This window comes from Hetaerina americana, unplaced genomic scaffold, assembly GCF_022747635.1.
Source record: "Hetaerina americana unplaced genomic scaffold, ioHetAmer1.1.p SCAF_12, whole genome shotgun sequence".
Classification (NCBI taxonomy): domain Eukaryota; kingdom Metazoa; phylum Arthropoda; class Insecta; order Odonata; family Calopterygidae; genus Hetaerina; species Hetaerina americana.
This window is the reverse complement of record NW_027286292.1, coordinates 19,073,156-19,145,244: the sequence shown is the minus strand read 5'-3', so window position 1 is coordinate 19,145,244 and position 72,089 is coordinate 19,073,156. Positions and strand designations below refer to the sequence as shown.

The following is a 72,089-nucleotide window of genomic DNA, read 5'->3' as shown; positions in this document are numbered from 1 at the left end:
ATCATATTATTTGTAATTTTTAATTTTAATCATCAAAAATAACATTTTAATGCGATTTCCTTAGTTAATCAATAGTTGATTTGCCTCGGCAAGAAATTCGTGCTACTGCTCACCTAAATCAAATCCCGCCTTCCATGTTTGTTTAATGAAGCACACACGAACGTAAAGACTTTAGGTAGGCATTTCTTCGAATTTATTAACCATAAACACACACAAGGCTGAAAGCCTAGTGTTGCATGTAGTCGGCAAAGACAAAATATACAAAAAGAAGAGAAAATGATTATGGCGAGTGAATAGAATGAAATTAACAATAGACATACGAAAGTGTGTCATTACAAATCTCAAAGCTTTTTATAGGAAACCTTTTAATAAATAAAACCTTTTTCTTTAAATTAATGCAACAGAAAATGTAATATTGACTAAAAAGAAGGAATGCGTAAAATTCTTTGGCAGACACCGTATTATTCAGAAATTTGAATTGGAGAAGAAAGCAAAAATGTACTCAACAATCTAAACGACCAGAGACAAAGAATGAGGAAAACATTATAGTATTGTAAAAAGGAGCATGGCTTTAGAAGCACAGAGTATATGGAATCCAAGAGCAGCACTGAATCAAAACGAAGGACTAGGGACATAATTTTCAAAATGAAGCTTAAGGCGCTCTTGAGTAGCCATATATTACGTGGTAGAGTTAGGAATGATACAGGAATATCATAGGTCGCTATTGTGAGGGTGAAAGAGAGCTGCTGTTAATGGATATATTTCTATCAGGTATTTCTATCATGTACAATGTTTATAAAAACGCAAAAATGTCACCTGCTTTCCAGTCGTTTTCTTAGGGTGAGGAAGCCGACGATCTGGGGCGCTGGTTAAACCGTAGGGCTCCTATTCATTCAAAAACAGTATTTCGCGGAAGGCTTGACAGAAACTGATACGCGTTTTTTCATAAATCTGCATAGAATTAGTACGGCTGAGATAATATCTGAGTGTTTCACACAGGACTCATTTTAAAAACATTATAATGACTCAATCAGTTAATTACATTAATAAATCCGCTGTAGTTGTATATAGTTTTAAATTCATAGTATAGCGGTGCTGAGGGATTCTAACTTAATTACTTTCCTTCATTCCAACTCGACAAAGGAGCAAATGGCCGAAGGCTACTTTCATCTGATGCATAAAAAAATCTTTAAATTACTCTCTAATTAAGTTCAATTTAAAATTAAAATTCAATTATTCCATTCATACAAAATTATTAAATTCGTTTCTGATTTGATTGTGGTCTTGATAACATAAGTCTGCAAGAAACGTATAACACGGCAGATATTGCTGGTACAAATCCATGCTGGCGTACTTATGTTTATTCATCATTACATGTAGCATTATTAGTACTCCTTTTATGATGAGCTAACGTGATAGCTTTTTAGGCATAAATTTTACGTTGATCATCAAGGATATATATATATATATATATATATATATATATATATATATATATATTTATTTATTTATTTATTTATTTATATATATATATATATATATATACCTGTATATACATGAAAATAGCATTAAATTTTCTCAGTCATATGAAAATAATAACATTGTTTGTTTATTGAGCAATCCATCCAAGGGATTCAAATTTTAGTAGTTCTAAACAATTTCCTTGATCGATAATATATAAATTATTTTCAGTAGTACTTCTAAGGGCATGCGACTCATAGAGTAAGTAATTAATGTTAATATTTATGCAAGGGTAATTTGAGAGGAATGATTTCAGAAGATGGAAGGAATGTTACATTATTCGCCTTCTGAGAGAAAGGCCCCAAAATGAATATCTTATCCAATGAACTGAGATCTGCACTACCTACCCCATCCGTGTAAGGTCTGGAAGACATTGAAAAATGTACCATGGTGGATAATCGATTCCGAACCATTAGGTGGAATATCAATTCATTAGCCACCTCACCCGATTTTCCCTACTTGAAATCATTGAGAGTTATTATATAATTTGATAAGCTTGGAACTAATTTTTAAAAGATATATTGTACACTGTTTATATATCATGGGAGCTTGATTAATCCATCGAAGCAGGTATCTATCACCCTAAAAATGAGTATAGTGAGTTCCTTTTCTTGACGACTTGATGGGTCGCCATTCTACCCTACGGAAAACCTTAACTACAAGGATCAACCTTAAGTTTGCTTTGATAGTTTAGGGTAGAGCTGACCTCATACTTAGCCCAATTACATGAGAAATTCATAAATCAGCTTAAGGAGTTAGTTCCTTTACCTGTGTTGTCCGTCTTTTCCCAGAAAATTATGATAACCGAAAAATTAGTTTGGTGGAATTTGAGGGTGCCCAGCGGCGTCACCCGGAATCGAACCTGGACCCTCTGGTCATTAACACAGAACCACACCACATCAAGTCAATAGAACGTAGTATCATCTATATTTCTGCTGAATATACATTTTTATGAGGGATCCAAATGTTGCATTTTGGAATTTGCTTCATTCAATAATTTACACCAAATAGTGGTTCAATTCAAAATTAACATATTTTCATCTTCGTATTTTGAACTTTGATGTTATATTCAGGGCAACCTTCAATAATTTACCAATAATTATTAAAGATTTGAAAGTGTTGAATTGAAAAAGCATAGGATGACTGTGAAATGAGCAAGAACCTAAGTGACTATATGACACGAAATTTAATAAAAATTGCTTTTACTTCGTTACCACAAATATATTTAACCATTTTAGGAAATTTAAATTGAGATTTCTTCCATGTTTGAAACTAAAATACGAGGGTCATCCGGAAAGTAGTACCCGTTCGTGCCGCATGAAGTGCTGACGACGCGAGTAGCCGCTGGACGAGGTCAGATAGCTTCAGTGGCTTGTCTGCCTTCTCTGAGCCAAGTTGCGTGACGCTAGCATTGCCTGTGTTGTTTCTGTGATTGTTTACAATGATTAAAAAAATTGAGAACGCCGCCAGTTGTGAAGTGAGGTCAGTGATTAAATTCCTCAATGCAAGAAACGTTCGCCCATGTGATATTCATCGCCAATTAAAGGAGGTGTATGGAGACAATGTAATGGACGAGTCGTCTGTTCGGCGGTGGTGTCGCAACTTCAACATGGGGAGGGGGAACACACACGACGATGAGCGTTCGGGGAGACCGTCTGTCATTACAGACCAACTGGTGAGCTCAGTTGACGGATTCGTGAGGAACGATCGGCGCGTCACAATTGATGACATCTGTGAGCATTTTCCCAATGTTTCTCGAACAATTGTTCATGAAATTGTTAAACACCATCTGCATTATGCAAAAATTTGTGCAAGATGGGTCCCTCGCGTATCTCAATGAGCTGGCGGCGAAGGACTATGCAGCAGGAATACAGAAACTTGTCACACGTTATGACAAATGCCTTAATTTGCTTGGAGATTATGTTGAGAAGTAGTTTAAAGTATCCTCTTTCAAATAAAATTTTTTATGTTTGTTAATATTTACTTTTGTGTCTTTATTTCACGAACGGGTACTACTTTCCGGATGACCCTCGTACTTAAATTATCAAAAATATACAGAGGAAGTTGAATGGACAGGGGTCATGGTTGAAGTAAAATGAGTGCTATAATAGACGTGTTTATATCATGTTGTATTATGATTAAATAGAGTAAATTTATTTATTTATTTATTTATTTAGTAAAAAATTGTGCACATACAGCAGGATTGCCAATTTACAGTGACACATATAACAGGAACATATAAGGACACAAACATACAAACATCAACAAGACTATACTATTGAGGGAGGTGTGAGAGATGTGTCAGAGAAAGGTTTATAAATGTGTTGGCTGGGAGTGAGAGGGGGTCAATACTTTCGGGAAGGGAATTCAGTAAAGCGGGGAGACGGAAGAAAAGGGACCGTTTGGTGAGGGACAATCTGGGAACGGGTTGGTGGAATAAAGAGCGATCGCGGGTAACTCGGGGGGGAACTCTGAAATTGATAAGGGAAATTAGTTCAGGACAGTCGTTAATGGAGTTAAGGGTGTTATGCATGAGTTTTAAATCGGATTTTAGACGTAGAGTGGAGAGATTACAAATCGAGAGCGAGGAAAGAAGTGATTCAGTGGGCGAGTCCCGAAGATGGGGGACTCTGTACTTGACAATTTTACTGAAAAAATTAGTTATCGTGTTAAGGGTATTAAGGTTAGATAGGGCAGACATTGACCATATAGGGGAGCAGTAGGTAATTAATGGTAAGATAATGGTTGAGAAATATGCGGTTAGAGATTGTACATCTTTTATTTCTGTGTAGCGGTAAAGTAGACCTAGAAGAGACATGGCTTTGCATTTAACTGCTTTGATATGACCTGAGAAGTTTAGTTTGCGATCAGTTAATACACCAAGATCCTTGACAGAAGCAACACGATTCAGAGGAACTGAATTAATTGTATAGTTAAAGGTAAGAGGAGATTTTTTTAGGGAGAGAACTAGAGTATTGCATTTATTTGAGTTTAAATTTAGCATCCATGTGCTGCACCATTCTGAAATTTTATTTAAAGCCTCCTGAAGGTGGTAGCAACCCGTGGGGGAATTAATTTCCTTAAAAATTTTGCAGTCGTCGGCATATAGTAACGTGTGGGCTAGGGAGGTCGGGACTAGGGAAGCTAAGTCATCAATGTACAGATTAAAAAGATATGGTCCGAGAATACTACCTTGAGGAACTCCAGATGTCACAGAGGACCAAGGAGATGAGGCGCCAGATAGTATTACTCGCTGATTTCTATTCGAAAGAAAGCTGGTCAGTAATTTGAGAAAGTTTCCATGAACGTTAAAACGCTGACTGAGTTTATTAATGAGGAGGTTATGATTGAGGGAGTCGAAGGCTTTTGAGAAATCCAAGAAGATGGCATCTAATTGAGTCTTACTTGTTATCGCACTAACAGCGTGGTGTTGAAAAAGTGCTAAATTGGTCAAGCATGACCTGCCCGGAAGGAAACCATGTTGGTTGCTAGACAGAAAAGGGGAAGTAAAATAATAAAGTCTGTTGAGAATAATCCTCTCGCAAACAGAAGAAAGAATAGGTAGTAAAGAGATAGGGCGATAGTTAGATATTTCATTTTTAATTCCAGTTTTAAGAATAGGGATAACATTAGCGGATTTCCATTGGGGGGGGAAAGTACCGAGGGAAAAGCAGCGATTTAATAAGAGGCTTAAGGGAAGAGAGAGGGAGGAAGCGCAGTTGCGTACAAATATAGGACTTATGCCATCGGGGCCAGGGGAGCGACGGAGGGGGATCTTACAAAGGAATTTAAAAACCTCCCGGGAATCGGTTTGGATTTGGGATAAAGAGTAGCAACAACTTGGAGTGAGGGAAAGATCGCTAGAGACGGGAGGGTTAAAAGCAGGAGTCAGACATTCCGTGAAGAATTTCAGAAATAAGTTCGGTTGTTCAGGTCCCACAGCTTTAGCATTGCCATAAGAAACAGCAACGGGAATCTGCGGGCGATTACGACGACGATTGACAAACGACCAGAATTTTTTTGGGTCAGATGTGATGGACGATGATAGCCTTAGTGTATATTCTTCGTAGTCGCGACGGATGAGAGATTAAAGTATGAAAAGTATGAAAGTACATTAAAATGAAGTAATACAATTCGCGAAAGTGAAATAATAGAAAGCTCTTAATTATTCAATTGTTTTTAAATACACCGTTCTCGAAAGAAGCACCTATGAATATACGTTTTCTGACCTGATATTACCAACAATTGAAGTCTTCGACCAGAAACAATTACCCCTTTGTTTTAATAAGCAACCAAAGAGAAAAATTCGGTGGAGTACCTATAGTTAGTGATAAATGATATAGAAAATCTGCCTTCATGTGGAGCATTATTTGCCCTCTCATCACTTCACAAAAGTAGACATATTGAATAAATATGCTATTGTCACCATTATTAATCTCTCTTCATTATGCATGAATCCATTTTTAATTTCAAGAAACCCATTTGCATACACTTCATGGCCTCAAGGTATATATTACCCGTCATTATTCCATAAAAATGAGTGTTTGTTTCCTATTAATTCACAACCAATAACTGCTTACATCACCATGCTAAGCAATATGCAATAATGTGATATTCAATATGCAGAAACTAATATATCAATGATGATATACCTATCAGTTTCATTATGTGATAAATCCTATATTTTTTCATTGAAATAAGTTATCTGACTAGTGTTCTGATAAGCTTAAAGCTTACGCCTCAATTTCTCATGCTATCTCTTCTATTTAATTGATAACGCCGATATTTGATATCACAACCGTATTACAATGAAACAACTTCAAAGTGTAGAAATCATTCGTCTTGACCGGGATTCAAAGCCGTATCCTTCGACGTACGGCGTCCTCTTACACCACGAAATTTCGGAGTAAGAGGACGCCTCGGTAGCTTAACTGGCTAAAGCACTCGACCGGACATCGAGGGATACACGTTCGTATCCCGGTCAAGACGAATGATATCTAAACTATGAAGTTGTTTCATTGCAATGCGGAATACTCCATTTAGCTACTTTCCCGGCGTTTCTTAGTATTTATGGCAGCCGCAGCTTAATGAGAAGCCTGATCAGAATGAGAGGTAACCGAAACTTTTAAAGGCCCAAATACAATTATAACAGTTACCACTAAGTCATAAAAGATCATCCTATCATCAGGTGTCAAAACCCATAGCACAACGACAGTAGCCATGATGATACTCGTACATTGGGCCCCATTTCCATATTTTTCAAATAGAGAAACGTGATACAAACATTTGAATATATTTTTGGAAGACAAAGTGATAATCTCCCCTTTAATTCCTAAACTTATTTCGTGTGTTAATCAAAGAAAGGCATATTCATTTGGTTGTCATTAACTATGCAAAGCCACAGCTGTAGAATAGCCACCCTGTTGAATTGACTGAAGTTTTTCTAAGTGTGCTAGTGAGCAATAACAAGATGAACATGTGGAAAGATCACGAATTCTTCAAATTCAACATTAACTAGTATTACACAGAGCATTTAAGCATGTGATTCTAGCTTCCAATCAATCCAGAATTAAGGAATATTGTGTAGAAGCCTTAATGAATTCTTGCTAGCCTATTCAATCAAGCTACGTTCAAGTCATTCAATTACGTTCATTGCACCAACCCAATTTATGAGCAATTATAACAGCCATGATATAACTGTTCTATGTTTAATAATATTATTTCAATAGCAATGGTAAAGGGAAATAATGGGTGAAATACTCCAATAATGTATACTAATAATAATAATAACCCAGAGGAAAATGTATTTCATGTATTTAACAAAAATTTCGCAGATCCTTTCCATGATCAATGATAACATGCCTGCGTCAATTAGTGACTGAAATAGTGATAAAAATATAAATTTTCAGACTTAACAAAATGATGGAATTTATTAATTTTTAATTTTGTGAATGAACTTTATGTTCTTTTTAAACATTCTGTTTTGCATTGAATGAAAGAAGAAAGTATTAATTCAGATATACATGTTGTCATAATTGTTAAAACAAAAAGAAGACAAAGAGGAAGGAATTGGTTTTACTAATTGAGAGACACCCATATTTTGGCTGCCGGATGCCGCTGACAATAGTTCTGCATTAATTTAAATAAAATAAAAATACTTTTCAGTGCTTCGTGAATTGAATGTATGAGAAAAGAATTGTTGTAAGTTTTGATTATGTAATCCTAAAAAAATATCGAAATTTATTTTGATTATTTTTTTGCTATTATTGCCAAATAATATTTCGTGGTTTAGGAATTTTGTAGTCCACACGAGCCTCAAGAACAAATACGAGATACTCTCGTAAGGAACCCGACCACGACCATTAATCATTCAATGGGGAGTTGTGCACTGGAGAGTGTTTGAGTGACTGATTGAGTCAAGCGATATTTTTAAAGACAAACAGTTTGACGATGGAAAACACGAAAACCGCATTTTCAGCGATCACAAAAAATACCAGAATAAATAAAATGAATGTACTGAAAAATTTGTTGGGGCATATATTTGCCAAGATAAATAACCTGAAATATTCCACATAACTTTCATTATACGGGATATTTACATTTAAATTAAAGATTTCAATGAGAGGCTTCTTATTTAAGGCTTTACCGATTTCGGTGTTTCCTGGAAAAGAAAGAACCAAGAGGTTTTGGGACGATATTGCCTTGATAATAGTGATCTTGGACAAAAAGGGCACAATGAGAACGAGAGCAGAGAGAAAGGGGGTTTCCAAGTGAACGAAAGACGCGGGTGGAGCAGTTAGGGACGGCAATAAAACAGAATGGCGATTCCCGTAAAAACGAATACTCTTGAGGGAAACTGTTAGTAGGGTTCATATTGAAGCATTGACCTAATAGTTGATGGTAATGAAAATGTGAATGAATAAACAAGAACCTGTGCCAAAATATGTTAATGGCAAAAAATATTAATCTTAGGAATTAAGTGAATTTTCATCCGAATCTGCTCATACGTTGAAGATACTCTCCATCTTCAAATTCCTTCACCTCTTCCTCCTATCTTACTATATGCTTTACTCATTATTTTAATTTTCTTACGAGTCTCCATAGTAACGATGGCATTAGTTCTCTTCGACCTTAAGTCACCTTTCAAAAATATGCCCATCTAGATGAAATTTCCTCTACATCTTTACGAAAATACAATAAATTACTAGTTGTTTTTTGCAGAAAAAGCACTTTATCCCAGCGGTAAAGCAAGTCATTAAAAATGATTTGTCAAACGGCGACTGTCAAATCAAATTTTGTATCAACTTATGAATTTTTAGTATGCCCCTCTTTTTGATAAAAATATTACTATTAAGGTTTTAGGTACTAATTTTGATATATTCTGAATAAAAGGTAATAAATATTTGACCCGTATTTAAAATTGAACTTTGCATCGCAGCCACGTCGACGCGAATTACGGCAGGTTGCCTTTAAAATTGCATATCGGCTATTTTATTCTCACATATAAAGCACCCATCGTTAAGGGTGGTTTGCTCGGAACACGATTCAATCGATATTTTTTTCTCCAGCAAATGAAGCTCACCCGGAAAACATGGGAACGGATGCTTTCCGCGTACGCGTCCTGTTTACCTCCTCATTGGACATTGTGGATTTCGCATGCAAAATATATTTACTTCTAATTTATATGCACATTTTTCTTGACTGTTGAAACATGAAGTAGGCTTCTAAAAAGAAAATAGAGAATAATAACGATGTAACGCTACGAAAAATGCCACTTCATGTTGCGTATTATTAGTCGTATTCTTCAGCCGATTTGAGCCTTCTGTGTCGTGCTTCAATGGTCCGTACATTTTGCGAAGTATGAGCACGTTTTCTAATAAGCTACTGTTCGTTAGCATATAAAAGGAAGTATTTTCAATGACTAGATAGCCACGATCTTCCCCCATATCTCTACAGCCGTAAAAATATAAGATATTTAAGATCATTGGTATATAATTTTTATCCATTGCTTTCTTTATCCCCAAAAATGGCATTGAAACCAATACTCCCTCATGTGACTGCGAAAGAAGGGCAACGAAAGGTGAAAGGTTTAAAACCATATATGAAATTACGTAAGGCAACCAGCTCATTGGATAAATTAGCAGAAACAGTAGATGGAACTCTTCCACTAACATCGGAGAAAACAGGCCACAAAACACCCTTGGAAATTATAGTATCTGTCAAATAATTCCGGCAAAGTCTTCAATTAAAGATAGAATTGTAGTGAAATAGGAAGTTAAAATAAAGGGGGAATGTGCGCCACTTGCCCATTCTATTTTGTTATAAATCTCACTGAGCATGCCATATTAACAAACGTTCTATAAATCATTCTTGTTGGGGTCACGTAAAATTGCTTCAATTTTTCTGACCAACTACTTTCCTTTCAAGTTTCAACTGATGGCCTTCAGTCCACTCAACGTTTATGACCTATTTGGTTATGGCTAGTTTATTTCATTTGCGCCTATTTTACTTCTTATTTACAGAAAATTTCATATTCAAATTCTTGATGTCGAAATGTTAGCGATCTATTTTGAATGTTTATTTATGTTCTATCGGCTTATGTCAGTATTCTATTGCGTTTAAAGATAAATTTAAATATTCTTTTGCCAAATAAACTAGTGTTTGTATGGCTAACCACGACTAGCCTTCGCCTTGAGTTAAAGAAGGTTGTTTCTAAAACATTTTGCATCAACAGCATTTCCAGTCACTGTCCCTGAATTGTAATTCTCCCTATATCTTTTTTCCCGCGATAAGAGGAAAGTTAAGAAGAGTTAAAAATATTACTTCTTTTTTTAGATTTATGGATGTTGACTCTTATTTTCATTTCACATGTAGAATAATAGTAAAAAGTGTTGAGCGTACCATGACTGTGGAATGTACTTACTGAGGAAAGAGCGCGTATTTAGACCCAAATATCAAAACGCTCATGCTTGTGCTCAATAGTAGGTTCTTTCGGTAATAATAACTAACTCAACTGATCAAAATTTCTCATTTTCAAAGTAAATGCGAAGAATATCAAAGGCAAAACATTCGTATTGCGAATTCTCCGGATAATTGAATTGCATTTTTCAATGTTTGTTGCAGCAGGAATTTTAAAATTGTTATTTATTTTCGTAAATTTCAAATAGCCTGTAGTTACAATAAATTTAGTGAATTTTTGTGACCTTACAAACTATGACAGAAAAGAAAACCTTCGTTAGTTATAGGAGGCTAATGAAATGAATAATCGGAATGCAATTTACTAATAAATACGTAAATTAATTGTTGACATGGCGAGACTATTTGTTACTTATTGAAAAAAATGATGCTCTCGATTAAAGATATGCATATTGCGCGTCTCATAGCCATTATATTGTTATATTTGGCCAAATATTACAAATTTCTTGCTCAATGCCGCAAACGATTCAAATTAAATACACATAAATAAACCTTCACCTAAAACATTCGAAACAAAATGTCACTGAATTTTCTTTTCCTGTTAGGTACATGCCAAAAATTACATTTGTTGGGGAAACTTTTGATGACAATCGGAGTACCTTCTCTTGAAACGAATATTAATAATACGTTAATAATGAGCTATACAATACAAAATTTGAAAGTAAAGTTGCGCAGGTCGTCGCCTTGAAAGGATTTTAATGAAAAAAACCCAAGTGTTGTTATGAATGAGCGCTTTGTACTAGATTGGCAAACGAAAAGATCACATAGATGTTTGTTTGGCACCTTATGGCTAACGTTCGCCTTGAATTAATGAAGGTTATGTTTTTAAAAACTTTAGCTTCAAGAACATTGCTTGTCAGATAGATTTCCAGCCTAAGAGGAAATATGGAAACCGGAACAGGAGTTCTCAACGAGTACGGTAAAAGAAATGATTTAGACCACGTAAAACGATGAAACGTGCTAGCTTCGCAACATTAAGATTGATAATTAAAGTCCAATTTTTTCGCTTAATTACATTGTTTTATTAATAACAATTCTAGCATTAATTTAATTTGTTCCATTCAATAGGTGCTAATTTCAGCCCTTTGCAAGATCTGACTCAAAAGTAGTAGGATTAGTTTTTCCTGGATGGCCGGACGGACGGGCGGGTATTTTGGCTTTGTCCCACCAAACTTCTTCCATTTCTCCCACCTCAAATTTGTGCTGAAAGGACTTCACTTGGGCTCGTTGGAAGCGTTACAACGGGCCGTGACGAGGGAGCTTAGCAACATTCCGGGAACCGCCTTCCAGAAGGTGTACGAGACCTGAAAAACCCGCTGGTACAGGTGTGTGGGCGCACAAGGGTGCTACTTAGCAGACTTTTGAGATAGTGGGCTAATTCTGGCAATATTTTTTTCAATTTACCCTGTTCAACTAATTTTGGGACCGCCCATGTAAGTAATTGAGATCAACCCCAATACGTTGAAAAATTTCATACTGATAAAAAAATTTGTAGTAATTTCTTCCAATTTTTTGTTCAATGTTAAATTCTGTGGAAAGTTACAACGAAATATTATTATCATTACATTCAGCCCTTATATTTTATTTTTACACTGCTAGATCTTTATACTTATTTTATTCTACATGTTTAGTTCAGGTAACTAAAATGAATTAGTATTTCATACTATTTCATTATTGTTATCATATTTGTCATAAGGCCAAATTCTACTTTTTAATAATTTAACTTGAAGCAACTTGAAAACATTAATCCACACAGCCACATTATCCAGCACGAATTTAAGAAAATATTCCTATTTTATTATTAAAACCACTTGCTTGACAACATGCTAACAGATACATACCATTTTGTCATAAAATGTATGCATAAATTTAAGGGTGGATCCAGTTATACGGGTTTTGAGAATGCCATGTCATTGCAAAATCCCTGCAGCCCATACTAATATTTCTTCTTGGTGTGACGGTGTTAGTACCTTTCACTGCAGTCCATGAATATGCCACAGTTTCGTGAATACTGCATCTTCGTCCTCAGTTAACTGTTTTCCTAGACCAGATACTTCTAGATTTTGTTTCCAGCGACTGTTATTTCCGAAATCTATTTTCTGAGGCTGTCTGTATGAAAACGTAATCTTTTGTGCAAGTCTATGCCCAGTGCAACTAATTTTGAAGATTCCTATCACATTTTCCCTGTTGTTCTCTTCTCTCGTCTAAACTTTCCTAATCTTTTAGTGCAAACTTATACGATTCCAAATTGCTTTTTCCCAAATACTGTTCTGAAAAATAAACAAGAGAATGTAACCTTCCTTAACTGTGTATATATTGACAGAAAACGCATCGAAATTTCACCGCAAACAGCAATACCTATTTTGACGAAACCTTATGGTAGGCGTTTGTAAGGGAGGCAATGAAGAGGTGGAGGGAAGGAACTTCACGCTTCCCGTCACTTCAAGGTAGAAGTGACGGGAGGTAAAGAGCGCATTAGGGTATTCATAAAGAGCCGTCAAAAGCATATTTCATCCAGTGTCACAACTCTCGCGTATACCCCTACCCATTCACATAGCCAGAAGAGGAAATGGTAGTTTTGCATGTTCGGATGAAACGAGTTCTCATGAAATACTATGTTGAGGTAGGAAGTTAGAATATCCAACGAAAGTGGTGCCACTCGCTTTTTCCACGATCATCTGTATTCCACTAGAATGACAAATGACTGCATAACCGAGACACAAACGAACCCATCCAGTGTCCCAACAGACTTATTAAGAAAAAGCAGACGAATATTCCATGATCTAATTTAGTTCCATTATTTGTAAAATATCAGAATTTTATATAAGTTTTCATGGCGATATAATTAATGAAAAAATAGTCAGAATATTGTGCTGTAAAATTTATAATCAGCGCATATTTAAGAGCGTTAAATAACGTTATTCTGCGCCTTTAAACACCAAAACATAAAAAATCAACTGGAATAATAAATGTGAGGTATTCTTTGTATAAAGCATCTATTTTAGACATGATCTAAGAACGACTAGTTAAGAAGGGTAAGAATGTGAACGATGAAAGCAGATGGAAAAACATCTATGAGCTTTGTCTGTCTACTCAGAATAAGTACATATCTCAGAGGTGCATATCTCATCTAAAGAGGTATTCTCTCCAGGTGTAAGTACCTTGTATTTTATTGCATGTAGATAATGAATGGAAAACATAATCCAGCTGTGAAAATCCTCATCATTAAATTAACTACATATCCGTTGCGGCTTTCATTTACGTGCAGGTAAATAGCATCCTACGGTGAGCCATATTACATAAATGCATACATCTATGCTTCTCTGCCTGTATTGGTCTATGCCTAATAGAAACTTAAATATAAGATCAGTTTTCGTACTTATAATTTAACACAAGATGATGAAAATAAGGAATCAGGGACTTCAACACTCAGAGGTGAATAAATAGAAAAAAGGTTTCGTATGAGGGAATCCCCCGACACCCACTGTTTAGAAGTATTGCATATTCTAAGTTTGCAAAAAACGGACGGACGTTCTCTCTTAAAGGAATGCCCAGTAAAGTAATCTACTCATATGTAAAGTTTAGTATTTAAAGGAATAAACGTGTTTTGGTGAAGGATCTTTAAAAAAGTACCTTCTGCAGTATTTTACCTGCTTGCCAGAAATCGCAAGCTTGTTCAGCTGCTTATGTTATACAAAATGAAAAAAATTCAAGCCAACTTCAGCTTACTGTTTACAAACGGCGATTAATACTCCTGGTCTAGGGGTTATGAAGTGTCAATCCCGATCATGGTATCACACGGTTCTCAGCTGCTGGCAGTGTTCTAGGCACTAAAGCAAGCAAATGCGGGCGTTTGAGCCACGACTTAAACATTTTGGGGGATAGAGAGTTCGGAAGGGGGTGCAATCTCGGTTTTTTACCAAACGGCCGCAGAAAAATTTTCCTTGCTGGACCTCATTCGAAACATAAGCAGCAAGGTCTAATTCATCAAATGGCACCTTTACTCATAGTAAATCTCAGTTTAAACTTGAGATAAGATCTAATATCTCATGTGCCTCTATTAAATCATGTTTGCATCAAGTCAATTCAGGTTCCTAATCCAATCAATAGTCTTACGGATAAACAGAATGATAATATTTTTAATTTGCGAAAAAACTATTTCATGATTGCACTGCCTTGTAGGGTTATCAAAAGAAGCACACTAGTTGATATCTGCTGATCACGTACATATCTCCCCCCTCTGTCCGAGAGAGAAATTGTAGGGAGGATGGAATAGACTAATGGCAATAGGTAGGCCTCACGATTCTGCTCTTTATTGAAAACTTTGGGCACAGTCTGGTGTTCACTTATGCTCTACCTACGATGCAAAAGACACTGGTTCTGCTGAAGGGGCACCAACTAACGTATTCTATAGCGCGGGACATGCTGAGCGGAAAGTTACGAAATGATCCATTTTAAATGATAGATCAAGAAGCAGCCACCGGTAGCAATGTAGTCGTTGAGAGCTGATGAATTTTGCGCGGAATATCTAATCTAGCCGGAAAATCTTCAAGTTATGGTATAAACTTAACATGCTTTACTTTAGAAACCGAATGGCATTTTTAAATAAATAGATGGAAGGGCTGAGAAAAGAGTTTTGAGTTGATTACAGAAATTAATTTATTATTTTTATTTCAATATGTCCATACTTAATTTTTTTAGACGAAGAAAGGGTTTGACATCATTTTCATGAAAATATCCATTGATTCTCTATGTGACTCCTCAGCTAGGCGAGCCATATAATTATGTTGATTGACTTTTAGTAATGCATAATGGAAATTTGATACAGAGGATCTAAATTAGGAAAGTGTTTATCTACAGTGTACAGGAACTTAATATAGCATTTATAGGCAATGGGCTTGATAATAGAGATTTAAAGACTGATTATGATAACTTGGAACATTTAAAATTATATTTTTCATTAACATTTCATTGTCTTATGGCTGATATATTCTATCATGAAAGTATGTTCTGTATATCAGACAACTTCAATAGTCTGCAGCACAGTTCCCTGTGACTAATTCCATTGGTATGCACAATTAACTACCATATCCTTGCGTTCAATGTTGATTGGATAGCAAGGAGTTCCTCTCACTCAAGTATTTTGAAGTTTACAATAATGATTTATCCATACTGAATATAATGTCTGACCATCACGCAAAGAAATTGGAACTTAATTAAATGAAGAATACAATGCATCTTTCCACTGTCCTTTATTCCTCCCTTTAGTCCTCTCATTCATGAATGGTATATAAATGGGCTGCGACTTTGGTATATAAATGGGCTGCGACTTGATTAATTTGTACCTAATGATGATGCTTGAGCGTTGAAACCTCTTGTACGTGAATATCACTATGAAAGAAAGAATTTAGAAATAGATTCTTAGAAATTTATCCTTATCCTTAGAAATTTATGCTAATTAAATGAAGGCGGCGGCGGATTTTATTTAGGAATAAAATTATCAGTATTAAAAATGATATTTCCATATAGTTAAATCATAGAGATTCCTATTTGAAGAGTTTTTAATCCCAGTAAAAGAGACCACAAGTATGCTACAATTAATGACAATAATTAAGTATCCCAGGTTACTGTTACTATTGTTGAATAATAAAAATGTATAATCTTATGTTATATATGATATTTTTAAAATTAGTATTTCAGTTTTTATTATAATAATATATAATAGTCCAAAATTTGAGGCAGGTTTTGATGTTCACAAACTTCACCGCCTTGCATTTCTTAGCATGACCCAATAGACAACCTGACTCTGCACTAAAATAAATTCATCTTCCCTTCTGCATGCATTCTAGCTACCCTCGCTCCATGCAATGTACCTGTCTTTTAACTTTCTCTTCCTCACTTGGCTAACATTCTCCACTCTATCACGGGTTTAAACGTTTCATTACCAATCAAAACACTTTTCATGTATCTTTACTACCTCCCTTAGCTTTCTCGTAACAATCACCTCTCCTCCAATACCATTACTTTTACCTCTTCCTTTGTTTTCCTGTTGGCCTGATTTACTTTATCCAATATTTTCCACAACCACAACTCAAAAGTCTCCAATTTAAGTCTATCAACTTGCTTCAATGACCATATTCCAACAACATTTAATACCATTCTCCATGTCAAAGTTTTAACAAGCCTTTTCATAATATCCATACTAAAGGTCAATGTCATCAATTCCTGCCACCTTGTAAAAGTTTCTTCACCTAGCAGAATTCTTCTTATGACCCTACTGCGTTGACTAGTATGGTCCCAAACACTTCCAAGATAGACAAGCCTGTTCTGCTGCTATTTTATGGACATCTGATCTATTTTATGGACTCATTTTTTTTAATCTCACTATATTCCTTCTTCCCCATAAATCAAATAACATTTGCATGTTCACGTTGATTCCTATCCCATAACTATGGCAATGATTTTTCAATGCATTTAACAATGCTTGAAACACCTTGGCAAACTGGAAAACTATAGCTTAACCATCTGCAAATCCAACTGATTTTATGGAATTCCTTCTGAGTTTCATTCTTAATTCTACTTCATTCATGCCTTTTTTACCATTTCATTCCAAATCATATGAAAAGCACTGGTGATAATGGACCCCTTATCTTACCCATCTTCCTAACACTGCCATCCCCGCACTTCATCGACCACATCAGTCTGAGATGTTTACAAATTTTCTAAGTAGTTGCATAATCCTCTGATTAACTCCTAAATTTTATAATGTATTAATTAATTCTACCAAATTTACCCTATCAAATCCCTTCTCAAAACATAAAAAGAATAAATGCATGCTGATTTTACTTTTATGTTTCTTTCTATTAATGACCTTATTACTGCAATGCAAAATACTTCCAGCCCTCCAGAACCCAAACTGACCATTCCCTAAGTAATCATTTACCCTCCTTTTCATCATTCTATTGAAGATCCTCAATACCACCTTTACTGCATGTAAAAACAAACTTATTTTGATTTAGTATTTACATATTTTTGCCATTCCATTTTTCGGAATGGAAACTGATCAGACAAAATATTCCAATCAAACTCCTCCACATAAAAACTAACTACCTAATGCATAAAAACTCTTCCTTTTACATTTTACTAGACCCTTGCATAGTTCTAGAGAGATTTATCGATCCCCACATTCATATTTGATTTCTGTTCCCTTAATGCACTTTCTTCAATGAATAATTTTCCTGCTTTATCTAATAATGATCAAGTTTTCTATGTTACCTATCTAGTTTCCCTATAGTTTTTAAACCCTCTCTCAAGTACAACCATTTCTCCCTTCATTTGCAAACTATTCAGGTCCCCACACAATATTCTCAATTGCTTTGTCCCTATTAGTTTTCTAGCTCAGTTTATTATTCAACTCTCTGTATTTCTTTATTCTGTGTTTACATTCTTCCATTTTTCTTTAATCTATCTTCTTAGTCATTTCATCTGTAATTCCTGGTTTCCGCATCTTTTTTCTATTCATGGTTCCTGTAGTTTCGTTTGGACCTTTCATTGTCCCGTTTTTGATACATCTCCATCTTTCATGTAATTTACTCATCTTTCTGCTCATTCATTCTTTTTTCTGCTCCCAAAATAACCACAAAAAATGTAGTTTGACTGATATGAGTCCCCTGACATTTTCTACACTGATTGAATCAGACAATACATTTTATGCTGATGTGCAAGGGCTTAGTGGAAGAAAAATACCACTGATATCATTGGTTTGCCAGCACACTAGCTAACCATATCTGACATTGGTTGACAAATACAAATTGAAGCTGAAAATTTCAGAAAAAAGTTCATGTATAGTCCTAAAAGTCATAATTAAGTGTTAAATGTTATGTATAATCATCTTATATCAAATTGGTAGTCTTATTAAGCTAACTAATGTTACTTAGTAATATCTCAAATGAAACCATAATGCATGAAACCTTAAAGTCATAAAAATCAATGGATTAACTCTAATAAAATACCATCTATAGATATATGAAATTATTAATTTATTAAACATCTATATTTCACCTATAACTGAAAATCTTTGCTAAATTTTAACATGAAATAAACGTCAAAATAGGACATTTTTGTACAGTGCAAAAACCCCATATAAAATGAAATGAATTACATATTTACAATTAAATATGCACAGATTTTCTTGAATGTAGCCCAAAGTGTTTGTTTCTACTGTCAATGAATCATATGCGTTTTTGTGGAACAGTTATTTTGTGGAATTATGGTTACAAATCAAGTAAGAATGACAATACTCAAAGTCACAAGTCCCTCATCTTCCAGGAGAGCATTGGAATAGTTGCAATGCAGCGTGCTTCATGCATAAATTTATTAAATTTCAATTTTTAATCGTCACATCATGTATAGGCCTTACATGTGTATCATAATACTTAATATTTGGAGATCTCCTGTCTAAGAAAAAAAACTTTTACGCATGAAAGTAAACTACAGATTAATTTATTGTATTTAAATATGTTGTGTATCATGGAAAATGCATTCTAAACTGGATTAGTGCTTATTTATAGCATTTCCTTACCCAAGAAATGAAAGAAGCCCGATATATATTTAATTTGCTGGGTAATTAATGGCACAACACTTTTTGTCACAGTTTTTGAGGGATGCAGTTCTAGATTTTTACCATGCCACTATATTTCAGGTCACTTGATCAAATCACAGTACTAATGATCAGTTTATTCAAAAACAAATAAATTATTGAAATACAGGTATTATGAAACTTAAGTTTAGGCATTTATTTGTGGCTCATAAATATCTACCTCTCCACAAAAATAGCTAGTTAATATACTAGGTTTTAAAAAAGGTTCAAATTTTAACACAGTAGTGAATACCCTACTCCATAGGTTTCCATTTGTGAAAATAATTACGTTTTATAAATATCTAATCCAATAGGGCTGGGGAGAGAGCATTTCTACTGGAAAAGTCATTTTTAAGTTTAATGCGCAGGTGTGCATCTCTCATTTTTATCATAATCTGCTCAGATAAACAAAGAATTTTGAGGAGAAAACTACCATTTTGAACAAACAAAATGTAATTGGTACCAAAACATTATTATATAGCTTCCCTAAGAGAAAATCAAGATATAACACAGAATTTTCATATCTAGGTTGGTACTTTGATTGTTTCAAAGCTTAGACATAACTGCAATTATTAAATTTTATTCCGAAATAGATAAATGTGGGATTAAAGTATTCGAAAACAAATGAAATTTCACTTTTTATTACTTTCTACTCTGAAGATACTGGTATTATTCTAACTAAAAACATGGAAGACTTATTCCCAATTTTGATATCACTGCTGGAACATCCATGCACTTGTTAAGTTCCAATGGTTATGCAATGCATTCACTCATGTATCACACAAACTTATGTAATAATGCCATTATATAACCAAATGTAATATATGTCTTGAACTCCTATTCCCTCACTTAAAATGCAGTGAAATAAAGTTTAGCAGATATTTACTTATTAATTAGGAATAAGAAAGCATAACTCATGAGCCTATTAGATAAACACTGTTGTAAAAATTTCGATTTTGCAACTTGCAGTAGTTCCACTTGTGCATCATAAGTACTCCGACCATTTTTTCAATCATTTTCCTGTCTGTGGTTCACTTGTTCAACTTGGGAAATGGCAATACTTCTCAGGCTTCTTGAACGTTCAAAAAGAGAGGGGTCAGTGTAGATAGGCTCACTTGGGTCATCAAAAACCCTGCCTTCTCTGGTTTTTTCAATTGTGGACACAATATCATCCTCCTCATCACCTTCAGGCCGTGTCATAATGTTTATTTGCCCTTGTGACCTATGATCAGAAATAAATTATTAGTACAGCAACTAAACAAATATATAGAGAGATTCAAATTATTATATCATATGCTCATTTATGCAATTTTTCAATGAAGTTAGAAGGCAAGGTTTCACTTACATTTTCACTTCATTCACTTACATTTTTTCTCACAATTTTATGAATAAAAATAGCAAGATATATAATACCTGTTTTCAAAGGTCTTCTGTATTGCAGGAATAAGGAATGATATATTCCCAAAATGGCTAGATGAAAAGCTTTTCCCAGGCTCATTAGCATACATGCATTCATTGGGTGAATTCAGATCAGCAGTGATATTTTTCATTTTAACTGACCAGTATCTCCTATAATGAAAAATTAATGCATACAGTGCCTATTGCATGGACAAAATCTACAGCCCACATATCAAGTACTTACTTGTAACAAATTCCAGCAAGTGCAGTAATGAGAACTAAAGCTGTGAGAATGATTACTATGGCAACAATAAGTCCATAGTACTCTCCATATGTCAGGCAGACACTCTCTTGGAGAACTTCAGCTTTTCCTTCATCTCGAAGCAAATCAAACCGAGATTCAAAAACCTAGAGGAAAATATCTCATATAATCTTCACTCTCATATAGTTTTATGTAACCATATAGTAGCTGAAGCATAGCAACAAAACTGACAATTAGAATGATATATTGTTTGGTAGTTGTGTCCATCGAAAAACCTACCTTAACCGGTAGATTACCTTAAAAAAAAAAATTATATTTTTAAACCTGAAAGTCAGCCCTCATGTTTTTCAACAGATCTTTCATAGTAGCAAAAAATGATTCTAGATGAATAAGTGAAAACATGACATATTATTTGTCAGATTTGAAAATTAAGTTCTTTCTGGCAGGGTTTTTCATACTTGCTTGGCTTATTTTTGGTGAAATTATCCTTTAGCAAAAACTGCTTAAACACAAAAATATACTATGTGACAATAAGGTGAGCAGAAAGGTGGATTTAAGTTAGAAGAATAGAATAAAATACGGCCAAATTTTCTTTAGCATGGGTTATATATATATAATTAAATATGATACAATAATTAGTAGTATTTATGTTCATATCAATCTTTTTACCCCTCTTGTTCTCACATCAGTACTGATAAATACTGAAAGTTAAAATTTATGTACTATCACTGAATTTGTCTAAAAGGCTTGATTTTTATAATCTTTTTACCTCTATCATTTCTCGAACTTGTTCCTCTTCTTCTGTTTCATTTTGAGAACTAGGCAGTTTTAGGGCCTCAGGGTGAACATCTCTCTTCTTTCTACCATATGAAGGCTCATTCCTTCCTGCATGACCTGTGCAATATGCCTAAGGGAAAAAGTGTGATTAGTCAATTTATTATTCCATGCATATTCTGCGTGGCCAAACAGAATAATGCTACATACCGGCTGACACCCTTCACGGCAAGATCTTACAGTAGCTTCAAAAACTAGGAAATTAGATTCTGGTATTTTAAATGCATTGAATCGAGCTTCTAATCCATCCCCATCACGTGATCGGTCAAGGCCTGGGAAAACATAGTTGTCAACAGGGCACCTGAAATATTTTTGTAGGAGATATTATTGATCCCAGGTCTTTTCACTTTTAGGTGATTTTACAAAGGTTAAGAAAGTATAAAATCAATATAAATTTACTTTTGTCAATTTCTTGAGAAAATAATTCTTATATAATCATGTCCCAGAAGGCTCTATAATCAAAGGCCAAATCACTCAACCATATAGATAGATAATTTGAGTTTCTAGTAATTTAAATGTTCAGTAACTACTTTGAATATTATTAAATAGTAGATTTAATTAAATGAAATTCAGAAAATATCTGTGTCCCATTATGGGATACATCCATGACTCACAGATTATGAAAATCCTTGAAGAAATTTAAAATTTGCTCACCCATAGCGATCAATCAGTTGAACAGATCTTCCAGAATATGGATCACGAGCTATTACATTACTCGCAAAAATGTCAGTTACGTAGTTATATCCATCTTGAGCTTCCAGTCTAAATGTCAGAGGATCGCCAACAGCAATGGTTGTTGTAGGCCTTCCTTGATATAAAATGAGAAGTCTGACTCTGGAACTAAGTGTATTCTCTGCTGGAAGATATTCAATTGGAATGGGGCTTCCAGACCTGCCAACAAAAGAGATAAATATATTTAAGAACTCTTAGAAATTAGTTTATGCTTAAAAGACCATCCATGCATTGCTTAGTATAGAAAGTACATATTCGCAAGAGCCTCTCCATCTAGCAGGAGATGTTAAGTGCAAAACAACCTAAGGGTTAAATATATGATCCATATTTTGATTTAAATAATTAGAAAAAATCATACTGCAGCAAAATCAAACATGCTCCTCAGTGTTACTATTATAATACTTAATAATTTCCTACCCTGCTCCAATGTATCCAGAAGTAACAACAGCCTCTCCAGGGCCACGGAAAAGGCAGGTCAGATTATACCTCTTATCTCGGCCTGTCTGAACATAATCACTGAATTGGACAACTGCAATATTTGTCATTGAGTCTCCATACTGAAAAAAGTATCAAAAGAAAACATTAAAAAGAATGAGAAAAACCTTATAATGAGAGTGCATTTACTCCAATACAAGAAAATGGTTAGAATGATGAATAAAAATTTTAAAGGAAAAAAACAGGAATATTTTTCCAAACATTACAGCTAACTGAATGACCACAATTCATGTTTCAAAATATTTTCTACGCATATTGTTTCTCTACTTTAAGGGCTGGCCAATATTTGATGCTTTGAGAATCTTAATGTGTCACAGACAAACTAAAAGAGTTGAAAATATAAAACAGCTTCAAATTGTTTAAGTTTTATGGATGTGGCATAAATTTAAGGTAACAACATATTCAAAAATTAGAGAGGTATTGGCATATTAATTCTTGCATTTATTAATATTAAAATGTTTATACATAATTGATAATAGCTGACATGTTCATTGTTCAATTTTACTCTTATAATAGATCAACATTTTATGATGAATTTTTTATTTTCATCACACTTAAGCTGAGACTGGTAAAAGATATTCATTTAGTATTACTTAATAATTTAATAAAAGCATGCAATATCCCTCATTTTACATGATGTTGAAAAAGTTTATCATTGAACGTTATAGGCAATAACAGTATGAAAGAGCATTAAAAACTTATATGCTTTTTATGCCCAGCACTAAATTGTAGATATTGAATGATTTATTTTATGATGCACAACTGATATTTAAGCATTTTGAATGAGATATAATGGAGTATTTCCATAGTTAAATACATTTTTTACCAATGGATACTGCAGTTCAGTATTACATGACTTACCCTCTGGGTTCCACAGTCTGGGTAACCCTGGGCACCACTGATACGGAGTACATTTACTGTTCCCCCATTGCCTCGGAAGAAGCAGCGATCATAATAGCCATGTGTATATATTCTTCCCATGAAACCTTCAGGTGTTCTCAAAGTGAATTCCATACCATCTTCATTACAAACTTGGCTTACTGTTGAAAGGAAATACCATAGATCCTGGATAAGTGTCCTTTTGTGAAAGAATTATGCACTAGAACAACTTGAGTAATTTTAACACCCATAACTTTTACATCATTGATTGTTAACACAAACAGAAATAATAATGTCAATTAATGCAGCCAAAATATGATATAAAGTTACCTGATTTCCAAATAAATTCATTAATCTATTTGATAAATGATGGGTGGCTAGTCAACAGTAACTTTTTATGATTTGCATGTGCTATTATAATTGTCTTTTTAAAAAATGAAAAATTCATATCTTAATAACATCTTAAGATTAAATAGTTTTACATCTAAAATTGTAATTTCAATGGATACCAAGCAAGTGAAAGGCACTGTATCAATATAATACATCAAGTAAAAAAAGAAATTGAAAAGCTCACCATCCAAGCAGTCACTGCCTGCACGGCCTCCAAATCGCTCATAGAAGTCGTAATCTCCAGTTGTTTCAAAATAAGATGGATTGTTCACATCCAAATCACGTGAATCTCTATCACTTAACTCACAGTTTTCTTGATCAGCTCCAAATGGTCCTGAGTAGGGCCTGAAAAGTTTTCAAATTGAATATATTAACTGGTGTGGGTTGACAATGCTAATATGCTTCAATTATTTTACCAAATTTTTAAACTTGACATTACTATGCATAATCTACCAGTTAAGGTAAGTTTTGGATGGATACAATTACCAAATATATAACTTATCTCTCCTAAAAAACAAAAACCAACATCCTACTATATTAACAAGCCCCTCCTCCTCCATATAATCTTGACATATGGTTTAAAGAATATATTTTATAGTTATTTATAATTGACCATCATTAATAACATAATTTTACTTGACTACCAATTTAAAGGGATTTAATTAAAGGAAAGCCTTTCTGATTAAAAGTCGTATTTGGTATGGAACTACTTACCACTGCTTATGACTTTAAATTATAATTTTCGTTGTGACTCATTAAAATAAATCCATTAAAAATGAAAACAAATATAGAAATGTTTCTCATTGTACAATTAGAGCATCGCATCATGTGACTGCTACAAAAAAGTGTATAGCAGTTATCAGACAAAAATTGAAGAACTTCATGAAGAAACTTTCATGGATATTTTGACAGAGTAACATAATGGTCATTTTACACTATTAAAAAATGCCAAATTATTTTTTAAATATCGTTGATTCTTAACCCTTTCACAGCTTTAAATGTACATAGTACATTGGCGTGGTAGGCTGCTGTGAACATACCTTTTCATCTCCTCTGTGTTGCACTACCATACTTTGAAATTTTACTATTGTTATATTATTTTAAATAAATCAATATAAAATTTCCACCAAATAAACAGTGACTCTATATTTAATTTTTTAAGTTCATATTAGGGTTATAGAGGATTTTCTCAAGCTTTGTAGGATAAGCTAAGTCCAAACTTCAGGGATATGACACTTTACCTTTTAACTCATTTTTACTACACATTTGAACTCATAAAGTAATCATGAATTCATCTCTCTAAAGCTACTCTCCTCATTCTGGCTGTAAAATGAGAATAGTAGTTCAATAATACCAACCTAAAATTGAAGGCTCGGCAAACAAAATCCCTTGTTTCAGCACACTCTTTCTCACACATTAGCAATGAGTTGGCTGCTGAGAATCTGCGGACAAACTGACGACGCATTCTAAGTCGGGCACCAACCTGCACATTGAGCACAACAAAGAAGCCTTATTAAGGTACTTATTTAATATAATAACAGTTATTCTAAGAGTCTGCCTGAGGCCATTTGTGAAAGAGTAACTATAATTCTATTCTTTAAAACTTTAATTCTGTTTTGATAACCAGATACAACTTATGAAAAAGGATATGTATTATATCCATGATGGACATAATTTACAATTGACTTATAATTTTTCTCAAAATCATGTTACATCTATAACATTCATTTGAATAATTTGAAATAATAACCTATATCTAACTATTTAATATTTATAAGGTACAGTCAACCAATTATACTTCATACTGACCTGTCTGAATGCATCTCCATCTTCACATCTCGATGGTTTACCCACAGTTCCACCAAATCCAGCAGCTGGACCTCCAAAACTCCCATGTCCTGCACCATGTCCTGCTCCATGCCCGGCACCTCCTCCAAAGCCGCCACCACCTCCATAACTCCCAGGACCTGGAGTCCCACCATAGCTTCCAATTCCACTGCTCCCAGCTGAACCCCCATAGAAATTATCAGTAGGATAACTGCTTCCACCCCCACTGCTGCCAAAGCTACTACTTCCACTACCATAGAAAGAGCTTCCTCCTCCTCCTGCTCCTCCTCCGCCTCCTCCACCACCACCAGCACCTCCACCTAAACCACCATAGTGTGATGATCCACCACCGCTACTTCCTAGAATATAGGAATATTTAATAATAAAATTCAGACTTAACAACCCAAAAGTTTACTAAATGTATTAAAAATGCATGCTGGAAATTTTATACGTGCTTTGTAAGTCATCAAATGAATATATTATGGCATTTCAAATTTAGTTTAATGCATGTTCCTGAAACCTTGGAAGTAATGGGATATAAGTAGATTATGAACTCAGAATTGTAAAACATTAATTATCTGTTACATGAGTTTGATTATGGGTGCTAGTTGGAAATATTTCAAATTTTATTTGGGTATATAAATGTGAAATAGATTACAAAATCATTTCAGTGTGAAATTCAGGAATGGCAATTATCTCAAAATAACCCACTGCCTTTATTTTATACTATCTCTCCAAATAATGATAAAAAGCTGCAGTCAATATATTTTATGCAGCTACATGGTACCAATTCCAATCAATGCTTAAATTAATGATTTTTATTTAATTATTTAATAAAATTTATGAAAGATAAATAATATATTATTATAAATTGTAATTATAAAAAATTTTAAAAAATAATTAAAACATTCAATAATTATTTATATCTAATCTTGAAATTTTTAATAATACATTTAAAAATCATCTGTATAATGATTATCAATTGTCACTGGTTAACCTTTTGTTGAAACTGCCACATACCAAAAGAATTCAGACCAGGCCGATGACCATGATGACTTGTATCTAGGCCAAGTGGATCAGGACGGTAGCCTCCAGTGCCTCCATTTCCTCCAAGACTTCCTTCTCCATCTAAATAGTGGCCTAAAAAATACATGTTTTAAATAAGCTATGACCATAGCCATATTTACAACACTTTGGAGATGAGATTTTATTGAAATAATTAGTATGTTCCTTAAAACATTTTAATATACTACCTTTTCAAATACACCAAAAGTAGAAGCATAGTATATATTATCAGCCATAATTCCCTATAATCAGATTTTATATGCCTTCGTTAGCATTATCCATTTGACAGTGAAATATTAGTTACCTAAAAATTGGCTCAATGCAGTTGGTTCGCATTAAAGTAGGTGGCTTAATAAATGTAAGAACTGAAAAATAAGCTTTAATTACAGTTCCAAACCATGTGAAACATATATGATGGCTAGTTTCCTATACATCTAATGTTTATTTATGAGAATGTGCAATACCAATTTTTAGCAATTTTAAGGGCCTCTTATAAAATTAGGGTTTACCCTTATTATATTTTTGGTAAAATATTTGGGATTAGTGTACCGATTTGCATGAAAACCAATAACTAGGTTGGCATGTAATTACTTAAAAATTAAAGAGAGATCAGAGAGATTATTAAAGTGATAAAAGAAAGAGAGATAAGAAAAATTGAAGAGAGATAAGTTTCATTCAAGTGATGCTCTGAGGAGTAAAATAAAAAACTGCTGTAGTATTTTGTCCTACCAATTGCTTGATAAATAGGCACTTCATCCAAATGTACCAAAGTATATTAATTATGGTATCAATTCTCACATTTATGTGGTCCTTCTCATTGCATTGCTTAATTCTACTATCTAGTACTCTAACACAAAATATAATATTATTAAAAATAAGAAATACTCTCAAATGACTGCTGGGAAATTCTCCCTCAAATAATTAATAATGAGTCTTTCACAAACTGAAAAATGCCTTTGAGTACTCAGAGAAGCATTTTTTATGTATTTCTATGCAACATTAAGGTGAATAATTTAAAATGCGAAAACTTATTGATATGGCTGAATAAAATCTTCATAATCCAAGGAATAACTTCCTTTGACATAGGAAAATAAAAAATAAAAAGAAATTGGCCCTCGATAAATTAAACATATAAGTTCAGCATAGATATATTTTTTCATTCTTTTATTGTTAAATTATAATTTTCAATAGAATTCGTAGTATTAACCTAAAATGTGTATGCTAATTTTTAATTCTAGTTCTCTCATATCAAGTGAATATCATGTTTTATAATAGTCAATAAACACATATTTAGGATATTAGCATGAATTATGTCATAATATCCTGGGGTGGGTAAAGACATTTCACACTATTTTCTTACTAGTATACAGGATAGCTTATTTTTCACTCTAGCTGTTTCATATTAAGTGAATATCTTGTTTCTTATTGTTTCATAAATGAAACAAATATTTTATGATATTGAATCCTGACCTAGGTTTCATCAAATTTCAGTATTGTCATAAAATTATTGTTAGCCTTAAGCCATCTAATAAATTAATTCAAGGACTTACTCATAAGATTCTCATAATAGTCATAATCAGCATCATAAATCATTCTCAGCCCATCACGAGTGTTGAAACGTCCAAGACGACACACTCTTAAGCGGTCTGAGTACACAGCTGAACGGCAAGTGAAACTGGTTTGTCTCAAGCACTCATCAAGGCATTCTCCTAAGGACCGTCCAGTAATTTCTGAATGGTAATCACCACCTAGACGACTGTGTCGATACCTAGTGAATGCTGTTTCAGGGCGTCTTCCATCAGCAAATAGATGTGAAGTGCCTCCTGAGGATGATGTCTCTGGGAAATCAGGTGTGCTCCGAGCTGTAATTGGAAAGAAAGATAATTCAAGACAAAGAATAAATGCTTCAATGAGTGTGTTCATTAAACTGAATAAAATGGCTGTTAATCATATGCATACAACAAAGAATACATCATAATGCAAAAATATATTTTACCGTGGTCAAAATTTGTTTCTCTTCGTTGATATGGAGTTTTTATATCATTATTTAAAATGATTACTGTCTGCATTTGGAATACACATGAAAAATTGGGGATTAAATTATCATTACATGATAAAATTGCAGGTTTTTAAAGGGGAATTTGATTTTCTCCCATACAAACTTCAATTGAGAGTGGTTTCTTGTTTTTGTTTTAGGAGAAACTACAGGGTGTGGTGGTTATCACCTGGCAAATTTCAAATTGAATTTCCCACAATATCTTAGTCCCACTGGAGGTCTTGGCTGGCGTTCTTGAAAGCTATAGCCTTATAGTAAACAATCATAACCTCAATATGGCCGAGATGTTATGTACAAGAGTGGAGTACAATCACCTGCTATTATCGAAAGTGTTCGTGCTAGGCGTTCACCCGGTGTAATAGTTGGATTCTTCAGGTACCCCAGAGCAACTGTTAACAATATTGTGGCTGACTATAATGCTTCGGAAAAGTCTGGGGAAGGTTTCACTAACCGGGCAAGGAAACCTCATTCGAGGAAACACGTGTCACGAACTGCAGCAGTCGTCGAGAAGGCCCAGGCACTGATTTCAGAGGACCTGGGGCAATCGCTGAGGAAATTGGCATCAGAATTGAATGTTAGCAAGCATACAATGCGTTGGATGGCAAAGGAGGATGTACAATACAACTTGTATGCAATGAAAGTGCAACACATGCTGTCTGAGGCTGCCAGAACAAAGCAGATTGCTCACTGCAACCTGCTATTGTGTTTTCTAAAAAATGAAGCTCCGGGGTGAATCAGAGTCTTTTCTGATGAAAACATTTTCACCATTGAAAAGAAAATTAACCGGAGAAATGATCGCTGCCTCTCCCACGACCCCGAAAACGTCCTGATAGTTGGTCAAGCAAAATTTCCGGCCAGTGTTCATGTCCTTAGTGTCCAGTAAGGGTGATATCATGCCTCCACATATCTTTGAAAAGGGGCAAACTATCACATAAGAAGTCTATCTGCAAATTTGAAGAATGTTGTGAAGCCGTGGTTGGTAACTGTTGCCTCAGGGAGACAATATGTCTTTCAACAGGATGGTGAACCAGCTCATATGAGTCATTTAGTCCAAAACCGGCTCTCAGATAACATTGACATGTTCTGGTCAAAGGAGTTCTGGCCCCTGAATAGCTCAGACTTGAACCCCCTTGACTATTATGTTTGCAGCGTAGTCAAAAGAGTTACCAATAAGACAAGGCACCCTAATGTTGAATCTCTATACACCGCTATTGTAGCAGCATTCACAAATATGGACATTGCTGTTTTAAAGAGTGCGTGCGATTGATTCAGGACAAGATTGGAGGCAGTCATTGCAGCTGAAGTGGGTTACATTACGTATTGCTACTCTTGACAAATACCACTACTTGTATGTAAAAAGATTTACATTTTCATTTGTATTTTTTTAAATAAATTTGCTTTTAAACAAAAATTTGATTGGTCCAGATTTAAGCTCTGTACCCTGAATGATCTGAGATAATATGAATAGGAAAAAAGAGAAACTGGAAAATCAAAGCATATGGCTTTAACCGCCATAGAATAATACAGAACGATACCCAATTAGATATATATATATATATACACTCTCACACATTATATATATATATATATATATATATATATATATGGTCCAGGCATACTCGACAATGAGATAGAAAGGGCATTAAGGGAGATGAAACTAAATAAGGCCGTGGGGGTGGATAACATTCCAGCAGGACTACTGAAATATTTAGGAAAATGTGGGAGGAAGAGGCTATATGGGCTGATTCGTAGTATTTATGAGAAAGGAATCTGGCCAGAAGACTTTGTGAGATCTGTTTTAGTTCCTATTCCAAAAAAGGCAAAGGCTACATCATGTGAGGACTACAGGACGATAAGTTTGATATCCCACGCAGCTAAAGTTGTTCTCAGGATCATAAACAAAAGGATAGAGAGTAGGGCAAATTATTACTTAGGGGATGATCAGTTTGGGTTTAGGAAGGGGAGAGGTACGCGTGATGCCATTGCAGTAGTGAGATTTTTAATCGAGAGGAATACAGAACACAACCAGGAGGTATTTGCCTGTTTCGTAGATTTCAAAAAAGCCTTTCATAGAGTGAATTGGGAAAAACCAATGAGTATATTGCAGAAAATAGGAATAGATTGGAGGGAAGGGAGGCTAATACGCAACCTGTACATGTCTCAGACTGCTCAGATGCGGACGGGGGGGGGGGGGAACGGGGAGTCCAGATGGACAGTGATAGGAAGAGGTGTACGGCAGGGTTGCCCATTATCACCGGTGCTGTTCAACATATATGTGAAAGAAATGATGAAAGAGGCGTGGGAGAACCTGGAGGTAGGAATGAAAGTGGGCGGGGAATTCGTAAAATCAGTTAGGTTTGCTGATGGCCAACCTTTAGTTTGTCAGTCAGCTAGGGGGTTGTAAGCATTGCTGAGTGAATTGGAAATTCAGTGCAACAGGCATGGGATGAGAATCAATATTAATGAAACAAAGGTTATGCGATTTTCTAGAAATAAAAAGGCTAAGATAAACATTAAAATAGGAGGGAAAAAACTAGAGCAGGTAGAACAGTTTACGTATCTCGGAAGTGTTGGGCAAGGGGATGTTGAAGACTGTAATAGAGGGAAGAATGTTAGGCAAACTAGGAAACGGAAGGAACAGGATAGGGATGTTGGATGGGATGAAGGGAGGAAGAAAGTACTCAGAGATGAAGAGGGACCTGATGTTGAGTAGGATGATGGATTTGGTTTATGTTAGGTGTCAAAAAATATTTATTTAGCAGCTGTGTCCATCCAAAAACCTACCTTAACCGGTAGATTACCTAATAATATATATATATACATATATATATATATACACATATATATACATACACATATATAAAGTCACATTGATGGAATCAATAATCTTCAACTCACTGTTATCCAGACAGAGGAGATCATAAAGATTGTGGGTAGGACTGCTTGTTGTTCTAAGGTCATCTTTTTGTGAAGCAGAATCCTCATCAGACAGAGAGCACATCCTTCCTGTTTCATCATATTCAATGGAGCGGCAAAAGTATCTAGTCAAGGAATTAGATGAAATTGACATTTTAGAAGAAAATTGTGGAGTAATTTTAGAATAAGGAATAGAAAAATCACACTGAAGATTGCCATGCTTTATTATTCAAAATGAAATACTATTATTATTGTTCATATTCCCCTTCAGTCTTAAGAATTTACATGTCAAATTTATAATCAAACCTAAAGTTTAGAAGTGGCCCAACAGCTGTAATTATTTCAGACCATTAAGATTGCCCAAAAATTTTCTCTGAATAATGAAAATAATAGTAATTTCATGTGTGTAATAAAACATGATATTAGAAGGCATTTCAACAGATTGCTTGAGTGCATCGTTTTTTAATTTGATAAACCCATGATTCACCATGGATTCACAAAGCTTCATGGAGCCAGGTGTCACCACGGAACACCTAATATGTTAAGCAAACCAAGCAAGTCAATAGGACGGAAGTTGGCCTTTATATGGCCAAAATTTATTGGTCAAATACTTCATAAAACTGCTATCTCATTTTCTTTGGGCTGTATTCCAAAGTATGAAAGAATGGCTTATTTATAAAAGCATTATTATAGTCACTTATTCTTGATTTTTTAAAAGTAATCATAAAAATATTCATTTCATGACACTTCTTAAACTATGACTTAACTACAGGTGATGGTGAATGCAAACTAATTGAATCAAATCAGAATATCCTTTGGTATCTATTCTCAAATGTTGGGTCTTGAATCTAATTCACATTCAATGCTAAATCGTCTTTTATGCATTGAATTATTAATAGCAATTATTATTTTATCTGAAATGCTTCAATTAAACTAATATTCAATTTTATAATACAAATTATGAATCTGTTAATATGTAGTTTTCACTATTTTACCAAAGAAAAATTTTAATTTAAAATAGTTAAAATAAAATTGAGTAGCTATTTATATAGGTAAGGCTTTAAACACATATAATTGAAAATTATATTATTGCTCACTTTTTATGGCTGAATATTGAGATCTTAGGAACATAAGGTATGACCAGAACTTTTTTAATAGTCTGCCTCCAGTTTGTTAACTTCAATCTGCTTGGAAGCACTGTGTCCATCAACGTTTCCCAAATAACTCCCTTCAACCTTTTTGTTGAGATCTTGTTTTGTAGATTAGTCAAGACCATTTATATGAAGGGGTGTTCATGGAGTGTGGGTTCAAATATTTTCTTTTCCAAGATCATATCCAACTTTCCAACAAATTTCTTAATATTTCCAATGTGGTTAGTTAAATATTCCTTAACTTTTAGTTCCTTGTTTTGACAATTATATCATTCACTTAATTTCCCTGAGTCAATTAATTTTCAAAGATAGACGAGGTAAAAACAGTAAATATTTATGCAATGCTACTCACTTATCAGCTCGTAGGCATCTAGCTTGGCACTCTTCAAGAGAGACATTTCCAAATGCCTCCAACTGGAATGGTCCACCAAGACGCATACTCTCTTCTTTCACAAATACTAGAGCTCCATCACATCGTCGTTCCTCTATAATTATTAAAATGATGTATATACATAAATAAATGTTTTGTTTCTATTGTTGAGAAAATATTATATATATATTTATTTTATATCAAAATAAATTTCTTATATCGTTTCTGTTTATGATTTTTCTCATGATGTAGGGATAGAAGTACACGTATGTCTTTGTAAAATGTATACACACGAAGTAAACCTATCCATAATTTCAATAAAAGTCTGTAATTTGGGTAAGGATTATTTGGGAAAATGCAGGAAAAAAGTTAAAAGCATCATCCTAAGCTAAAAGAGCGGGGTTTGTAGATTTCATTGTAATCAACAGTCTATTGGCCGACCCTTGGAAGTCAACGCTGAAGGAAGAGTTAAGTACATATAAAATATGATATGATTTCCAAGAAACAATGAGCAAAATCTCTTCTGAAAGAATTAAACATAGGTCAAGGGAAATGAAGAAGTTTTTGAATGAGTGTTTATGGGAAGCATACAAAACAAAATGAAAATGAATGCTTTCCAATAGATTTTGAAAATAATTGAAGAAATAAGAATATGGATTCGAATAAAAAATTGAGGAAATATATTTCTGCAGATTAAATGAATGTATTCATTTCCTTCTCTCTTTCATATTTCATGATGTAAGCATCTGAAAAATATTTTTCCATTTGGTTTGGGTTCCATGAGAACCATAACTGCCCCCTCTGTTAAATCTTCATTCAATTTACATGTATTTCATTAGAAAGTTAGGATTGAGAAGGTTTGTTAGAAGTATTATATAGGATTAGGTCAACTTGTGATTCATTATTCTTCAAGTTCAAAAGAATGTCAAGTATATGCAGAATACACTGTAGATAAAACTGTAAATCTGGTTTGGGCATATCTGCTCTGATGCATGGCTCTTTTAAGTATTCCACTGTAAGCTACAAATAATTAGATGAAGGTTTAACAAAAAGGCAATTTTCATTCTTAAGGAATCAAAAAACCAAATGAAAAATTGACTCCCTAAATGCTTACATTGTGAAACATGAAAGAGAAAAGGACATTAATTTTGTCATTTATTCTGAAGAAACTTTTATTCAAACCTACATCTTTATTTCTGCAATTCTGCCATTTCTGCCATAAAATCTACTTGAAATCCTTTATTATCATTTTGTTACCTAAAATATTTTTGAAAAGAGCTAAAATGTATGCCCTTCAAACACTCCTAAAGGGAGTGTGGGGATGTTTTGTTTTCACAAATTTTCAATGCCCACACTTAATTAATAGATTGTTTGAATAACTAATAATACTATGCTTTATGCGCAAAGATTGGTTCATGTTGGCATGACTCCAGTTCATCAAAAAATATTCCTTGATCATCATCAATGACTTGAATAACAATACTTTACCACTAAGACAGGTGTTTTCCAAGTAATCTGCAGATGGATGATCCTCCAGCTGTGCTGATGGCTGTGAGCGGCGAGTCAACCGACTTAATGCACATGTATGAGCTGCTGCATCAAATGAGGCTGAACGGCACACAAATGAGAACTCATTGAGACACCTGAAAAAGAGAAAATTATGGATTTAAATGTAGGTATGTTTCTTCTTAATATTTTTGAAAATTAATAATCATTGACTAGATGAATTTATAATAACTATTTCTCCTCATTAGAAAAGTGGAGGATTTCTACATATTTTAATGGTATACTCGGAATTTCGTTCTGATGCTGTCCTGATTAAATGCCGAAGGTAGAATTTGTGGTTAAAACAATATTTTCACAATGAAAGGTACTTTACCAGACATGACCAGATGGTTTTCTTTTGTTAACCCAGACATGTGTAAACTATACCGAGTTATGAATGACTATGGGTCACATCAGTAACGGTTATCTATTTTATTCCATTGAGATTCCGTGTCCTTACCTGTCTTCACATTCACTCCTATTAGCCACAATTACTTCCTTGAAGTCGGCTGGTTGCAGAGATAGCTTTTTTCGAGGATGTCGCTCGAAAACATACCGCCGGTTTGGACACTCCCTCTCCACACGACTAGCTGCAAAAGGTTTCAAAAAGTGAAAAATATTAGATTAATGCATAAATTGAGAGACTCAGTATCACTTATCGTTACTGGTCATATGCAACACACTTCATATTTTCAGATGCTGAAAACCATCAATCAGAAAATAATTAAAATACGGAACACCAAAAATAAGCAAAGCGTATAATGAATTTGAGTCTTTAAACGCGTGATTTCGTCCAAACTGTAAACTTCACGTAAACGATTTTCTTCCTATGTTTGAGCATACAGTGTGACGCAAAAAACATGTTACGCCCGTTTCTGACGAAGGTTCATTCTGCTGAATTTTTGGCTGATATATTAATTTCCTTCATGTTGGCATCGTGTTGATGACGACGTTTCATTCCGCCTGCCTATAGAAGCGTAATATCGTGCCACAGCTGCAAATCAAAAATCGGAGAGCAGCAGCCAAATTGACACCTCTACGGCGGTATGCAAATAACGGCGTTTTTGAAGCAAACTTCACTTCAGTTTGGCCTGAGGACGAATGCATCAGAATAAGTGAAGTGTCGTTAACTACAGCATGGGGACGCAACGTAAACCTGTAAACCAGTCTAATTCAATACTTCTTCTACAATAATCGGATCTGGCTGCAAATATATTTGGCGAATTGCAATTAGTGTCGATGAAAAAAAATCTTAAAGATCTTTCAATAAAAAAACGGATAATGTTAGTTTCATTTCCATGCAAACCAAAGCTGACAAGGTTTCAAGCTCCTTTCGTAAAGGTCAACTCGTCAAATAAATTAGTAATTCCTTTGATAATGTCATTAAACAGGAGTGAAGCTAATCAAAAATATGTCCGTCACAATATTTTCACGAAGACTGGCTAGTGTCGTCCTTGGACAAAAATCGAGTAATCAAAAATTGAATACATACACGAGAGGCAGATCTCCTGGAAATGGACACTGTTTGGGCTGAGAACGAGATTCCCAATGCCTTCAGGTTGTGACTGCTCCCGACTCAGGAAGCATAAGGATTCCTCGTATTGTGGTGCAGGTTGAGTGGCTGGAAGTGATGTTGACGTGGCTGACGACGCCAAGAGCCTTTCCCCCGGTTGGAAGTCGAAAGATGAGCAAGCGCGGACTAAATTGTTGGCCGCCGTTCGGTCTCGAAGGCACAAATCAGCGCACCGCTCCAGTATAGCTAGGGGAGACCCTGACTCTCTCACCTGAAACAAATTAAATGCATCATTAGAATTAATTAAGGATTCTCCCATTCTAACATTCGTGACCATGTCACAAAAATATATAATAATGGTTTTAAAAATAGCCATCCACTAAATTCTTAATGATTTCATCTCTTGCAGAAGTCAAGGTAAAACATAAGATGATGGAAGTATAAACAATTAAACCTTAAAAATTGAAAATTAGAAAGTGAATTATGGAAATAAGATAAAAAACACAATTATGAACCCGAATACTGTGGCCTGCTGGACCCTTGTGGCCATAATTACGTCTGTACTGAGGGAAAAGGAGATAGAATTAAGTTTTTCTAGAAAATGGTGCATTACAAGTTGAGCAGTCTTCTTCAGATACATTTATACCGGCACTCCTGTGGTTAAGAAAGCGTATGAAGTCTCTTTGAAAGATAGGGTTTGGATCAGCTGTGGTAGCTGCGCATGAGAAGGTGTCGTTAAGCAGCCTCTAGGCCTCTTTTATGTAATTTGGTTTTAAGTACCTCTACTGTGGAGCCTTAATCTGCTGAAGTGATGACGGTGTTGGCATTATTGATGAGTTTTGAAGCAACTAATTCAGATGTGGAAAGATTGTTCTTAGGTTTTAACGATATGAGGAAGGAAGGACTAAAGATTTTGGATAGGAGGACGTTGATAGGGACTGGTTGTTTGGGGGAAAGTTTTCGATTCTTGAGGGGGTGGGCCTATAAATCCCAATAAGATGGAGTGGGAATTGCTGATCTCTTGTTGACGTATTGGTCATGTATTCCAAAAAGCTCTAGAGCTTAAGCTACGGCAAAAATTGAGGGTATCAGTAAGAATGGTAACATAGTTGATATTGAGGTTTGCGGAAAAGGAAAGACCTTGGCTTGGAAGCGATCTTTCACTTGAGGTTAAGGGAGTTGAAGAATCGTTTAAGACTTATTCCTCGGACGTATGATAATTTAGATCCATTGTTTGTTTAAGAGGTCGTGAAAGATGTCCCGGCTGAGGAGTGTGCTTTGAAGGAAAACCAGACGGGGGTAAGCGGAATAGGGTCACAGATATATAAATATTATTATTATGTAATCTAACAGTTAAGGTAGGTTTGGGTGGACACAACTACGAAATAAATACTTTGTTTCCCCTAACAAAACACAACCCAATATCTCCACAACTCCACAAAAAGTCTCTCTTCATCTCTATGTACTTCCTTCCTCCCTTCATTGCGTCCAACATCCCTGTCCTATTCCAGCCCTTTTTTCGTTTGCCTGAGATTCACCCCTATAACACAGTCTTCAACTTCCCACTTCCAATCAGTACGCCCTTCATCCATTTTTCCTACCTCCTTATGACTTCTCCCAATTATCCCCTTTCCTCTTCTACCCTACCCAGTACTTCCTCCTTTGTTTTCCTCTCACTCCATTTTACCTTCTTCATCCTTCTCCAAACCTACATTTCAAAAGTCTCAAATCCACGTTTATCCTCCTACCTCAGTGACCAAGGATCCGCGCCGCACATAACTACGCTTCAAATCAAAGTTTTGACGAGCCTTTTCTTAGTACCCATACTCAATGTCCCTGTCATCAACTGCCTCCCCCTATTGAAAGCCTCTTTTCCTAGCGAAATTTTTCTCCTCGAACCTAAACCGTAGTCACCCACCTCATCACCTCTTTCTTCGCCTACCGTCGCATTCCAATCCCCCATCACTATCAAATACGCACATTTATATCCGCTAACTGATTGTATATCCTATCGACTTCAGCCTCCTAATGAGTGCTCGGAGGCATGTATACCTGAACAATGACCAAGTGCATCGGTTCTGCCTTTATCTCTACTAATAATATTCTATCCGTTGCTTGTTCTATGTTGACTACGCTCCTTCCTACCTTTTTATTCATTATTATGGCAACCCCTTGTTGGCTCTCATCCCCTCCGCTGAATATTATTCTATAACTATCACTCCAGTCACTATCCTCGCTATCCTTCCATGTCACCTCGATTAGAAATAAAATATCTATATTTCCTCTTCCCATCTCTCGCATTATATTATGTAATTTTCCTGGCCTCAAAGTTGTCCCAACATACGCAGTTCCTATCTTAACTTATTCGGTCTTTTTATTCTACATATTCTGTTCTGCCGCCGTAGGTTTTACTTTGCAAGGTTTTCGTGAGATGACGAGCGCGGAAGCTTCGCCTCTCCCGCTGCCGAGCACAACACACGGCCAATTGGGCCGAGTCCCTTAGTTGCCATGACTGATATTCTCTATGCTGTCCTTCATAAAAGTCTTGGGAATCGTAATTGAGGTGGTTTCCCGTTGCCTTCCTCCATAGTATTTTTAACGTGACACCATCACTCAATGGCCACCCCGCTGTGGTCAGACGCCATTGTAGCCGCCTCACTGAGGAATATACACGAGTGGTGCGTAAACAACCTTTCTTCTGGTTCCTAAACTTCGATCTATCTAGCATGGGTGACCCTACCAGGAGCAATTATCACTGACCCCGCCTACACAGCTCTAGGGATCATTGGAAAGCAATAACCCTGCCACCAAGCCATTGGGAGAACCGGAGATATGAATGATAGTTGGTGGGGAGTTCATAAAATCAGTTAGATTTGCTGATGACCAAGCTTGAGGTGGTCCGTCAGCCTAGAGGTTGATTGCTTAGTGCATCGGAAATTCTATGCGATAGACATATAATGAGAATAAATGTGAACAAAACAATGGCCATGCGGTTTTCCGGTAAGAGAAATGCTAAGTTTAACATTCAAATAGGAGGAAAAAAGTAGAGCAGGTGGAACAGTTTACGTATCTCTACTATCTAACACTATCTCTAAGTGTTTTGAACCAAAATAGTAGGGAAATAATTAGTAGAATTGCATTAGGCAACGAAACGACGCGGAAACACGGTCATTGAAGCAGGATGATAGGTGATGATTGCAGGCTTTTAAAATGTGGATGTGGAGAAGGATGGAGAAGGTGGACAGAAAGGAAAACGATTGAGCAAGTGCGAGATTTGATGGGGGAGGAGAGGTGATTTTTAAGAGAAATCTTAAAGAGGCCTGAAAGATGGATGCAGAACATATTTATTGGCAATGGAATGTTGAAGAATGTGATAGAAGGGAGAATGTTAGGCAAGCAAGAAAGGGGCAGGGATAGAATAGGGATGTTGGACGAAATGAAGGGAGTATATATGGGGATGAATAGGGTCTTATAGTAGAGTAGGATGCTGGGCTGTGTTTTGTTTGGAGAGACAAGAGAACTGTTAGGTAACTTGTGTCCGTCAAAAACCTAAATTAACCCGTATATTATCAATAATAATATTATGACGTTATTTACCACATATTTTTCTTTTAATTTTATCATCAGCGGCAATCAATATGAAACTTGATTTCGTATAAGTTCTTTTACGTATCCTCTAAACTACCCATCTCTTGATTCCCTCTTAGCTCCTTGCCCTTACATTTTCCATTGCCTGCTTCTCGTATTTCATCCTAGACCGATATAGTTAACCCTTCGTAATTCTTCCCCTCTATTTTCCTTCAATAAACTCAGGCTATGCCAGCCAGATTCATTACCCGTTTCTTCTCGCAAATATTCTCCATTTTCTTCCTTCTTTAGTAATTTTTCAAACTACTTGTGAAATACTTTATTAGAAGTCAGAACTCCTCATGCGATTTGGAGCAGGAAACTCTCGACAGATTTCCAGAGCTAGGTGAAGATTTTTGGCATGGGTCTGAGACAATGAATTAGAACCTCCATGTAGGTTGTGCTTAAAGGTGGACCAAATGGTTAGGTACCTTTCGATCAAATCTATGGATTTAGGAACTTTCGTTGTGTAAATAAATGAAGATCAGCGCTTGAAACCTTTATGACAAGTCCATTTAGGTCCATAAAGTTCAACGCGCATTGATAACACCGGTTACTTTCATTCAACAATGGTCATTTTTATTTATTAGTTGTAGCAAGTGTAGAGCGATAAGGCAGCAGCAGGGAGTAAATATGGTCCTATTGCCCGAAAGTAAGGTTTAGGGTAATCTTAAGATTAGATCAACTCTCTGTTAAAATTTAATTGCCATATAACACGAGAAAGCGCCAATTTTTTCAAGGAACTTCACCAAAATATCTTATTATGCACAGGAATAAGAGACTGAAGTGTTGGAGCATCTCTTATCATCGTAAATCAAATAATCCCGAGAAGGTTTTAATGAAAAAATCACTATTCTTCATTTATAAAAGCTTTTGAGGGCAGTATTTTTTACATTTTCAACTTCGCTCTGATACGTTAAGAATCAGCTTTATCTTAGGTAATATTTTTCTTCAATTCTGAGAGTTGCTAAAAATGTAATTAGTACAAATCTAAAATGTACTCAACAAGAATCATAGCCCAGTTAGGAAAGTCAATTATGTTCCAGATAAAAATGCTTCCATTATGCATAACAATGCACCCTGGGACTATTAATATCACCTCAAATGAGCTTGGTTAACTTAATGTTTATCGCATATATGCGTCTACTTTTTTAAATCAGCTAAATACAAAAACAAAATCTTCGATACCCTGATTAGCCTTAAAGTTAAAACATAAATGGATATTATAATAAAACGGAAAATAAAATAATCAAATACACTTCATACAAAACTGCAATTTAACTTAAAAATATTATAATGTGACAGAAGAATGAATAGAATAATATGAAAGAAAAATTGATTACCAAAAAAGTTCCAACGCAAATAGTTTTGACCTCGGACAAATAGCATAGAGGGCAAATGGTCATTTCTCCTTAGGGAACACTTAAATTTAAATTTTACGATAAGATTTCTCAATGCGAAGTCAACTCGTGGCATTGCTATCGTGGCTTCCCTCTGCTTGTACAGGTCATCGCAAGGGCTTCCAATGTATTGGGGCACTACGCGGAGCGGAGCACTTTGGGAAATTGGAGTTTGGGTTTGTGGGAAGAGGGGCAACGAATTTTCTTACGTGACTCAGCATTACAGTGACCATGCTGAAACATTTATGAGAAAAGGCACACTCGGCGCGCAAAGTTGGGATCTCACACCTTTCCGTCACTCTCAGATGGGCGTGGAGGGAACGTTCACCTGCGGTAGCAAACGGACGGACGGTCTTCGGACGCTACATCTACCCTCACCCCGAACCATCCGCGCGCTTCGAACCTCTCCGCAGAGACTTTATGATTTACAATATGGATGACACCGATTTTTGGGCTGCCACTCGTCACACTCCGCAAAGTCCGCTCCCGCTGGCTTAGGCCTCGGTCCTTCATGAATTAAAAATCATTTCGCCCCCGGATGCGGCGAATCGCCTTTTTCATTTAACCCGGTCAGTCGAGGTCACCCGTCGTCGACGGAGACGTGGTTTATGCGCGCCTATCCGAGTTGACAAGAGACGCAGGCAAGCAAGAGGGCAAACCTTTGCCGTCACTCCGCGTGACGCCACGCTTGACCGCAGCAATTGCTGGGACCCTCGGCGCAGCCACGTCGAACTCGTGTAGTCATAAAATTTTGCGCCAGTGTGAAGACACACACATATATAAATATGGTAATCCACGTACTTTAGATCTAATTATTAAAGAAAACCATACTTCACTAATCAGTAGGTCACGATGATTCAATAAAAAGCCAAATAAGGCATTAGAAATCGTCAATACATTGGCCACCCAATGTTACATGTTTATAATAGGATGTGTTTCTAATAAATTAATAAATTCTGCCAAACCACTTGATTACTCCTGGAATAATGAAATGATCACTCGCGGCGCAGTAGCTCAGAGGGTTTGGCGTTCGCCAATGGACTGGAGGATTCCGGATTCCAATCCTAGGCAAATGCCGATGCAGGAATCTCAACCATCTTAAAAATCAGAATTTATCCTCATCTTTATCTTGCTTAAGTTTTTCCTTCAATTCCGAGCTAAAAATATTACGCCAGTCCATATGGAGTCATAGAAAGTATAAATGGAGTATAATGAACCACGATAACTCATTCGATTCTGTGAAATACACATTACACATTAAAGGTTGCTCATTTTTTAAGTAGTACTAAAGGGAAATCCCTCAAAACGCCACGTGAGATGTAATTTTGCAGGAATCAGAATTACGTGGGAACCCGAATTGGGGCTCTGCCTTGGTTTAACTCGCCGTATGACTTAGTAAGAATGAGCTTCAACCCTTTCGTAGAAAAACAACTGGGTTCATTGCTCTGAAGAATCGCTGTTCTCGTCCCGGTATTTATTCACGTTTGAAATCCCATGGCAGATTCATGCTTTAAATTGCAACTATTTGGCTATGATAATTCTCCTCTCTCATGAGCGGACGTCCACTTTTTTTTGATTGGCTACATGCATTTAGTTAAAAATAAAGCATTTACTACTTACGATTTCATTACCTTTCATACTCTATCCGCACAAAATTGAAGACACCCAATGATACAAATTTCAATTGAATAATCAAGGGGGCAGTTTGTTTAAGTACATAGGTATATACAAGGCCCTTTCCAAAAATAAGTTGAATAAAGTTGCAGTTTGTAGTTTTTTATAGGAGGCGACCGACAGCTAAGGTAATTTGCGCCATTAGGGATGGATGGCAAAGGAAGGGTGGAGAGAAACCCGGCGTTGGCATTCTCCTACTCTTGTCGAAAGGCACCAAGCGATCCGCAGTTTAACGTCCCATCCGACGGACGGCGTACTCACTCAAAGTGCTCTCCACAAGCCACCTCAAGTAGGGATCGGGATAGCACTGAAAAATATTTGTTTTCTCTAGGATTTGAACACAGCCACTCTCGTTGGGAAACCTGTACGTTAGCCACCACACCATCCACCAGAATAAATCTGGGAAAAAAAGTATTACATATCATTGCACACGTTGTTAAATTCTTCATCATAGCCCCGTATGAATCGACACACCAATGCTAGTACATCCGCCAGTTGTGGTATGCTTCCTGTAAGGCATCAACAGGACCCTCGTCCAGGCGCCTCGTCTTGGCCACTTTATTGACATAATTCAGTGGTTCAAAATGGTACTCCAAGGGGTTATACTTCGGCCGTAATTAAAGACCCATTTCTAGTCACCAGTAACCACCTATTCTAAAATGTTCGGGTAACTTTCATTGTGGTATAAGAGGTCCAAGGCAAGATTGTCACACAAGCAGTCTTCTGATAGCACCTTGGGGATCATCTGGGCACACCTTTTGCATACGAGTATTTTCATCAAACTTTGTGGTTGAAAGATGCCCAGGGCATTCCTCATCTTCAACCTCCTATTACTCTCCTAGAACATCCTGTGCAAGCAGAAAACCATCACTTGGGGCATTTCCCTATCTCCACAAGCATCCTTAATCATGACCATGGTCTCCGAACTCAATTTTCAAGCTTAATGCACCATTTTATCGCATATCATTGCTCCATAGAAAGAGGCATCGTGAAATCGTGGCGTGAACGTCAAACAGGGGTGTAGTCTAGCAGCAATACGCACACTGTAAATGCCCATAGTTAACTGATGTGAGTTGCGTTGCTTTCTCAAGATCTCCCACTACCTTTCCCATCACAAGTGACCCCTCTCCAGCCATCTGCAATGGTGACAAAAAATCATTCTACTTATTTTTGGGACAGATCCGGTATATTTGAACGTTCAGAAGGTGGGGCTTCTCTCTGTGCAGCCTACTATTTCACACAAAGAGCATGAGAGTGCTGTGGAGAAAAATCACACAGCATGAGCATTATCGACAGAGCTGGGAAGTATCACCCAAATGTAAACTTTTAGCCCGTTCAGGAGCCGTTACTGCGGCCAGAAGCCAGCACAACAGACAAACCACGTCCGACAGACTTTGTAAAAAGCTTATTAATTTTTAAATTACCTTTGGCATAGTTTACAATTCCCTCACAAAGCCTAAATGGAGGAAAATATTTCTTCTTGATGGTGGTAGCTTTTAGTACCTCAACGTACGGCAGTCTTTTGAAGTAAATAGTAGGCAAATTGAAACTTAACCATACAGTAAAATGATATGTCCTAGACAGAAATAAAACCTTAAAACCAGATGATAGAGTTCTCTCGCTTACTTCATTAAAGCAACGATTTCCAAATATGAGCAAATTTATTATATTCCCGGTTTATCCAAAGTGAATTTTTATCTTCTGCATTTTAAATTTTAAACTCCAGTCAGAGGCTTAATTTTCATTGAAGGACCTTTCATTTTTAACGTTATTACAAGCATTACTTTGTTGATTAAATTCTATGAAGGAAATCTAGGTTAATGAAATCACTAATGGATTAACCTCCTATTCGAGGGATACCAAATTTTAGGGTGTTAATATGCCCGGGCGTAATTGATTATTGATTTACGTCAATTTAAAAGTGGCCCAACCACCTGAAGTCTTAGGCTTGAGGTTATTTTAGAGGAAAAAGGAATTAATAAGGCACTAATTGAAAGTATAACTTGGCACTGAAGTTTTTTAAAAATTATTAGTTTATTTAATAACCTTGATCTTCCATAAAAGTATACGTCACACGCAAAGAATCGGATCACCATGACCACAACCGTTACATGAACAAAAGTGCTCGTTGAATAACATCGCGCTCGGCAATGCTATAACATCAATGCATTATTTTTAAAGTTATCCGTGGTTCTCTACCTTCACAAGGGAGTTCTTCGTTCGTGACTTAAATATACGTTATAAAACTATTGAATTGTTTCCTGTGCTATATTTCGATGCTCAGATAAATGCGAAAATATTATAGCAAAGCACGAGGAAAGAATCAAAGCCTTTGCGTTTCCACGGGACAGAATTTATTGTTGTCTACTAGTTTCGCTATGCTGTAGCATCATCTGTGATTACATCGCTGCGTTGCAGTGAAGCTAGTTGACAACAATAAATCTTTCCTGCGGAAACGCCAAGTCTTTGATTCTTTCTTCGCGCTATACAAATTGATCTGACAACGTATCGGCCTCAGCCTTTTCTCAAATATTGTTGCACCTATATGGCTGAAAAATCATTACGACAAGGATAACTTTAGTATTTAGGAGTTGCTATTACTTCAAATGTTAGTATTAGACGAAAACAATTTAATATATTATCCTTGCAATTTTTCTTTTTATATGCACCTTAAAACATGTCCAATGGTGCCACGTAAATCTCTCAAAATGTTGTCACATACCATTGGGGTTACTAGTTTTCCACTCGTTTAAATTAAATTTAAGTACATTTAAATTCGTAAGGCTGTTTCAAGCTGTTTCAAAAATAGAACGATCGTATTTTATTTTCAGTTACACTAATGTATTACGTGCTCGTAACAAGGAATTACTGCAAGAGTACACATCATATATTATCTTCCTAGAAAACAAAAAAGTATTCCTTTGAAATGAAATTAAATTTAAGAAATAGAGAAGAAATAGAGCTTGTTCAATTGGTGGTAATATTTGTTCACCCTTCACATGTTCAAGAAATTATCATGATTAAAGAAATAACTGGCAATAATTTACTAATGGATTGATATTTTTATCTAAACATTCAAAAGATCGCTAGCGTGTGTTTCATAGGTTTCTCTATATTTATCTGTTTCACTGATTGAGGTCAGATATGCAGGTCCATGTGGTAACAATTATATATAATACTATACAACTGTCCCCTTAAGGGAAGGAGTCACAGTAAAACGTGTAGAGAAGTGTGACTGATGGATTTCATATGATATATTAGTGACTTTTTAAAAAACATAGTAAAAGTTCATCATGATTAGCACGGATTATGAAGTTTTGATGCATATACAACAAGATGCAAAGACTTTCAAGCGTTACATTTCAACATCTTTTGCTGAAATAAGTAGAAGAATACCTGAAAAAAAGAAGCGAAATCGAGAATGATTTAGATATAGCAAGAATATTTCTACTCATCACGTGGAATTGCCATAGGGAATCATTATCATAAAAACGAAAGTAAATTATCTAAAACAAATGGCGTCAAATACTAGGGACCATTATTTTCTAGCTGATTAGCACCGATTCTAAAATTCGATGACGATTAAACCCATGGACAGCCCTGAAATTTGAATAACGTCGGATTAAACTGATCGTTAGAAGAAGTCATATAATTTATGAACTATGAATAATATATTCTTTAGTTTCAAAACTAAAATTGCATTGACATCTCTGGGTTATATTATTGCCAACCTTTCCCGTTTGTTGAAACATTTAGCGGCCTAAAAATTATACTGTCAGAATTTATTTTTGTAATATTTCATGAAAGGTAATTTATAAAATTTTTACCGTTCCTGTTGCCAGAAAAGATTTTTCATCAGAAAAATTGATGTTTAATGTTTATGCATACATAATAATGCTGTAAAACGCTACGTGATCTCGTTTGATCAAGTAGTATTTGTTTTTAAATTAACAGTGGCGCACACACATATTTTGCCTGTGGGTGCAAACAAGCCCGCCTCCTCTAAACAAGATCGATAACAGCGCATATCTCTGCGAGCGAGGCGAGCCCGATGTATTGCAATTATTCGCTTTCATTTTACACCACGTTGAATAGAAAAAACGCGTGTGTTACGAATGATTCGCGACATAATTGAAAACTTGATTTATCCGAGTAACCCATCACGCGTCCTTTAAGGTTACGAATGTTTTCCACGGCATAGTGATATCTCTAGAAAAAATAGTAACTTTTTTAAAATATGGGCAGATTTTAAAAGTTACTAGTTTTACATACGCTGTGTTTAAAATGCAACAGTAATTTAAATAAATTACACAATGTACAAAATACACTATTAGCTTATACAAAAATTAGGGAGAAAGATGAACGCAAGCGTCATGAGAGGCCTTAACTTCAAAAACTTAAAAATAAGAATACTGATGTACCATCGTCCCAATCTGACTCCCCCCCGAACTCCTATCCTCCTTATCCCACAAGCACCCACCCAACGTGGGTGTAAATTCGCCAGAATTGGCTGTTGGAAATGAGTGAGTGCTATCATACTCACCACATCGTCGTCGAACCCCTGTAGTTGTTGGTCAGGTAACCGCTCGTACACAACCCTTCCCACTCCTTGATTGCATGTCATTTGAGCTGCAAAGATGAAAGAAATTAATTAGGACAACATGCTCCATGCAAAAATCCTCAAAATACTGTCTAATTCAATGACAATATAGCAATAATTAAGTTAACACATTCATTCAAGTATACAATGTATGAATACATGGGTTTTTCTATTTAAATAAAACAAAGAGGATTCTAATAACCGCAAACATTTCAGCAAAACATTTCTTTTAGTTTTTATCAAAGTCTCATTTAAAGGCGTAAAATGAAAATTATTACATAATCTAAAAATATTTTAAATCTATTAGAGGGAAGGCTATTTTCAAAAAATCATCTTTGGGAAAATTGTGTAACAACAATGTATCACTTTCAAGCATATTGGACCTCAATTTTGAATAATACGCAGTTGTTACCATGAAAATCGTTTAATAAGAATTGATAACAAATTGTCATGATAAGAATAATTAGAACATCGTGTGATATTATTTTATTGAGGGGAAAATATACTGAAATAATGGCATCCCACTACCCCACACTGAAACAGATCAAAGGACTCGGTGAAGTACCTCAAAGCTATAACAACTACAAAAAGTTGCCACTGTTTCACTAAATGGACTAGCGATATTTAATACTTACTCTGGTTAATTCAATAAGCATGCTTGGTACGAGCACTATTTTTATCCTGTAATTAATTCGCAATATTCTTGTAGATTGAATTTCAGTATTCGATGGGTTCTCCAACAATAAATGCAAAGAAAATTTTAAATTCACATTTGTACATGGTTATCGAGAAATTAAAGACGGATATTGTAATTGTGCAACCTATGGTTAATGTAAAACCATACAAAGCTGTTACTGCTCACAGCTCATCTTAATACTCCTCCTAAATCACATATTTTTCGCATCTTGTCAAGTTTACTGATCCACCACTGTAATACTGTATACAAATTAAATTAATAAAGACGCAGGCAAATACTCGTGAATTTGAAAGGTAAAATTTATTTGGGATGTCTCACCGCATATAATTGCAAAGAGACTAATACATAATCTACCAGGTAGAATTACATTGTACTTTATTGATTTACTATGTCAATAATTGTACTATTAGAATAATGTATCATAATAAAAAATTTTTACTTGAAAGCAATTGGGTAGTAACGTTCGTCGCTACTATTAAATGGCATATCTTCAAGTAAAATGCAGTGAAGCAGGTAATAGGGAATGAATTTGTTCTTATTGATTTGATTTGATCTATTTTCTAAATTTAAAACGCATGCGGTAGATTCCACTTTAGTGTAGCAAGTTATTTTCTCACGCCTAGAGTCCTGCTATGATCTCGTTTAGATGACGAATTATCCCGGTCCCAAGTTCTTTTTCAAGTGATTTCTAAATAGATTGATTCCCGATAGATCGAAGAGGAAGATAAAATATGGAGTTCTTTTTTCCTATGGTTGAAAATAATTAAATATTCTCTCAGTTTAATGCTCATTCTCCGCCAAAACTTACCAATTCTAAATTACGCTAAATATTCCAACAGCCCCGGTCCTTTTGCAATACCTTTTATACCCATTACTAGGCGTGTGAAATAAACTCAATGAGGCCAAATAGTACGTTAGGAACAAATATTGACGTGCAAGAGGTAAATGGTGGCTCAAAATCGGTCGAAACAACATTAAAATTTAGATAACAATACACATATTCCGAAACTAGCAGAAAGAAGAAGTTACTCATAACAATAATAGGGAAGCAAAATTAAATTCTACCGATTGCCCAAAAATCAATAACAGATCTCTAAAAAGATAACTGCCCTTTCTTTGTATTTCGAGTAGACACAGTATCTTACTATTTTATTGACATTTCGGGGCCAATATTTTATGTTCAGCAGAGAGAAAGGAAACTGATTAGACTATTCTGACAAAATCAGGGCACATTATCATATAATTTATTACTCTTAAGCAGTAATAAAACTCATTTCCACAAAATATGCTTGTAATAAAACAAGTCTCTCGATGCTCAATTTGAATTGTAGAAGAGACTATATAAAGACGCATTCTCACTCCGAAAATAAGGTTATATGTGCATCTCATTTTCTTCTCTGAATCCAAGGAATGCGGCCCAGCGAGGAGATAAACCCTTGCCATCAGAGTGCAATTCTTTGTCAATTTTTCAAGGAAAACAGCTGTGATTCTCTTTTTTAGTTACTGATTATGGAATTTTATTAAAACGCTCTATTTCTAATTAAACAGCCGCCAATTTTTCTCTACTTACAATAATACCCATCGCAAAAAATACCAAGAATTAATTGCCAACGTACACAATGACAGAGAATATATAATCGAATAACTTCTTGGAAACTATGTGTTTATATAAATATACACATTCATACTATAAATCTTAAAGTGATGCAACTAATTGACTATCATGTATAATTACTTTATTCCGTTGAAGGTAAGTTTGGATGAACATAGAATATACAACGGTACATATATTATATTACTTCTACTAACAAAACACAACCCGATATCCTCGATTACAATAAGCCACTCTTCAATTCCACGTACTTCTTTCCTCCCTTCATTCCGTACCACATGCCTGCCCTATTTCTATAGCTCTCTCCCTTGCCTAACGGTCTCCCCGTTATCACTTTTGGTAACATCCCGGTGCCAATCATAATGCTCTACATTCATCATTCCTGAATCTTTTAGATTTTCCTTAAAATTTCTCTCCTGTCCATTATGACTAGCATTTCCTTGTTTCTTTCCTTTGTATTTATTTCACCTTTTCCATCTTTGTCAGTATTCACATTTCAAAAGCATCCAATCTATTCCTATCATCCAGCTTCAATGACTATGTTTTCGCGTATAACAAAACCACGCGCTATATCAAAATTTTGATGAGCCCTTCCTTAATAGCCTCACTCAACGTCCATATCATCAATTCCCTCCTCTTTGTGAAGGCCTCTATGCTCCTTTTGTCCCTACTACTTTGATCATTTTGGCCCAAAAGATTTCCATGTTAGGTAAACTATTCCTCTTAGTATCGGTTATGACCTTTTATTTTAACGTTCTACGGACTCTACTTCCTCCTCAAAAGCCTCATAAACTTTGTCGTTTACAATTTCCTTCATCTCATACCTATCAAATTGATTACTTACGTACTCAGGAGTGATTGTACCCCCAAAGGTGATTGGCTTGCAAAAGTTTGACCAACCGCAAACCTTACTGATTTAATTAATTCTCCACAGAATTCCATTCTCATCTTCAGTTTTTCCATGCCTCTACAAACATTTTCTTCATAGAGCAGCACAGGTGGTAATGGGCACCCTTGTCATACTTCTCTTCCTAGCACTGACCATCAGAACTCTCCATACCCACTCGCACCTGGGTAGGCTAAAATATGTATGATACAAGTTGCAGGTAAATCTTCTCTTCGTCCAATTTATTCCTATTTTCTGTGAAGCATTCATTGCATCTACCCAATACAATCTATGAAGCATCATTTCGAAATTAACAAAAAAGACAAATACATCCTGATTGAATTCTATTTTTCTCTCTGTTAGTGAACTCATTATTACTCTGGCATCTCGCGTGCCTCTCCCCTTCCTGAACCCAAACTGAGCATCCCTTGAGAGATCAATTGCTCTATTCTTCAACCACTTCTTGATGATTCAATCTACAATTGCGTACAAAATCAAATTTTATTTTCTACAGTTCTTACATATGGTTTCCTTTACGTTTCCTGAGATTGGATTTAATACTCACCTGAAGAAATCTTCCGGCCATTATCCTCCCTGATACATGATACAAATTGGACTATTAAAACTGTTCCACCCATGTTTTTCTAGACTTCCGTGAATTTTTTGCGATATTTATTAACCCCCTACAAGCCGTTTCTGTCATTTTAATTCCCTTCATGCCCTTTCTAGCTCGCCATTAAGTATACCTCGGTATAGGCATCCTCATCTGCGTCATATTATCTTCCTATGTCTAAGCATACTGGCCTAATATCTTTACTACATTATTCCTCTATTTATTCATTCCTTCTTTCTTGGACCTTCCCAGGTCAAATCAATAATTTTCCTGACATTTTTGATTATTTGCACGGATATTCCCTTCATAGTTCCTCACAGTGCTTTCACTTTCCTGTACGGCGTTTGAATTTCACCATTTCCTTGCAAAATTTCCATGCCCTCATACTGCATCTGCCACAACGCTTCTTTCGAACTATTTGTTTCTCCACTCAGTTCATTATTTAAACTTTTATACATTTATTTAATTAACTCAGTGTTTATATTATCTCATTTCTTATCTCTCTATCTAATCACATCGTCTGTAACCTATGATTTCCTTGTCTCCTTAGTATTTGCTTTTCTAATAATTTCTTGTGCAGCTTTCGATATTTTTATGATGTGTTCCCACTTTTCTTCTAAAGAATCCAGCCTTATGTCCTCAGACATAATTTTTTCTACAGCCTGAGGAAACTCCTTTACTGTAGTTCCGGTTAATGCTTCTAATTTAAGTAATTGCTTGTAATCCGGTTAATGCTAATAAACATTCGCTGGGCCCAATATCCGTTAAAGAAGGTTTATTTCCCGTTACACATAGTTCGAAGAACAATTCACAGTTGTTTTTTTCCCTCACATGCCATCGTCGCACATTCCGTTTCTAAACTGTCTTTGGAGTTTTACCAACTTTAATCTAGTTTTAAACTTCATTAGTCATAAACAGCACTTGTATGATCTGAAACCGCATCCACTCCAGGGAAAAGGTGGGAATTGATCACGCTGTTCTTAAATCTGTATATATCCATAACATAGTGTAACTGATACTTTTCTGAATCACCCTGCCTTTTTTATGTTTACTTACGTCTTTTTTGGTGTCTAAAGCAAGTGCTGGTGACTGGAAACTCCCTGACTCCTGCAGGACTCTACTGCTATCAACCCTGCTATTGTTCCCTGTTCCTAAACTGTAGTCCCTTTCCTCAGTACCCTATTTTCCTTTGTCTATTGCTACGTTTCATTCGTCCATCATCATCAAATGTATTCTTCCAGAATCATCCGCAATTATGTCATCTCACGGATCGTCTCCCCTGTCGACGTCTTTCTTCTAATGATGGCTTCTTGGCATGTAAACCTGAGCAATGACCAAGTTTGTTGGTTCAGCTTTTACTTCTACCAATTAAAAAAACATTCCCTTGCTCTATGTTTACTACTCTTCCACTTAACTTATAATATAATAATAAAAAAGTTAAATATAATTACGAAAGGAGAAATGTTTTGGGAAAAATATTTTAAGGGAATTTATATTAGATCGTCTACTGTCAAACAATCGTCTAACTGCCCACGCAACCAAACCTGTCCATGATGAATATCGCTGAACCAGTTCTCATGATAATGCACCTTCTTCGCGAGGAAGTTGGTTCTCTTTATCGGAATCTTCCTCTTCCGACAACGTGATTTAAACCTCAACCGGCGACTACCAACCTTCCGTGCCACAATCTTCCGTTTTTGGAAATAATGCTGTTGCTACATTTCAAAGAAGAAAATCATCCGGCAATGTTTTGTATTTCAACCCAATAAGCATTCGTCAGGACGAATATCTCTCAAGAAAGGATTTGTTCTCCTTATGCATAGTTTGACGATCAATCCAGCATTGTTTATTTTCTCCTCACATTCCATCGTGGTACATTCAAGAAACTTTCCCGCTCACCAGGCCGTCAAAAACAATACTATTGGCGCATGTGCTTACCCTCTATTTTCAATCCAAAATTATATTCTATTCCACAGCTATGGAACCTCTTTACATGGTATGCTTACGCATCAACTCGGGTAATACCCTGAACAGCTTACGGCTCCTATAGGCTGGTGTTAGTCAACCATCGATTTTATCAACCGAAGCACAAGGTGGGGTCTAATTATGGGTGTTTAGCGCTGTGCAATATGCTCCCAGGGCTATGGCGTATGGAAGAATCGTGAGACAACAAGGCGCAAAGTCACTGTTATATGCAAACCTTTTTCTTAATTTTTATTTAGAACCCCGTGCTGTGACGGACCATTTAAGATAGATGAATGCGAGTCAAGTAACACCAGATCTGCAGATTAACATTAATAAGCACCACTCTCTGTTATAGGGTTATTTACCACACCATGAACATCCACCAAAAATTCCGATACATAAAATCTTGACAGAATTGTAAAAATTATATATGTATAAATAAATAAATAAATATATATATATATAACTTATTTATATACAAACATATATATACACATACATATATAAATACAAACATGTATGTACGAGGGTCATCCGGAAAGTAGTACCCGTTCGTGCCGCATGAAGTGCTGACGACGCGAGTAGCCGCTGGACGAGGTCAGATAGCTTCAGTGGCTTGTCTGCCTTCTCTGAGCCAAGTTGCGTGACGCTAGCAATACCTGTGTTGTTTCTGTGATTGTTTACAATGTTTAAAAAAATTGAGAACGCCGCCAGTTGTGAAGTGAGGGCAGTGATTAAATTCCTCAATGCAAGAAACGTTCGCCCATGTGATATTCATCGCCAATTAAAGGAGGTGTATGGAGACAATGTAATGGACGAGTCGTCTGTTCGGCGGTGGTGTCGCAACTTCAACATGGGGAGGGGGAACACACACGACGATGAGCGTTCGGGGAGACCGTCTGTCATTACAGACCAACTGGTGAGCTCAGTTGACGAATTCGTGAGGAACGATCGGCGCGTCACAATTGATGACATCTGTGAGCATTTTCCCAATGTTTCTCGAACAATTGTTCATGAAATTGTTAAACACCATCTGCATTATGCAAAAATTTGTGCAAGATGGGTCCCTCGCGTATCTCAATGAGCTGGCGGCGAAGGACTATGCAGCAGGAATACAGAAACTTGTCACACGTTATGACAAATGCCTTAATTTGCTTGGAGATTATGTTGAGAAGTAGTTTAAAGTATCCTCTTTCAAATAAAATTTTTTATGTTTGTTAATATTTACTTTTGTGTCTTTATTTCACGAACGGGTACTACTTTCCGGATGACCCTCGTACATATATACCTATACATATACCTTTTAAGGTATCCTTAGGAGTGTCCTTTTATGTGTTACTATTTTATTTGTGTTCTATTGTGCCATCCAAATATAATACTGCTCGTGTGAGCATTTCTATATCATCGATATATATATATATATATATATATATATATATATATATATATATATATATATATAGGTAAGGCTCTCTGGGCACCCTCAACTCCCTTCAAGCTGTGTGATTTTTCGGGCGCCAGGTCTTCCTGGAAAACCATAGACAGCACAGGGAAAGAAGCCTAATGTGTGAATGTCACACACCGTTGGGCTAAGTACTGGGTAAACTATCATCACCTACCAAACCGACCTTCGTGTTGATTACTGAGTTAAGGGTTATGCATTTAGATATGTGCATACATATATGCATGCATATATGTATATATATATATATATATATATATATATATATATATATATATATATATATATATATATATATATGTGTGTGTGTGTGTGTGTATATATATATATATGTATATATACATAAATACATATATATTTATAAAAATATATTTATATATACGTGGGTCGCGGTAGGTCAGTGGGTAGAGCGTTGGACTGCTGACCGGGGGGTCCCGGGTTCGATTCCAGGGCAAGGCAGCCTCTGGGCACATGCAGCTCCATCCAAGCTAAAGTGATTTTTCGGGTACCAGGTCTTCCTGGGAAACCATAACTGGCACAGGGAAAGGAACTGGCCCCCCTACCCTGATGTGTGAATTTTCACACGCCGTATAGGGCTTAGTACTGGGTGATCTCTACCATCACCCTACTAAACCGTCCTTCGGGTTGATTATTGGGTTTTTTAATATATATACACACACACATATAAACAAACACGAAATCCCGCCGAATATGACGAAAAAACATCCATGGAAATAGATATAAGGAAAAGAGATAGGAACACATGTAAAGGACGAACAAAGGAGAGGTGGGGAAGGCGGAATCTAGCAAATCACAAGCGCAAAAATATTTCCCCGACCGGGACTTGAACCGCGGATCTTTCCGCTTACCGGGCGGATGCTTGTTGGATTTAAAAAAAGGAGAAGGAGTATTAAGGGGTAGAGTGTAAATCTTTACTGGGTCTTAAAGTAAGGATTACCTGGAGACAGTTAATGAATTGCTGAGCAAGATTTAGGTCACCGGTCCAGTAGAAGAAAATTGGACATATCTCAAAAGAGAGATAAATAAAACTCCGAACGATACAATATGAAACTTGAATAGGTAAATGTTTAGAAACCTATGACACACAAGATATGATTAGGAAGATAGATCAAAGAAGAAAATAGAAGAATTTGAACAGAGAATTACGGGTAAAGAAAGAGCATGGACCTTAAAAATTAACTGAGGTGAGAAACTATTTGGGAAAAACATATGTGGTGTAAAGAAAGCTCTGGTACAGGGAATTTAATGAAGTATGGGGTAAATGGACACGTGTAGAATAAGTAAGGTAATATGATGAAAAAAAAGAATATGATGTCAATGAGGAAATAGGTTATGATTCTATGTACCATCTCATCTGCTTACGGAATCAAACTTATTGTTCTGTAATCCTCTCATATGGCGTTATTTACGTTTTTTGAGATGGATATTAAAACTCATCTAAACAAATCTTCCTGCCAAAATCCTTCGTGATGAATGATATAAATTTAAATACATTGGTGTCGATAATTTCTATTATGGATTTCATGATGAGATAAAGAAGGCATTTTAGGAAATTAAGTCATATAAAGCAGAAAAGATACATAACATTCAGGTAGACCTACTCGGGAGTTTTTGAGGAAGTGAAAGGAGAAGTTTAGTTTATGTGCATTCATTCGTAGCATTTATGATAAAGAAATTTGGCCAGAGGAATTATTTGGATTATTATCTATTCCCGTAACAAAACAGATTAAGGCAAAAATATGCCAGGAAGAATATGAGTTTTATTTGGCAAGCATAAAAGAGAGTACTCAGGATTGCCAGCAAAAGATGAGAAGAGCAAATACTGAAAGGTGAGGCAAGTACACGTCTTAGACCGCGCTGTTGCAGACAGAGGATGGGAGGTCGGGATGAGCAGTGCTAGGCCGGGAGAGTAAGGCAGAGCTGCCCATTATCTCTTATCCTTTCAACTATAAATGTAGAGGAAATGGTAAGAATGGAATGGAAAGGACTGGTGGTGGAGTGAAAGTAGGAGGGGAACGCATCAAGTCAGTTGTTTTTACACAGGTACATGAGGATAAAAATGCAATAGTTTTATTTCTCTTTTTGAATAAAATCTTGAAGATAAAAAAAGTGGAAGGGGAATATTTGGATTAGATACATTAGGAATATTTGAAAAAGAAATACAGGCAGTATTCGATGCATTTGTAATGAAGCATAAACGGGCCACATGGAGTATAGGGAGTAGAAAATACAATTCTTATAAAGTATTTTAGAGGGAGGCTGACAAAGTAGAAAGGCAATTAAAACAAGATGTACGTTGATGCATGTTGATGACGGGTACCTCAAGTAGGTATGGATATAAGACAAACTACTAAAACCTTAACATTGAGCATAGTTTGTATGGCTCGAGTTTTTGCAATTGCTAATATAGAGTGTAATTACATGTAGTTTTGCATTAGCGAGGGATTATATAATCAGCAACACTTAGCACCTGAATTTATCGGTACCCCAGCATAATTTAGTAGACTACAATTTATATTATACCTTCCGATTTTTCCAAATAGCTCAACAATGTGCCCTCTTAACGTGTTGGCCGAGTTAAATAATATTATTTTCGCTGTTTAATGACCACATATGACAAAAACGATTTCATTTAATGTTATGGGAAGGATGTATCTAAGCCCCCCAAACAAATATGATGAAGACCCCTTAAGCAGCGGCTAGAGCATTTCATCATATTATGGCCCCTCAAGGCCATAATGTGAAGAAATCATCGCCAATTTCTAATGTGAAAATATCTTCGCGGGGAATTGACTAATTTTTGCACTATGGAAAATTTACGACTGGTCACCTTGGGCTTTACGGCATTATAAAAATTCATAAACTGTTGATTTTATGCCATAAAATAGGTCATTTTTTACTGATGTATTTTAAATTAATCTAATGAATAATAATGTTTTAACTTAGCACGGCAAGATACAGTAAAATATTTCACATATGTGGAAGCATACATAATATATGATAGCTAATCATTGCTTGGTATATAATTGCTGAGAGAAAATTCTCTAAAACTATTAAATGAATGAATATGAAAAATTTAATCATCCAATATTTTAAAGGCATCACTGAAATGTGTTTACGGAATTTAGAGAAGACGTAAAAACTTAGGCAGTCCAACCATTGGAGGAAATGTCGGCTGCTGAATCATGAGTTTTAATAAATTGGAGCATTGTTCTTTGCTAAGTCGGAAAAAAGATGCACATTTTTTAAAAGGAATATACTTAGAAACAGCTGGGGAGAGCTTTGACCATGTTCAGGTATACATTTTACATCCTTTTATTTCATGGGAATGAAGCAATTCCACACCGTGTTGCTGAAGGACTTAACAGTTGGACGCTGCTTCGGGGCATCAGAGGTATGTCCACGCGGGAAAAGAGATCGCCAGAATGGAAGTGCGATTAGAAAGGAGACGATAGGAGACTCGGTTGGTGTGCGAAAAAGATATCCAGCGTCGATCGACGACCCCTACGATTGGTCCCCAGCCAATGAATCGGCGCTGACAAATTTCAAGGACTTCCATTTCTGTGTAATTATCACTCTTGGACACTTCCTGGTAATGAGTCATACTTTATACACGGCCTCGCGTCCCATGACGTCTGCTTCGTATCGCTTGTTTTCTAACCATAACCCCCCCTTTCATACGACAACCCATTCGATGGCGACCAAGCGTGCCCTGGAACCGGCCAATGGACAACGCCGGGGGCAATAGAGCAATGCCTCAGCAGCATCAAAGCGGAAGTTGCACGGAGCCCATATATCCGGTCGGCTCACCTCACGGTAGCCTCACCCACCCACAGCAGCCCTCGCCCCTCTCCTCTCGCCCCTCTGTCCCCGCCTCCTTTCCCCTCCATGTCTTCCGGCTACCCCCACTCCCTCTGCTCCCCATCCTCCTCCCGTTGCTGCTCGCTGGCGATCGGACCTAATGCCACATTTTGCGGCAAGGTGCATCAAAGGGGCCTCGGGAATTTTGAAACCGAAAATATTTCCGCGAATTTTTCCTGACTAGAAATAATAGGGTCCTTTATTTCACCCCGAAGCCTCCAAATAAACCTCGAGTATTTAACTCCTGGATGACCAATGGCACTTAGATGGGGATTCCAAGGTACTGTGTGTCTAATTGATTCAACATTCAGGACATTTTCGCAGCGAGTTCTCGATTGGATGTATTGGATGTTAAAATATACACCCACGATAGCTATTCTCAATGAAAGCGTCCGAATTCTTCGCACGCAGCAGAAAATGGGTCATTATATTACAAAACTGACATCCGAGGAATTATGTGGGGATAATAGTATGTTACTGTGCTAGAGGTTATCTATTTCACTCCAATTATTCTGATCACATACACACAAGTATGATCCCTCAAACAGCATGTGTTCATGTGTAGTCTTTCAAGCCCATGGTAGTGATATAAGTCATTTGATAAGATACGACTTTCTCCATGTCATTCTGCTTCAGCGATCCCTCCAGCCATATTTTGCCGCCACCTAAGTTTCAACTAAGAGGCTTTATCAAGGTTGATCGGCACGGTCCAGAATTCTCTAATGAAAATCCGTCACTTCTGCCCTGTTGGTCGGTACTCACACATCTACCCACAAAACACCCTTGGAACATTGTAATAATCTGTCGCATTGGCTTTAGAGCAAATTCAAAACTAAAATGATTTTAGGTCGCTTATTTCCACTTTAATACCTAGTAATTACATCGCCTGCAATTACTACAATACATTTTGTCATTAAATATTAGCGGGAAGTGGGGAAATGTGCTACCACATTAAGATTGGGTAGAAGTTTCACTTCTCACGACGGAGTTATTTTGTTGTACACATTTCGTTAATTTATTCAATAAAAATTTTGTTCTTCAACAGCTGTGCCCCGGATGTAGGTATAACTTTATTGAATATACCTCCTTACGATGGGACTCGGGTAACGGTATGCTTAATGTATCCTTTCTTTAAAGGAAGTACATTAATGAGGAATACTAGCTTATATTAACAGTAAAACCAGGCCTAGGCAAATACTAGCCCTTGGCTTCGCTCATGGCATGTCCTTAATAATTCGGAAAAACTGACCCTAAGTACGGCCGTCCTAAATGACGTATATGTTGTTTATGCTTACTGTTCACAGAGCTAAATTCCTTTGTACTTCGAAAGTTGGGATATTAGCGATGGGAGAATGGATGGATATTTTCACTCTCTGATTCAATTATGAAATAATAAAGAAAAGGTATTCGAAATAATGCCTATTTTAAATTAAATATATCTCTATTTCTTCATTTTCCGTTATTCTGTTATTATTTCTTTGTTGAAGGAATTTATTCGATTAAACAAAGGAAATCTTTCAACAATCTTTCGCAAACTTATCCATATTCAGCAGAATCGATATCACTGGCTTTCACTTTGACACTTGTAGATGCACATGCATTTACTTTCATAAATGTATTAGCTATTACTAATCAATATTCATGCCAATTTACACCATGGCCCTTGACGACCGTTTTCAGACCTGCACGTATCTAATTTGCATGTATCTTACACGGAACTTCACTTTGTAAATAGCTGAATAAGCAACAAAGGAATTATTGAGGAATCTAAGATTTCTATCGAAGTTTTGCTAATTACAGAATTCCCTATTCAAACGATAAAATAATTTTCGGAAATTACCAAATCAAAGAATACTTATAAAATCCTAATTAGAGTACTACTGGAAACCACTTTCAGTTGTTTAAATAGATTTATAGTTGACTAAATGCCCAAAAATCTTCAAGAACAGCGGAACTAAAGGGATATCTCAGACTGTGTCAGCTAAAGACCAGCAATATAATTGATTTACAGTAATTTCAGCTTATCTTTCTTTTAGTATTATATTCAATTCAATTCTGTCCAGCTCATAAATATCAGGAATGGTTTTTTTCCCTTTCCCTCTTTTGCTTTTCTTCCTATAGCTTGATTGAAATCCCTCTAATTTGACTTTGCTCCAACCTCTTCATTAAATGTACAATAAACACAGCGATCTTATTTTTAAGAGCTCTAGTTGAAACAATTGAAAATTTTCTGATTTTATTTTTGTAGTAATGGAAATCGGAATTTAATCTAGTGTAACATTTTTCAATGGCTACTTGAACAGCCTTCTAAGCAAGTTTCGTTCTAACCCATCCCCTGCAGTCAAATTTCTTAGGACAGTTTGGCATTATCGCTTAAAATTACTTTCAAGGCAAATGATACAGCAAAGTCAAACTATCACATCTCCATGAGTTCTAAATATTTTTTTTCCGTAAGGGGTAGGAATAGAATGCGCTGATTTCGTATTTTCGCCATGATTACTGCTTGCTGTACCATGGTTAATGTCATCCTAAACCGTGATTTCAACAACCAGTTGCTTAGGGCACTCCTGATTAAGCACCTTATAATTTTTTATCCGTAATTGACTTAATGCTTTACCTCGGTAAAAAGTTAAAATAAATATTCACAGGATGAATACGGTAAAACTTTAGTTAAAATTATAACTGACATATTTTAAACTGATCATGAATTTCAGGCAATGTAAAGTGCTAGAAATGGTTTGCCTTCACTTCAAAAGTTGTTGACTAAAAATGCTTTGAGCAGAAATAACAGAAAAGGTAACCATTTCTAAATAAAAAGTACCTAACGTAAACAGACATGGGTAAAAATATGTAGGTATAAAGACCCAAGCCGAAATGACGAATTGTGTTCAGTTTGAATTTTTTATGACGGATTGACAAAGAATGAAGTTATTCTTATATGAGTGCCTCGCAGCATATGTATGCAGCTTTGAAAGGTAGAGGTCGAATTATTACCGTAACCGCATTTCAAATTCAAGGACTAAGCGTCAATTCAGTCTCCTAAAATTTACGACCAGCCCTACAAAAAAAACCTTGAAATAACGTTCCATATTAATTAGTTTCGTATTCCTAAACTTAGGTTCAGCTTCATCGTTTAATGTAGTAATAGGGAACTATGAACATAAATTAATATATAATTCCAGTAAAATTGCAGAAGAGAGATCGATTTCATCACATAAAGTGGGTGGGAGATAAATAGGCTAATTTCTATGCTTTTAATAAATGGTTGGTGTTAACCTAGATAATCAAGTTATCGAGCGATCGTAACTGACTGAGGGAAAAGAAAAATGTGGAAACATTAGCGGCTAGAATTTACATCGGGAATTAATATAAGAGTACATATATGCAAAAGAAGAACTAAATTTTTTAGCAGTTGAGCTTATATGAAAACGACTTATTTCGAAAGCTTATGTGCATATCGTCCAGATAATGAAACAAACTGCGAATAGAAATATGATGTTGCTACAATATCGTTTATGCCTAATAACTATTTAAGGAAATTTTAAAATAACATAGTATTCATGCGTATAAAACAATCAATTCTACATTTGATTGCGTATAACATTAAATTAATACACATATTTTTTGTGTTACAAAATGTTGGCTTTTATATTGCTCACAATGTAATCAATAACATTTTAACAAAATATCAGGTCTTCATTAATGCTCAATGGTTTGGAATATGGTCGAACACATGGCATTTAGCATGGCATCCAAAAACGCAAGTTTAGTCAGAGCATTCCTTGGTAAATATAGAATTATTAATTATCACCAAGTAAATATCATGGGTAAATGATGCCTAATCTCTCTCCATATTGGCGAGTAAAATACTAAAATTCAATAATGTGTGTTAATTTTATAATTTAACACCCAGAAAGCGAACCTAATAAACGCTTGATGACAGGATTTTACTTCATATTCGCGGAATTTAGTGACATTGTGCATAAGCGACATTTTTAAATTTTGCCACAATTATGTGTCTGAGGCATTGTTGATAACTCATTTGGTGGCTATTCAAAATCAGTTCTGAATTTTCAGTGGCATAAATATGAGCCTGAAAATTATGTCACTCTATACGTTTAAACAAAAGACTAAATGACTTTCTAGTATCTCACTTGCCAGAATGTAGCCTGCTACTCTCACTCAGTTACATTTTACTCATAAATCTGTTAAAAAAATTTATAGCAATGCACAACCTATATCAGAACTCAGAGGCTACCAAGGTCACACTATAACACCGATGTTTATTACGGCAGGACTAGGAGAGTTTTCAACGTTGTATTACTGAGCATGCCAAACAAAAGGTCCAATTTTATCGTCCCAGGAATTAGCCTTCACAGAGCCGCCCTCGTTTCAATTCAAATTCTGACTAATTTTAAAATACTGCTCGGATGCGCATCCTCACCTCTTGCCCGTCCCTGTTCGCAATCGCTTCCGTCTCCGCCCAAGTGGCTGGGTCACACGGCGGCCCCACACATGGGCTCATACGACGCCGGGGTGCGAGCCATTGCTCTCGGACACGCCCGAGGAGAGTAACGACCGGTGAGTTCAGCAAGTGACCTTCAAGGTTCACGTGCGGACCCGGCTCTTTCCTGGGTGACAATCGGCTTGCGATCATCAGCGTGCGAGACTTCCTAAGCCAATTAACATTCATAGCTGGATATGACCAAGGGTACTTGTAAATGTTGTCTGGCCCGTTTTTTGCAGGCGTAAAAGCAGACCCCATTGGAGTTTTTTCTACAAATCCTGAGCAAACTGTGATGGTTTTGTCCCTTTCATGCATTGCTTGTCTGTTTGTTCAGGAGCAAAGGGAGGTATTAAGTCTCTCATAGATTCAACCTACCGAATTTTAAGTTCATGTTAATGTGTTGCACCCTGTTATCTATATGACTAATAAGTCAATAGCAACCCAGTGACTCCTATATTAAGAAGTTTACCAATACCCAGTACAAACGACATTCATGCAGAGGGAAAATGAGCGGGTGGTGGGACAAGTTGCCCCAATATCTATTGTCCTTGAGATGGGAAACTGCCCCGATTGATGGAAGAACATCTTCATTAGCTCAAAAGTACTATAATGCTAAAAAAAACGGAAAACCAGCATATAAATTATCCTTTTGATAGATTTTGGGATAAACAATTACTTCTTATTATTTTTATTAATGCATTTTTCTGGTTAAACATGACTATTTGGAGCCAGTAACAAAAGATGTATAAGCACAAACAAAAAGAAATTTGTAGAGAAATATCTCCATCAGGATCCGTTACAAGCAAAAATGTTGTAAAATCTGAAATATGCCATGAAAAATACATACGCAACTATGAGAGGAATTAATAAGTGTAAAACTAAGGCGTTGAGGTTCACAAGAAATACATATAGAAGCCAATATACAATGTAAAGTACAGAAACCCAGCTTGGAGCTGGGAGACAGTTCACCTATTAAGGAAGTATTTTAGAAGAGAGAGGAAAAAGCAGATACTGCATCAATAGAATGAGTGCTTCCGGTCAAAAAATATTTTTAAACAGAATCGCACGATGAAAGGTCCTTAAAAAAAATAAGTTATTAGTGAAAACTTTTATATGGAGCGTAGTCTTGTGCCTCGCAAAAGTGGTTGGTGTGGCAAGAGGATAAGCGTAGGATTTTGGAGGCTTTTTCAACGTCCTTGAAGAAGAGGGAAAAATTAAATTGAGGGAATACAAAATAAAGGAAGCTCAATGTCTCGGGAAAAATGAAGTAAAGGAAGGAAAAAGTGATGCAGAGCATATTGGCTGTCAACAGGTGTTAACGGCTGTGATAGAGGGGAGAATGATTTGAAACATGGTTGGAAAAGGAAAAGAACCGACATTTTGCAGGAAAAATTGAATGCAGAAGGAATGTGAAGTTGAATAATGGTCAATTGCTTTGGGGATGCTAAACTATTAATTTAGTGATGAGAGATTTAGAAATATATAAGCGCTTAGTTCCTGAATAATTAAAAATAACACCTTAATTGGTAGACCAATGTTAACAGTATATAAATTGTTTGCCATAAGCTTATCCCTCGAAAAGGGCGCGTTCTTCCATTAGTATTACATATTAAAACAACAGTTATTCATATTAAAACACCAGTGGAAACATTAAAAACCTTAACATTTAAAAAGGCACCATTGCCTGTTAGTTCAATTTTTAAATTGAAAAATTGCTCGAAGACTGTGATTTTTCCTTTTATTCAGAAAAATTTATGAACTTAAATCTTAAATAAAGTATTTAAAATCACGTGTAAAGATCCCCAAGAATCCCAGTTTATTAGGTTCCTATTAGAAAAAAATTGTATGAACATAAGGTTTAGTGCTCATAAATAGATATACAGGGTGCGGCAACATTCTTTATAGTGTAGTTTGAAACGACTTGCCAGCGTTTCCGACTTGAGACAGCGTCTTGTCTTCATGAAGTATTAGAAATGAGGAGAGGGAGAAAACAAGAGTTCTCATTATTTTCTAATCATACGCTGAATAATTTTGAAATTCTAAAACTTTAGTACCAACATATACGCATCATTTTAATGAAAACCGTTGTGAATGTACGAGGGTCATCCGGAAAGTAGTACCCGTTCGTGCCGCATGAAGTGCTGACGACGCGAGTAGCCGCTGGACGAGGTCAGATAGCTTCAGTGGCTTGTCTGCCTTCTCTGAGCCAAGTTGCGTGACGCTAGCATTGCCTGTGTTGTTTCTGTGATTGTTTACAATGTTTAAAAAAATTGAGAACGCCGCCAGTTGTGAAGTGAGGGCAGTGATTAAATTCCTCAATGCAAGAAACGTTCGCCCATGTGATATTCATAGCCAATTAAAGGAGGTGTATGGAGACAATGTAATGGACGAGTCGTCTGTTCGGCGGTGGTGTCGCAACTTCAACATGGGGAGGGGGAACACACACGACGATGAGCGTTCGGAGAGACCGTCTGTCATTACAGACCAACTGGTGAGCTCAGTTGACGAATTCGTGAGGAACGATCGGCGCGTCACAATTGATGACATCTGTGAGCATTTTCCCAATGTTTCTCGAACAATTGTTCATGAAATTGTTAAACACCATCTGCATTATGCAAAAATTTGTGCAAGATGGGTCCCTCGCGTATCTCAATGAGCTGGCGGCGAAGGACTATGCAGCAGGAATACAGAAACTTGTCACACGTTATGACAAATGCCTTAATTTGCTTGGAGATTATGTTGAGAAGTAGTTTAAAGTATCCTCTTTCAAATAAAATTTTTTATGTTTGTTAATATTTACTTTTGTCTTTATTTCACGAACGGGTACTACTTTCCGGATGACCCTCGTATTTAAATTGACGAACATGAAAAGAATGATACAATTGCCAATTTTCCCCTTGGCACGAAAATTAGATTTGTGTAATTCGTAGACGAACGAGCTCAGTAAGCACTTAAATGTTCCTCTTATGTCCCAATTAAAGTATGACTTTAGACAACTGTTCCAACAATTACCCATGGAGGCATATCTTTAAAAGTTACAATGGTCATTTTTTGCCGTGTATGAGTCGAGCCGACATGTAAAAAACAAGGTTAAAATTAACACTTTTCACCAAAATTTGGATCATACGCGTAGTTTTAATATATAAGTGGTCACCATAGTCAAATTCCAGGCATTAATTCAAATTAAATATGGTGCCCTACATAAAGGAGCACCCTGCTACTTAGAATTCTTCGTGGTGGTATCCAATATCATCTGCACTGGGGTGGTTCAAAAAAATTAAAATGTTGAAATCATTGGAGGGTCCCCATTAACTCTGTTCCCTTTTAAGTCAGAATAATGTTAATTTAAAAACAAAACTACAATTAGTATAAATATTGGAAGAAGTACATACAAGTACTTGTACATGTTAAAATGGAGTCAAAATTAAAATTTTCTTTCAAAATAGGGATAAATAGGAAATTTATCCCTATTTTGGGGTATTTACCACTTATTATTCCACTTATTGTACTGAATAAATGCCTTTGATTTATTTCGAGGACATTTTATAAATTTAAAAGTTTTCAAAGAATACTTAGCCTCTCATGCAAGAAATAGAAACCTCTATTTTTGGTGCTTGTTTTAAGTATATCTGGTTGCTAGCTGGTCCTACTTCGACTTTATGTCAGTTGATATTGGCGAGTCCAAAAGAAGTCAGCTCTTATTCAGATACAGAAATAGTTTGAAATAGACCTCATTGCCACCATGGAACACATCAAAATCCAATGCATTCAACCTGTTTGTTATGCAGAAATTTCGTGATAAAACAGTAAATATTATATAGAAGTCTTTGTTACTCAAGGTACTAAAAACTATGATCATGAATATCATTCTCCCATAAAAATGCACCAATGGAAAATATTATTTATGAGATTCGTAGTTACAACAACCTGGAATGTATAAAGCTCTATCCATAGTAGCACAGTGGTCTGCTTGTGTTTCTCGGTCCTCGAGTGCCTCCAAGTAAAAAATTCTCCTAATATCTTCATGCGGTTAAAATTCTTAAAATATTAGATGAAGTTTAGAAATTTTTATGGGTGCATTCAAATACCTGATAAATGAATATTTCACCATCCATTTCTGAATCATTACTATGGACAATCGTCTATACCGGATATCACCGCTAATGGAATTTAAGTAAGATGATTATGAGAGATTAATTGTATCAGTAAAACTCCTTTTTCAATTATCACTTATAGTTGCAGCTTAAGTGTCACTACACACATGGCTTGCATTAATAGGTCAATGCCTTATCAGGAAAGTATCTCACCATGGTACTCGGATGCGCTGGAATAAACTACACGAATCCTGAGGGGGCGGATTTTGTTGTCTCCAATAAGAATAACGAAAATAGCTAACCTGTGGGGTTCATTCCCACCACAGTTTATTTTCTTCCTATCCCAATAAGCCTCTTTCTTATGGAGATAAATCCATCTGAACATAATAAACAAATGTAGATGATTTTATATTGGCACGCCCTCTTCGAAAGCTGAAATAGCTTGGCGTAGAAAAGGAACTCATATTAGAATTATTAATATCTTGACTAAAATCTAAATCTAAATCTACTTAATACCCCGCAAGCCGCCGAAAGGGCGTGTGGCGGGGGGTGTTAGGACACCACCCGTAATTTAGCAAAGAAAAAAGACTAATAACCTCCATGGCAGATTTTACGTTTAGATGGTTGCTAAGTTTCTTACACTCTAAAAGAGCTGCTAACCTTAGAGATTAAGCTAGGTTCCTTCATGATGATTGAAGCTAAGTTCACTATAAATGGCTCTTTCTCGTTTATGAACTTTATTATTTCCGTCAACAGGGCCGACGCCTATTTTATTGAATTGATTTAAAAAACCAATAACATCACAACCAAAGAAATGTTTCTAATTATTATTATTAATTCTTTCTCTAGAAATACAACCTCCTTTATAATCGAAAGTAACTTTTAACATAGTAGAGCCCTTCAATTTCTCGGGGATCGAGATGGTGCGGGGGCTAACGTACTGGCTTCCCACCATGAGGGCGCGGGTTCAAATCCCGGCGGTGTTGAATATTTTTCAGAGGTATCTCGATCCCTACTTGAGGTGCTTTGTGGAGGGCACTTTGAGTGAGTACGCCGTCCGTCGGATGGGACGTTAAACTGCGGACCCCTTGGCGCCTTTCGTAAAGAGTAGGCTAATGCCGACGCCGGGTTTCTCTCCACCCTTCATCCTTTCCTATCCATCCCCTATGGCGCAAATGACCTTAGCTGTCGGTCGCCTCCCCTCAAAACTACTACTACTTCAATTTCTCACAGGTATCTTCATCCATCTTGAGAGTTTTCTTCTCTATTTCTGTTTGGCATTAGACTTAGTTTTTTTTCCAAACTGTGGTATTCTGAAGAAATCTGCCAAAAATGTGGCTAAATGATTCAGATACACACAACCCGGGACGGCGGTCAACAGTAAATCTCTGTAAGCAGCGTCGCGGCCGAAAGAACAGTGATTATCGGTTGTTTCTCTCATTATTAAGTTACAATAGGGGATGATTAATGCATACCAAGTACAATTAACATTCTAAGATTCTAAATGTCAAAATTCAACTTGAAAATTGAGATAATTTACCTCATTCGATGACTCGCGAAATTAGCACAATGTATCATATGGTTCACATGAATAGCTATTATATTACTATTCATACCCTAATTGATTACCCAGGGAACGTCATACCTATTCCATAAACGTTTCATCAAGACTTGATCCGGCAAAAAAAAAATAAAATACAGATCAAAATCATAGTCACTCTGCCCACAACCATCTCTCACGCTCTCTAATGGTCTTTTACAGCCTGAAGTGAGTAATTGATGTACAGTACAAGCAAACACGTGAAAGACTTTTATGAAAGCCATATGCTCGTAGCAAGCGAAGAACGTTTATGGGGCCGTAATACCTAATAAACACTCTTAAGGAAATGCAGTGGGGGATTTGCACATTAGGCATGAACTCGATGCGTCATTCAACCATATTCTACAGCTAAATTTCTGGTCTCACTGAAGATTCTCTCGTGAGGGAAGAGGCCTTTTGACTAGTAGGGAAGAAAATTTTATTCCTTTGAATGAGGAGAAACTCTTTGCCCTGAAAACCAAGACGTAAGCTTAAGTCCGTGTTGCTAGTCTAGAGTGTATCATTTGCTTACTCTTCTTGGCCTTGGGCTCCTGATTTTGAGCTTTACGATGGTAAGGTAGTACATAGTGTATAAATATGACATCATGTAGTTTGTTTTTTCTTCCAATTTTCAAAAAGGTGAACCGAAATTTAATTTAGTTCATAGACGTTAGAGATAATCATGTGATTTTCACCGCTTTGTAAGAGGAATAAATTATATGTCAATATCTTTATTCCATGGAATTCATTTTGGCATTCACCCGGAGAAAAATCTCGTTCTTGTTGAGTAACGACGTGACGGTAGCCTTACTAGGCAGTGAGTCAGAGAGTGCCGCGTCACTTCATGGTGGTACCAAAAATGAGATTCATAATGATCGGTAGGGACATGATCTACAAGATTACAGACAAAGGTGAGGTGAATTGGATAATTTTACCTGGGAGGACATGAAAAATTGCGTTGAGTGTTGTGAGAATTTCAAATGTCTAATTAAACCTCAAAGAGAGCTGAAGAAATTTTGTGACACAGTAAAAACTTTTGAAATATTTTTATGATATTTTAGATGAAATTAAATCACGTGGTATCACCAAAATCTATTTTAACAGCTTAGAGGGCAGTGCCGGAGGAAGAAATGTCCTAAATGCTAAATTTTTACGCTAATGAGCATTGTTCAGGGCCCATAGTGCGTTGATGCTTTTTTATTAGAAGCATCACATTGATACCAGGTTTTGTTGATGTCATGACAAGAGATGGCTTCGAAATTCTGTGCTGATTCCTCATTCTACACACAACGAAAGAGAGGATAGGTATTTGGGGGCGCCAAAGCTACACATGATTTTTTCAAATATCTCACCTCAACGAAATATTTCAGGAGCTAAATTTGCCAAAATGAGACGTTTACATCGATGAGTCTTTCATATTATGGAAGGGTCGCTTATCCTTCAAACAACATTTTTCCCTGTATTTATTAAAAAGTGGTCTCAAAACCCTCGATCTGTGTGGAGCAAGTGAATATTTGTGGTCTTTCTTAACCTGCACTGGCAAGTACACATTTCTATAGTGAAAACGTACAACACTTTGAAGAAGTAAATCTCCGTAGATTTCTCTGAAACTGGTATAAACCCTACTCAATCAAGGGTGAACTGTGTAGATGGCCAACTTTTATAAATATAATGTTCTCACAAAATTTCTTTTAAAAAGTAGCACTAATTTTCCCGGAATAACGAAGTTCAATCAGAAAAAAACATCCTAAAATATGTAACTAACGAAAGCCTCTAAAAGAAGACCATTTATCATTGCACAGCATTCGGATCCGGAGACGGAGATGAAAAATAGGGTAACAAAATCGTAATAAAGTGCTTCGCTTTTCTTAGTGATAAAACCATGTTTGGTAACAAAATTTGCGAAGGACACAGCAAAACGAATCTGCGTTGGAAATTATAACTAGCATATTGGTGGTATAAACCCCACAGATTAGGTAGCAGACATACATTTGAAATAAAAGGCCACAATAAAAGGTATATGATGTTTTCCGAAGACTACTCAATAATTTAATGATTATTTACCGATTATACATCATTAATGCATCGACCAAATATCATTTAAGGAGCAGCTGGTGGAGGGTTTATTTGCAAAATCTACTTTAACAGTGAAGTATAAACTTCCGAGTTGACGCTCTTCAAATAACATTTTGCCATGCCTCAAGGAGAAACATTTCACCAAGATTCCACCCACAGAAGGAAAAGCCAGCCTGCCGAGGATTTTTATTTTATGCACAAAGCAAAGAAAGAGAAAGGAAATTGCCAATTGGGGTGAGTATACAGGGTGGGTTACGATGTATTCGAGACTTACCACACTAAGAAACAACATTAGGCAGGTAACATCATTAAGAAAATTAAGAAACTGCCATTAGGCAGCCTGCTACATGTATACTCAAAGTGTTTTGGCAAAACTCATAGCAAAGTTTAAAGAAAAAAAGGCTTAACACATTTTTAGGCTCTTAATAAATAGACCGATGATGGTAATTAATCATTAGTGAACTTGAAGTAATATCTGGTGTTTCCCGGGGTATGCTCTCGATGAATTCTATTCGGGTTCTCCGCCGGGTCTGGCTCTCCATTACTTATTTCAAATAAATGGTGTATTTCAAATTCTTAAACAATTTAAAATGTCTCGAAAAAATGTTAAATAAGGAGGTAGATAAAATCACGTGTTTTGATGAAACGGAGTTTTGGTAAAATTGAAAAGCCCAATTTCATATTAAGGAGCAATAACAGGGGATATTTTCGCATTAGTCTATTCCGAAAAAAAATGATTCAATAAATCTCTTTTGGCTTCAGAGGTAGGATTTAAGTAATGGTTCTTCGAGCTTGAGGGTTTGAAGATTAGAAATTTCATGCCTTAGAATATTTTTGGTTGTTACCC

At 36.0% G+C, this 72,089-nt stretch overlaps 1 protein-coding gene across 1 annotated transcript; it reads right to left on the bottom strand.

Annotated features, from left to right (window-relative positions):
• Positions 1–20,143: 20,143 nt before the first annotated feature.
• On the bottom strand, positions 20,144–51,702 carry nompA (no mechanoreceptor potential A). The gene is made up of 21 exons (XM_071582939.1): positions 51,630–51,702; positions 47,813–47,898; positions 36,548–36,839; positions 35,516–35,645; positions 34,999–35,153; positions 33,493–33,625; positions 31,968–32,114; positions 30,194–30,207; positions 28,568–28,855; positions 26,973–27,092; positions 25,935–26,311; positions 25,484–25,608; positions 24,310–24,470; positions 23,718–23,896; positions 22,779–22,918; positions 22,284–22,520; positions 21,780–21,930; positions 21,565–21,702; positions 20,778–20,941; positions 20,549–20,704; positions 20,144–20,357 (listed from the first exon to the last, which is right to left on the bottom strand). Exons 1-21 carry the CDS (start codon positions 51,700–51,702, stop codon positions 20,144–20,146), a joined length of 3,480 nt encoding a protein of 1,159 aa, XP_071439040.1.
• Between the last annotated feature and the right edge of the window lie 20,387 nt (positions 51,703–72,089).

What these genes read in the sequence shown, in the direction of transcription:
- nompA (XM_071582939.1), bottom strand. Translation starts at nt 51,702, where the DNA reads ATGGGTGGAACAGTTTTAATAGTCCAATTTGTATCATGTATCAGGGAG. An exon ending in TGGCCGGAAGATTTCTTCAG is followed by an intron (nt 47,899 to 51,629) that starts GTGAGTATTAAA and finishes TCATCTTTGCAG; the next exon opens with CTCAAATGACATGCAATCAA. An exon ending in CCAGGAGATCTGCCTCTCGT is followed by an intron (nt 35,646 to 36,547) that starts GTATGTATTCAA and finishes AACCTTTTGCAG; the next exon opens with CTAGTCGTGTGGAGAGGGAG.